We start from the raw sequence: 72,089 nt of genomic DNA on the forward strand, positions 1-72,089 counted from the left end.
CTGATGCCACGCAAGCCTTGAAACCTTGTCTGTTGCGTCGACCAGCCTTCCATCAGTCACCATCCACTTCTTGCTTGAACATACAAGCTCTGTTGCGACTAGGAACATCATCAACAGGTTCTCTCAGCAGACTTTTGGTTGATCTAGAGCTCAACAGGGTTGGGATTAGAGAGAGATAAGATGTCTAGTGGAATCAGCATAGAAAAGACTCTAAACTGGCTAAAATTGGCAAGGTTTGAAGATCAAATAAATATAGTTCCTTTGAAAACCACCTTTCTGGTCCAGAACACAAATGAGCTCCTAGCACTCAATTGCAAGCTTTGCTACGAGTGTCTTTTGGTGGGGAAGTGTAATTTGGTAGTGCACACATGCCCAAAAATTTGTAGCTCCATTGTGCACTCCTAGCTAGCACTTCCTTCACAAAGGTCCTGTTTTAGCAGAAACTTAGCAGAGTGTTTTTGCTCAAAATTTTATTGGGCCATGGGATGTTTTTACATATTGGAACCATATATGATCCCAAGTAACTACATTAATTTATTTGAAATTTTTTAGAATAGGAATCATAGGGTTTCTTCACAAAGGGATAATTCCGGTCAGATAATAAATAATTTTTCTGGCCATAATTATCCATTGGACAAAGAAACATTTTTGAATATTTTGAAATCATATGGCATTGAGAATATGTTGCAAAAGTTTTGGGTCTTAAAGCTCATCCAAACTATAGGTTGCTTCACAACCCATAGTGATGGCATGATTCCCAAAATAGAATAAGAGAATTAATTAATAGAATAAAATATTGCAAATAAACCTCAGAAAGGTTTTAGTAAGAAGCAAATGGTTTTGGGTTGTTTGAGACAAGAAATCAGAGATTTCATAATCCAACTTGCTTTGAGAATTTGAAAATCCACCAAATTGCAAGTGATCTTCAAAAATATTTTAAAAAGAAAAGGTTTGAAAATCAGGGTGTTACAAACCTACCCCCTTAGGATGAATCTCGTCCTTGAGATTCGGTTGCTCAGGGAAGAAGTATGGATATGCGGATCTCAAGAAATCTTCTCTCTCCCATGTAGCTTCTTCCTCCGTATGGTGTTCCCATAATACCTTATAAAACTTAGGCACCTTACTCTTGGTAGTTCTTTCCATCTTATCCAAGATTCTGACGGGTTTCTCCTCATAGGTCAGATCCTTAGCCAATTCTAGCTCACTCATATCTGCCTGCTTAATTGGAGGTGCAATACACTTCCTTAGCTGTGAGATATGAAAGACATCGTGCACATCTGACAATTCGGATGGTAGCTCTAACTGATAGGCGACTCTGTCTCTTCTTGCAACCACTGGAAAGGGACAGATATATCTTGGTGCGAGCTTTCCCCGTGTGCAAAACCTTCTCACTCCTTTCATGGGGGTTACTCGGAGATAGGCATATTCTCCTGGTTCAAAGGTCACTTCTCGGTGCTTTGGATCATAGTAGCTTTTTTGGACTTGTCTGCTTGAAGGCATTCCTGAATATCCTTGACCTGTTTCTCGGCCTCCAGCATCAAGTCGGTTCCAAATATGCGACTGTCTCCTGTTTGTGACCAGTTCAACGGGGTTCGGCGCTTTCTGCCATACAATGCCTCAAAGGGTGATATCTTCAGGCTTGTGTGATAGCTGTTGTTGTAGGAAAATTCTGCATAGGGTAGGATATCTTCCCATTTGGGCCCATGGGTGAGGGCACATGACCGAAGCATGTCCTCTAGTATTTGATTCACTCTTTCTGTTTGTCCATCCGTCTGAGGGTGGTATGCGGTACTGTGCTTTAGCATGGTTCCCAAGGCCTGGTGAAATCGTAGACAAAATGCTGAAGTGAATAGAGAGCCTCTATCTGAGGTAATTGACTTGGGTACCCCATGTAGGCTTACTATTCGGGACATGTATAGTTGTGCCAGTTGATTGGCGTTGAAAGTAGTCTTTACCGGGATAAAGTGGGATACTTTCGTGAGCATATCCACAATGACCCAGATAGCATTATTGCCTCTTATTGACTTGGGTAGTCCAACAATGAAGTCCATGCATATGTCGTCCCACTTCCATTGGGAACCGGTAAAGGGTGTAGTAACCCCGCGGGCTTTTGGTGTTCCGCCTTAACCTTGTTGCATATGTCACAGCAGGCGACATAATATGCTATATCCTTTCGCATCCCTAACCACCAAAATGTCTTTCTCAGATCTTGGTACATCTTTGTACCTCCTGGATGAATAGAATATGCGGAATCATGCGCTTCTCTGAGTATTTGCTGTCTTGGGCTGTTTTGGTCGGGGACGCATATCCGTTTTTTGAACCATAGTATGCCTTGGTCATCTACTCGGAAGGATTTGTCCTTCCCTTTTGGCAGTGACCCTTTGATCTTCTTGATTCCTTCATCTGATTCTTGAGCTTTCTTGATTTCGTCTATGAGGGTGGGGATAATTTCAAGGGTCTCTGGGGTAATTGGACCGCATAGTATCATGTTGAGACTAATGAACTCATCTTGCAGTCTCGGATGCATACTTTCCAGTAATGCATTCACCGTGATTGGCTTTCGACTAAGAGCGTGTGCAACCACATTGGCTTTCCCCGGATGATAGTTGATCCCAAGGTCATAGTCCTTGACTAGTTCAAGCCATCGTCGTTGCCTGAGATTCAGATCGGGTTGGGTGAAAATATACTTAAGACTTTTGTGGTCCGTATATATCTCACACCGTTGTCCAATGAGGTAATGCCTCCAAATTTTTAAGGCATGAACCACGGCTGCTAGCTCCAAGTCATGAGTGGGGTAGTTCTCTTCATGCGGTCGTAGCTGTCAGGATGCGTATGCTACAACCTTCCCTTCTTGCATCAGCACACAGCCAATTCCTCGTCGGGAAGCGTCACAATAAATGTCAAAACTCTTGTGAATATCCGGGAGGATTAAAACAGGTGTGGTCGTTAGTCTTGTCTTTAATTCCAGGAAACTGCTTTCGCATGTTGTCGTCCATACGAATATCTGGTTTTTCTTGAGCAATTCCCTCGATGGTTTGACTATCTTGGAAAAGCCTTCCATGAATCATCGGTAATAGCCTGCCAATCACACGAAGCTGCGAACTTCGGTCACCGAGACTGGTGTTTTCCAATTTAGCACTGATGTTACCTTACTGGGGTCGACAGCCACACCTTGTTCTGACAGGATGTGCCCCAAAAATCCCACTTCCTTCAGCCAGAACTCGCATTTACTGAACTTAGCATACAGTTGATGGGATCTCAGTCTTTCCAAAACAGCACGGAGGTGACGCTTGTGATCCTCCTCATCTTTAGAATATATCAGTATGTCATCAATGAACACTACCACAAATTTGTCTAGGAAATCCATGAAGACCTTGGTCATCATGCTCATAAAATAGGATGGAGCATTTGTTAGACCAAATGACATGACCGTGAACTCATACAGGCCATATCGGGTAGTGAACGTTGTCTTGGGTATATCTTCCTTTCTGATTTTAAGCTGATGATACCCCGTCCTGAGGTCAATTTTGGAGAACACTCGTGCTCCACTCAACTGGTCGAACAGGTCATCGATGCGTGGTAGTGGGTACTTGTTTTTAATAGTGACCTCATTTAGCTGACGATAGTCTATGCACATTCGCAGACTTCCATCCTTCTTTTTGACGAACAGTACTGGTGATCCCCATGGTGAGATGCTTGGGCGAATGTATCCTTTTTGCAGTAATTCGTCCAACTGTTTCTTTAGCTCTGCCAATTCTGGTCCTGGCATACGATAGTATTTCTTGTAAATTGGGGCGGTACCGGGAACTAATTCGATTGCGAACTCCAACTCCCCGTCCGGTGGCATTCCTGGCAATTCCTCGGGGAACACATCTAGAAGTTCACATACCACTGGAATCAAGTTCATATCCATGACATCTGCTTGGTATGCCATTCCATTCCTCGTCTTCATGTTGTTGGCGACAAACTGGACGGTTTTACCGGCCGGATTAACCAGCGTCACAGTCCTGGTGGCACAATTGATGCACACTTGATGGGGTGTCAACCAATCCATCCCCAGTATTACATCTAATCCCGAGGATTCGATGGCAATTAGTGCAGCTGGAAAGGTAACTCCTTGTATCTGTATTTCCCGATCCCGGTATACGAGATTTGTTCTGAGCATAGAGCCAGGGGATGTACCACCATGATTTTATCCAACAAAGAAGGGGGAAATTGGTGTATGGCGGCAAAACTCCTCGAAATAAATGAGTGGGAAGCCCCAGAATCAAATAAAACTATTGCTGGTATGTTGTTAATAGAGAACATACCGATAACGACTTCTGGAGCTTCGCATGCTTCTTCAACAGAGATATGGTAGACGCGTCCTTGGGTAAACTTAGAGTTAGGGCGACGTCCAATAGTGTTGATCTGCGGTTTGATGTCGGAGGATGGTTTCCCGCTATTGGTGGGGTACTGCTTTGCATAGTGTTCACTTTGGCCGCAAGTGAAACAGGTGTTGTTGCGGCGGCAATCCTCTAGCAATGGCTGTTTGCCGAAGGCCTTGTTTTGGCTCACTGTCTTATTAGTGTTTTTACTGTTGTTCCAAGTGGGCTTGTAGACAGTGGTGTTTGGTTGCCAGGTACGTGGCTTTTGTGCAATCTGCTCCTTGCTGTCCTCCTTGGGTTCAAACTTCCTCTTGTGGTCATCGTATCCAGTCTTAAGCTCTCGTTCAGCTATGAAGGCTTTGTTTACCAGCGTCTAGAAGTCTGGAAAGTCCAGCATACAAAGCTGACAACGGAGGGCATGGTTTAGACCGCCTAGGAAGCGATCAACCTTCCTTTCCTCAGTGGGTACATCATGGGTCGAGTATCGTGCCAGATTGTTAAACTTGTTCAAATACTCGGCTACCGTCATGTTTCCTTGTGTAAGAGCAAGGAATTCTCTTTGCTTCACCTTCATAATACCTGTAGGAATGTGATATTTGCGGAATGCTTCCTTGAATCTTTCCCATGTAATCTCTTCTCCACGGGGCCATGTTACCTTAGTATTATCCCACCATATAGTTGCTCGCCCTTCTAGGTAGTGAGTGGCAAAGGGAACCTTGTTTGCTTCCTCACAACGGGCTATGTCTAGCTTCTTCTCCATAGTCCTTATCCAGTCGTCGGCTTCAATCAGATCCGCAGCTTGGCCAAAATTCGGAGGCTTAGTACGCTGAAAATCTGACAACCTGGATCGTGCCCCGTTGTGGTTATTCTGGCCTACCATAGCTTGCATGCTTCTCGGGAATTCCATGAGATCCTGATTCCTCTTTTCCTCAAACATTCTCATGATCTGCTCAATATTTGGTGCCTGGGGTGGTGGAGGTGGCAGGTCTTCTGGTGGTTGACCTGCCTGCCTGGCGGACCGACGGATGGGGGTTCCATCGTTACCTTGGATACAGCTCCCTTTCATCCTAAATTATTGTTCCCATTGCAAAGTACCGAATCGATGAGCAACATCCATAAGGGAAAATCTTGGTCATAAAACACCAAAGAAATTATCATGGAAAGGCGAATAAGCAAAGAACATAATTATACAAGGCAAATTAACATCACTCTTGGCAAGCTAGTAGGGGGAACATATAACGACTAGACTACTCACACAGCAGTTGACATATGCAAAGATGCATGCTCAACAACTCCAACCTCGGCTCTAGTGGCGCGGATGGCACGAACACTGGAAGACCTCCGACTCCTCGCCGTCTGATCCTGAGTGAGAGTCTGAACTGATGATGTTGACCTCAATCTTCGGAGCAAAGGCTATGCGGCGACGCTGACGAGACGGTCCTGCTTCCGAAGGAGCACGACGCCTCAGCATCGGGGTAGCAGGGGTGGCAAGGAGTGAGGCCCACTCAGAATGAGTCTCACGGCGACTGCCAGACGAAGTGCTTGGCGGTGCTGAAGAACTAACTGGGATCTCAAATCCAGGTGGTGGTAGAACTGGTGGTGCATCTGAGGGTGGAACAGAAGACTCGGGTGAGGGTGGCACTGCAGTTGCAATGACAAGTGTCGCCCGAAGACGGGATAGCTCCTCTGCCAGGTACACGATCGTATGATAGCTGGCGCTCACATAGCGAGACAGCACAGCAGTCGCACGGTCACATGTCGGGTCTACAGGAGCAAAAATGACTCGCCCTATCGAAGGCGACAAGGTGGGGTAATGGAAGAAACATGGATGAGTCTGCATCTCCACCTAGTGGTAGCGCAAGTTGGTGAGAGCCTCCACCGTAGCAAAGTGGATTGCCATCTCTGGAGTAGAAGTCGTTCTGCCCTTAGTACAGCGAGAATAGCTGCCAATATCCGAGCTGACAACCAGGTAAGCCTGAGCATGGAACTCGTACACGGACTCGGCAAGCTGCTCTCGAAACACCTGGTACACTGGTTCCTCGCCATGCGGGTACAGTCGAAACCAGACGTTCCGCAGCAGTGATGGGAAGGAGGATGGTGCACGCTCATACTGGAAATGATACGGAACCGGTGCCATCTACACTCACCAAGCCAAAGGTTAGTAAAACAATGAGTCATGATGCATGCCATATAACAATCAAATGCAGCATCCAAATGCAACAAGCAAATGCATACACACGACCTTGTACTACTCGTTGTGCTAACGCGGTGACTAGGGTGTCCTACAGCTAGCGTGGCTGTGATACCAAGCGTTGTGGCACCCCGATTCAACGAATCGGATTAACGGTGTTTCCAAACTAGAGATCATGTCTTCTGGAAACAGTCAACAAGTCGGCACAGAACTGAACTGACTTTATTGATAACATAAGGTTACAAATACATATCTTACAAGGATAGCGAGGCCAAAGGCACCCATGGTGCAACACAGTATCTACATTATTTATGAGACATAGCGGGGCCTCGAAATTACTAAGTACTTCTACGACGTAGCAGAACATAGCGGCAACTCCATACACAGGGACACTGTTGTGGACACTTCCTAGTACGCATCATCACGACCTCCATCCTCGGCTTCTCCTGCATCCAGCATGATACGCCAGGTGAGTACTTGGAATGTACTCGCAAGCTCATAATAACCAAGCAATGCAGCAAACAATAGCATGGAAACAAATTAAGAATAATACCACTTAGCTTTATAACATCCACTTACTCATATCCGGGGTTGTCTCACAACCACCGGAATGCTTATCAGCATCTCTACTCAACTGGAGAGTTCTTCCATCATTACTAACATCCACACGGTTGACCATCTAGAGAGGTCTGGTCGGGCTCTCCATTACCGTGGACACGGCTATTCGAATAGGTTTGACACTCTGCAGAGGTTGCACACTTTACCCACACTCTGGAGCACTGACCTCGTGATCCCATTCGGGTGGACCAGCATTGCTCCAACACAACTTTCCTTACCCGTGACTCTCTCTCATCATATCCCCGACAACCACTCCCTTCCGGAGTCCTGCCCTGGGTGGCCCTGTGTCCTCATGACACCTGTGTCCTCATGACACCTGCCACCGTCGTGGCCAAACAAAACTGTCCCAAACGGGGACGGGCCCAACTCAACTTAACTGGGCTCACAGAGTTATCACCGCCCACCGGGCCAAGGTGGCACGCGTGCATAACCCTCCCTCTTTGGGGCATATCGGTGAGAGCTCACGCGGACAGCCCAAGTCACGGCCTTCCCATACCGGCAAGAGGTGGTTGTACGATTATGCCCGGTCAGATGACTCATGATCATCCACCATATCATAGTAACCATAGTGACTCATAACCATAGGCATATATCTCTATATGATTGTTTATTAAATCATTATTTTCTTAGCAAGTTAAGCAAGTATAATGCATGAAGATGTGAGCTATGCTATGCAAAACTACATCACATGGATATGATGGCTTGCCTTGATCAGTGGGGTTGTTCAAACACTCTTGGTTTTCAAAGTTTCCCTCTGAAAAATGTGTTTGAAATAGCAAAAGAAAAGGAAAAGCATTAAATACCTTTTTATTAACCAGAAATTCTATGAGTGTGGGAAAAATACCAAAATTTACCAGATTGTAAAGAATTCCAATACCAACTTAATGCAAAAAGAATCAAGTGGTTTGGACTTGTAAATAAAAAGATTTAAATGGTCAAAGTTTCTGTTTGAATTTGAAATAAATAAAAGAAATAGAATTCCTGAGAGGGGCCACGTCGAAGGCGTAAAGTGGAGGGGCGCCTCCACTTAACGCTTCGGCCGCAGGCCGCAGCCACTGGCAGGTGGGGCCTGCCCTTTTAAAACAGAGAGAGAGGAGGGGGAATAGAGGAGGGCGGCTCACCGGCGATAGAGACGGCGGCGAGGCTGGGAGATGATTGGAATGGATCGGGTGCTCGAGGCGATTATCCCTGTACCCGTAGCTCCTCCGGAGGTGGACGGACAACGTCACCCCTTCTTCTCCGACGGGTGGAGGCTATGGTGGTCGTCGACGACAACGGTTCTGGCAGGGATTCGACTCACCGATGGCTCGAGGAGCACCAGAGGGACCAAGGGAACACACTGGTGGCCTTGGATTAGACTGGGGAAGGGCGGAGGAGGCTGGCAACAGAGGGGATTCGGTGGCGGAGCTTGTCGCCGGAGCTGAGGGAGACGAGCTCCCGGCTCTTGCTGGGGGTCTCTAGGGCTAATATAGAGGTGGAGGAGAGGGGTGAGAGCTAGGAGGGGTTCGGGCAGCGCCTTATATAGGCCAGCGACGAGCGTTGCCAAGATCTCCCGAAGCGACGAGGCTCAGGCTTGCCACTGGAGCAAGGACGGCGAGCTCGTTCTCGCGACGTGGGGGTGAGGTGATGGAGGAGGTCAGGGGAGCGACGCGATGGGTCCAGAACCATTAATGGCTTGCGGACGACCACAGTGGCCGAAGCCCACTATGTTGCCCGTGGCGGAGCTTGGCCGGGAGCGCCAGCGGCCTTCTCCGGCGAACCAGAGGGTTCAAGAGGTGCCACGCGGCTACCAGGGACCTCGTCAGTGCTTAGGACAAGGGGGCAGCGATTGACGGCTCGGGGCGGCTCGGCTGTCACTGGAGCTGTGTAGAGCGCGCTCTGTGGCATGCGAGCACCATGATCACCACGGTTGCGGCCACCCTGATGCCACGCAAGCCTTGAAACCTTGTCTGTTGCGTCGACCAGCCTTCCATCAGTCACCATCCACTTATTGCTTGAACATACAAGCTCTGCTGCGACTAGGAACATCATCAACACGTTCTGCCAGCAGACTATGGGTTGATATAGAGCTCAACGGGGTTCGGATTAGAGAGAGATAAGATGTCTAGTGGAATCAGCATAGAAAAGACTCCAAACTGGCAAAAATTGGCAAGGTTTGAATATCAAATAAATATAGTTCCTTTGAAAACCACCTTTCTGGTCCAGAACACAAATGAGCTCCTAGCACTCAATTGCAAGCTTTGCTACCAGTGTCTTTTGGTGGTGAAGTATCATTTGGTAGTGCACACATGCCCAAAAATTTGTAGCTCCATTGTGCACTCCTAGCTAGCACTTCCTTCACAAAGGTCTTGTTTTAGCAGAAACTTAGCAGAGTGTTTTTGCTCAAAATTTGTATTGGGCCATGGGATGTTTTTACATATTGGAACCATATATGGTCCCTAGTAACTACAGGAATTTATTTGGAATTTTTCAAAACAGGAATCATAGGGTTGCTTCACAAAGGGATAATTCTGGTCAGATAATAAATAATTATTCTGGCCATAATTATCCATTGGACAAAGAAATATTTTTTAATATTTTGAAATCCTATGGCATTGAGAAGATGTTGCAAAAGTTTTGGGTCTTAAAGCTCATCCAAACTATAGGTTGCTTCACGACCCATAGTGATGGCATGATTCCCAAAATAGAAAAAGAGAATTAATTAATAGAATAAAATATTGCAAATAAATCTCAGAAAGCTTTTAGTAAGAAGCAAATGGTTTTGGGTTGTTTGAGACAAGAAAACAGAGATTTCATAATCCAACTTGCTTTGAGAATTTGAAAATCCACCAAATTGCAAGTGATCTTCAAAAATATTTTAAAAAGAAACGGTTTGAAAAATCAGGGTGTTACAAAGGATGAAGTAGCTAACCTTTTAAAACACTTGTGCAGTTGGTGCACGGCCAAACCTAGACAAGTATTGAGGAAAATGGAGCTTGGAGGTCGAGCTTGGAGAGGAGAAAGCTTAAGTAGTGTGGCTCGGGCATTTCATCGAACACCTCATGTGCATGAACTAGAGTGGCAAGAGCATCGCATGGCACACCTCAACAGCCAAAAAACAAAGGAGAGGGTGGGAGGGGCGAGGGTTTATATAGGCAACACTTTAGTCACGGTTTTTGTTTAAAACCGACACTAATAGCCTACCCTTTAGTCCCGGTTCTTGCCACAAACTGGGACTAATGCTCCGCGGCACAGCACGTGGCAGTCGCTGGATCTTTAGTCCCGGGTTTTGCCCCGAACCGGGACTAATGAGGTGAACCGAACCGGGACCAATGCCCCGGCAAACCGAACCGGGACCAATGCCTGGCATTGGTCCCGGTTTTCGTTTGAACCGGGACTAATGGTCTTTCGGCCCTCGGCCGAAAGACCCTTTTTCTACTAGTGTTCTCCGTATCCACTATTGACTATGCTCGGGATCCCCATTGGTTGACTCCAATCTCGCACAAGAAGCCCTTTTCTTAATCAGGGGCCGACACTATCCTCGACGGAAGCTAGGATCCGACGAGACAAAACACCAACGGAGCAAACCACCCTGGGATCCCGTCTCAATATCTCTTCCCACACGGCGACAGACAGGAGGAAGCGAGAGAATCACCAGAAAGGCTTGTCCCAATGCCACATCGATCTTATTATGGGGGAACTCACCAGATCTGGCACCTTCCTTAATCCTCTACCATGGAGGTTGTTCAAAAGGGCACGATGACAGTCACCAGATGTTGCTGACAAGTTCTGGTGACCAGCTCCCCAACGACATGACGCAAAACCACGACACAAGGCCGAACACTACTAAAACAACAAGCCTACATCTACTACTACTATGGACAGGAGCAGACGACCTCCCCTCTCATCCCCACTCCACACGGAGGCGCGGCTGGAGGAGAAAGAGAGGGGAGTCAGAGAAACGAATAAGACTCTCAAGGGAGGAGGGGGAGGAAGAGAGAAGGAAGAGAGGAGGAGAGGAGAAGTGACCCCCACTTGTGCGAGAGGATTGGGACATGCATTGTAATGTGAAAGGAATTCGGTGAAGCTATTTATGGTGCTATATTCCTCCCTACTTTATATTTAGTCGGGTTTAATATTTGTTCCAACATTATATAATGAACCGGTGTATATTTCACGTTCTATTTTTACTGCCCATTCGGGGGTTCTTTCCACCTATCCCTCACGGTACTAGTCCGCTACCGGCCGCCCATGAGTATTTATTTAGCCTTACAAGGATCATCTTAGGTTGCATGCATATCTTGTGTTGCAATTTGTGGTCTTTGTGACAATGCCAAAAGTCGAGCGCTTACCAAAGTACCTATGTCCTCATATAGGGGTAGATCCCGTTATAAACCACGCAACTCTTAGATGAAGTGCCACCTGTATCGTGTTGCCTCTCTTTCCGTTTGGTTGGTTTGGGTTGTTTCGAGTAAACTTTGGACAAGCTTTTTATTTTTGCATGTCATCTGGTGTGAATATCAGGAAAAATATTAATGCTACTCAAAACAATTTCTATGGAAGCCAATAAAAGCATATCGAGCTCAGTCTGTACATTATTATTTGTATTAAAAATATTTTCAAAGGTCTTCATGACCAATAGATGGAATGATCCGTCTCCATTTTCTAGGTTTCATCTCGAACGCTTAGAATTGAAGATAACCGGTATGCACCCGGGCAACCGGGCGAGGACGTGGGCATATTATTGCGAAATGAATCTAACAAGGTTACACATGGTGGTGCTAGATTGCTCGTTTTGGATTTTGGCCCAAGTTCATATTTGTTCTAGCGTTACAAGGCAAAGAAAACGTTGCAGGAAAGGCTAGTCAGGATGACATGGCCATATTCAAAAAACAATATAGTACCACAAGGAGTGAGTAAAAGGCAGGGACGTACGTCAAGGGAAGGACTTGACGTGCATGGTCGTCACATGTGAAATGGTTGGGGTGTGCATTCCCGCTTGACCGAGCTCGCCCGGGCGGCGACGAGGAGAACCGCCCCTCCCTCCCTCCCTCCCGCGTGGGAGGCTGTCCACTCCACGCTCCAAATCTGAGATTCTCGGCGGCCCACAAGGGAAGAAGGTTTGTGAATGCTCTCCCCTGCCTTGGTGCCTCTCTCGAGGCACGTACACCGCCCACCCCACGAAACCATCAGTCTGCTAGCAGGTTGGAGACCAACGTAGTTACGTGGACGCAACCTTATTCTGAATTCATGTCCCTCCATGCACCTCAGATCATCTACAGCCGTACCCGTATACGTCCACAAACGCGTTCGATAAAAGACACAATGAAAAAAGTGACTCAACCGAATCTCTCATATCATCCTTATACGTTCGGTTTGTCCGTAAACTCTCATATCCATCTCAAATATAAGAATGATGTAAGGGCTTGTGAACGCGTCCGGTCAGTCCGTCACATAAGACGCGACTTTACACGGATTATTTTTATTATTATTATTCTTTTCTTGACTAGACATACGAAAAAAAATATGATTGTGCGAACGGACAAATATAAGATACGGCCGGCCGTTGAACAGGCGCATCCGCGAGCGTTTAGAGAATCATATTTGAAATGTCCGACCGTAGATGCTTTCTATCGACCCTCCTCGTCGCCGCTGGTACAAAACACAAGACAAGAACTCTATCTCCATTTTTCTAACGTCCGATGAGATGAAACCAGGCCGCCGTTACATTCACTTTTGTGTTGTGGACCTGCGCCTAATTATTAGCGCTTGGCAGGGAGCGATCGGGATCGCAGAGCCGAGTCAATTTCTGTGAGGAATTTAGACTCCTTGGCACTGGCGATCTCGAGATGCTAGCCCTTGTTTGCTGCTAGTGCTAGTGCTAGTGCTAGTATATTTTATAAGCGATTCTCCGTGTGGTGCACAAGAGATGGTCCTCTCCTCTCCTTGGAGGCCTTGAATCCATCGTTCCTGCCCATGTCAGCCGGAGACTTCAGTCCCGTTCCTGCTGCGACCACAAACGCATTTGCAAAATGCATGCATGCATCCATCCATGTGACCCAGATCATAGACGCTAGCCGTCAAAATATGTTGCCTGATGCTAGTCCAGGGAGCACGAATTTCGCCTGTTTACTACTCCAGTACAAAATGAGAATATTATCTACTTCCTCCGTCTCATATTATATTATGAGACGGAGGGAGTACTTGTGTTCATTGCATTCCAGAATTCAGAGTAAGAACAGTGTTGCAAGCAATGATGCTCTCTCTGTCTGATTCGAAAATAAAAACAGATGAAACGGTCCCAATGGATAGTAGAGCAGTAGAATTCACAGGCGCTGGTGCAAGATGAAAAGAAGCGAAGCCTTGGCCTGGCTGCCCAAACAAAACAAAAGACCATGCATGAATGGTGATGGTGTATAGTGCTGTAGGTGCCAAACTGCCAATATACTATAGCATCATTGCGCGATATGAGCAGAGATCCCTTGTCTCAACGGAAGGCCCTGGATGAGAGAATTTTTCTTTCTAACCTCAATGTACAAGATTGAGTTGAAAGAAATTTGGGCGCGGTGGACGCCTTTCCTTGTTCAAAAAAGAGAGAGAGAGAGAGAGAGAGAGGGGATTTGACACTAGCTTCTCCCGTACTACAGTTCTACTTATTGTGTTGTTCCTCTGGCCTCTACTCTACTCAACTAACCCAAAAACATTCAAACAGAAGGATTAGTTTTGGTTAGATGCATCTAACCCATTCAAAAAAAACTAACCCGATGAAGAGGTGCTTATTTGGGTTAGAGTTAGATAAAATCAAGAAAAAGTTACTTTTCTCTCTATCTTCACCACACCAAATTCTGGTTAGAGGAGCCAAATAATTGAAAAAAGTATATTTATTAATAATTTAACCCTGCCATTCAAACACCTCTTTAATTAGAATTAGTTTAAGGTTAAAATCACTTTAACCTCTAACTGAGTTTGAGTATCCAAACAGGCTTTTCTACTCCACATCCAACTGAGTTAGAGTATCCAAACAGGCTTCTCTACTCCACATCCTTGGGTCAACCTGATGTGCATGCATGTACAGCTAAAAGGCGGTAGATGTCAAACTGAGACCGGTTTCACATGTTGATATTCTAGTACTGCTCACCAGAGCTTTTCACTGACCCAGTCACAGTAGTCGCTCTGAATCCTGGCCACTTGATTCTCCAGAGCGGGTATGCAGGCCTGCCATGTCATGCAGCTGCAGGCTGCAGCTGCTGCCGCTGCAAAGGGATTAGGATTCTTGGGGACCCCACAATTGTTGGCTCCTGACACTGTGTGCACAAGAAGCCCAGAACAATGACTCCCAGGGGTAAGAGATAGTGAATCTTGTAGTATCTTTAACGCGCAAGAAGAGGAAAACAAAATAAGCGGCAACAGCACGAAGCTCATAAACAACCGAATCGAGCTGATCATCGCAGATCACAATGCTCTCAGACCAAGCTGACAATCAGCACAGCACCAAGCTCATAGACAATTGAACCAAGCTGACAATCAAATGCTCCCACCGTCCCATAATATAAAAGCGTTTTTGACACAACGTTCTTATGTCATGGGACAGAGGGAGTAACATTTGCAATCGCAAACCTGCTCCTCGACAGTGAGATGTGTGTATTCTAAACAGATCCGATGAATTGACAGGCGGATCACAGAATTTGTAAATGTAAGAAGGTTGTTGACCTCGACACAAACGGAATTTGTAAATGTAAGAAGGTTGTTGACCTCGACACAAACAACAAAGGCTCACAAGACCTGATTACCTCAAAGTATGCACAGCAGACAAACACACTGCCTCGCATGTCAACCTTAACATCCTTCACCGGATCGATCGAATTTTAAAAGGAGTAACAATCAGACCCATTGCTTGACTTGATCTCTAACCTTTAGTGTTAAGCAGAAAAAAAAAAGGCCAAGAACTCGGTCAAGGAAATTAACTACTCTGGAAGTCGGCATCAGAAGTGGGTCTTGGCAGTTTGAATTGGACGTTACAGTGGTTACAAAACTTCAGTAGTAAAAGGAGCATCATGTTTGTTTACAGTGGTTACAAAACTTCAGTAGTAAAAGGAGCATCATGTTTGTTTACTTCCCTTAGGGCCTGTTCGGCACCCGCTCCGCGAAATACAAGGATCTGCGGAGTACCTGTTTGCCCGCTCCATGATTTTAAGTACGGCAGATTTTTAAGTGCGGCTCCGGCTGCTTCGGGAGCAGAGTCGAGGAGCAGAGGGACTTCAAACAGGCCCTTAACAATATAGGATACCAACTGATTAACAATTGACAGTTGCAGACTGATCCTGCATTCTTTTCAGATAACTACTATTCCCTCCGTCTTAAAATAACCGTCTCAACTTTATACTAGAGCTAGCACAAAGTTATACTAAGTTTAAGACACTTATTTTGGGACGGAGGGAGTACATATCCTAACATTTCTTAGCCAAATATTTATAAAGGTCATTTTGATCGCAAACACCTACCCTGTACTTAAATGCTTAGCTTATTTTAGTCCATGCCACAATCAAAATTGTTAACAGCCTTTTCTTAGCTTTGGACTAACATATTCAGAACTGGAGCGTAATCTGGTCGGATTCTGAGGGTTATTATTAAATTATGTGTAGTCCTACACCACAAACAAAAATAGTGTTCAGTGCAACAGACTTGACTAAGACTATTTCAGTGCAACAGACTTGACTAAGACTATTTCAATGCAACAGACTTGACTAAGACTATACAGAAGCGAGGTATCCAGACATTCTCAAACTTCAAGAAGAAAAAAGCATACGACTCACTCAATTGAGCAACAAATTATAAATTATAATGGTGGAAGCTGGACGCAAAGCTAAGAAACATTTGAAAGGGTCAAATATACAGCATACGAAAATAATATTGTCTAATCTAGTCAGGCAATCGGGACGATGCACTAATACGTGGGAAATATGCTACTGTATTAGTAAAAAGTTACTGCCTTGCTCGCATATACTACCACCATAGTAAACTAGTAATTCCAATGACAACTGCTACTTTGTTTTTACTTGTCTGTTTTTGTCCTTTTGATGATATGGATGCTTGAGATGGCTAGATTTATCACTTCCACTATATGGCATACAACTAGAAGGGTCAGCTTCATTGTCAGTCGTCGATAATGTTACCAGACAACATTAGTGCCAGACAGTGATGCTATGGTGGTTTTGTTACTGCCCGTCAGTTTAGCCACTCATTTTTCAGTAGCCAATAACTTCAGTGCACCCCAGAAATTTCCACTGAATGAACTGGATACATCACCTTTTTCCTTCAATCACAACTCATATTGCAGTGGAGAAATTTCTGTTACCCAATTGGCATTACAAAATTAATTAGTGTTTTTGGCATTAACAAAAATTTTGGACTAGTAATTAGTCCAAAAAATACTACTAATTCTGCGATGTTTTGACCTTCCACTCGTGTTAGATTGGATATAGGAAATGGTGCTATAGCATAGGAAAGTAGTATATCGTAAACAGACAGCACATAACTTTGGAAGAACAGCTGGGGCACATAGCTACACCTTGCAGGCATCAGGCATGCATACAGCCATACAGATATGCATCACAGCTCTATCAACGACACCAAATTTCAGGAAACTTACAAATAAATTATGTGCATCACAGCTCTAGCAGTGGCTAGTTGTTGTTGTTGTATTGTTGCCACTGCTAGAGCTGTGGCAACAATGGTCAAGGAATTTACAAAATAAGCACAGATGGTACGGACCAGTATCAAAGCGGAGTTGAACGACACAAGGAATCCGAGATGCGTGGTTCCTTAAAAAAGGAAACTGCACTAGAGCATATTTCTACGTTTCATTCAGGAATATACTCAAATAATTAGCTAGGACTAGCACAATGGCATCGAAATAAATAAATCATCGCAAGAAGCAAGATATCCACATGCTTAATGGAACTTAGGCAGAGCATGTTCGACAGTGTAAACATACAGGAAAACTTCATCCGCATGTACTAGAGAAATATACTATGACAATCAACAGCGATAAATTTAAAACCCGAACGATTGGTCGATTGCACATCAATAAAAGAGCATCAGTTCAGACTACTAGGTTATAGAATCTATGCCATTAAGTACCAGAAGGTGAGTAACAACAGCCTATCTATAATACAGACTCCTAGGTTATCCTTATCTCAGCCATATAAGTCCCATAATCACGTACTACGCGTATACCAAACAACAATTCATCAGGAAGGCTGGTGATACAGTCGGCTATCGCTCATAGTTTAGTAAACCACCAATGTCGCATATCTCCGAAATTTTATCTACAACACTAGCCGTTTTCAAAATTGTAGTACTGTACAACAAAGGTTTCGCTGTTTGTTTGTTTTTTTGCAAGAAACAAAGGTTCCACTGTGTAACTACCATCAACTAATGACACAGTAATGAACATGATTTTGCTGCGTAGAAAGATAAAAGACAGAGGGATCTCCTCAACTGATGAATATTTTATTCTTGATTGCATCTACAATGTTGAATAATCAATGTTTCTGTAGAAAGCGAAAGGGTAGGGGATGAGAACATGCAGGAGAGCATGGCATTCATATCTCAAAGATTCCAAAATTACAAAGAACTATCCTTTCTTCACTATATATCTTCCCTGGGAAAATTAACTATTCCAAACTTAAACCCTGTAGGCATGTACACCTTTCCGGTTTACAATCCGGTCATCATTGACAATATTTTTCAAAAGAATGCAAGTCAAGTATCGTTGAGCATGCTACAGATGGTATCAACAGGTATGGGAGCAGAATGAGAAGTTTAGTCCTCCATACTCAAGTTAGTCTGGTAATCCTGGTGACACAAAATGGATGACCAAACAGAAAGCATAAGAGCCCTTCCTAACCTGACAACCAAAAGGAAAATCATCATCACGCAGCAGTAGCAAGTCATGATCATGCTGCAGTTCAAAGAGGGAGAAAGAGCGAAGAAACGGATATGTGATGAAATTACCTATGTTATGTTCCCAGGTATTCCATTAAATCATCATCATGCAGCAGCAAATCATCGATATCTGGGATCGGGCTGCTCATACTGATATAGTCCAAAGGCAACCCCTCAAAGGAACTGCCAACAAACTTATCTTGCTCACCGTAGAATGGAAAATCTACGAGGTGTTGCATATCTCCAGGGACAGAAGTCGAATTTCCACCACCAATCACATGATCACCATAAGGACTGTTGTCAGCTGCTGCCCTGATACCCATGGGAACCACATGATGATCCATCATAGGTAATGGTAGTGATTGTTTCGGAGGTAAAGTCTGATAGCTACTTGGAAAACTATTAAAACCAGAATCAGCATGCAGTGGAAAGGGATTTCCAGACTTGGACCTGGCATCATCACTACTTCCATAACGTACATGCTGATCGCCCATGTATATGCTTACAGGAGTAGCATCCACAGGTTGGGCATTATCAAAGCTATTAACCCCAGCCCCAGGAAGATAAACATGCCCTTGAGCATTTCCTCTGTGTTGTAAAGCTTCACTTGTAACAGCCATCTGATTGAAGCTTGTAATCTGGTTAGCCATGCCAGGAATTTCTACTTGGTCCAGTCGGTTCATATCGGGAATCAGATTTTCTGGTGCATCATCAGTCCTTTGTACCTCTTGCTCAACAGCAACAGAACTGTGACGTGCTCTTTTTCTCTTTGGTGGTTGTTTTTTTGTTCCTTCCTTAAGAAGAACAGCCTGATAAACATGTTTAGTGTTCGCCCTTTCTCTGCCACTTCTGGAGACATGCTCCTCGCTGGATTGTGCAGCTGGAGAAAGACCTTGCTCATCATCTTTAGATGATGTTGAAAGAGGAGCCTCCTCAAAACCATCGACATCATACTCGTTACTGCTGCTGTGTGCGATCATAGCTCTATTTCTGTCCTCTGGAGCACTGTGGTGAGTAATCTCTGAGACACCATTGTCAATGCCGAGCACAAGCCTTTCTTCTCTCTGTAGGACTCCCAACCAAATCAGGCTCTCCTTTGCAGTCATTTTATCCTGCAAGATTTTGGATTTGCGAACATGGTTTCTGATCTTATCAAAGTTGGGGGACATGTGCTTAATAACACATGTAAGCACACCGACCTTCCAAACCTTCTTAAGATCATGAGGTTTTTTGTAAGGAGCAAACTGTCCCCTTGGAAGGCCCAAGGCAGCCCACCACTCTTCATTCCCTGCAGGCCACCATGGGGGCGGAGTGCCCTTCTCCAGGGGGTACTTGCGCTGCGGTGGATTACAGTGCTGCATCAATGACGAAAGCAGTGAGCCCAAAGTGGCGTCCTGGAGATCCATCAAGCTGTGCTCGTTCTTGACGGCGCTACTCTGAGCATTAGCATCCACCAGGTGCTCGGCCTCGTACTTGGCAATCGCCGCCGGACCATTCTTATCAAACTTGACCTTCTCCTTCCACCAGGCTCTAATGTTATCCGAGGCGCCGCTCACAGGCTTCCCTTTCTCCGGGATGATCCCGTACACAAAGCCACGGGCATTGCACACCTCCATGAGCTTGAGCATGTACTTGAGGATCCCGTCCTGCGCCCTGGCCATCTTCTTGCGCATGGCCTGGTCAGATATCTGCTTGGGCTTGGACTTCTCCAGCTCGGCCTGCTGCAGGGCGAGCCTCTGCTCCCTCTCCTTGATCCTCCTGAGCCTGACCCTGTCCTTCCACATCCGCCGGGCCAGCTCCTCCGGCTCAATCTCCTCGTCGCTGACATCGTTCTCGTTGATGCCGTCGACCTCGAAGTCGGACGAATCCCCGAACTCCGTCGCGAGCAAAGCAAGCTGATCCATGAGAGCTGCTGATGATATGGCGTCGGCAGTCCCGATCACACCCAATCCACCCAACCCCTCCTGGTCCCACCGAGGGATGGAATCATCATGGAAACAGCCTTCCCGCCGCCATTTTTTTGGTAGACAAGCCGCGCCGCGCCTGAGGCTTCAGCTAAGGATCAGCACCGCGAGCCGAAGAAGATAAAATCTAACCGGGCCATGGGAAAGACGGATTAGCAAGCAAATCGGCAGGAGCGGAACGAACGAACAACCCACTGGACCAATCTAGGGTTTCCTTACCGGAGAGAGGAGGAAGAGGAGGAGGGAGGAACCAACCCACGCCCCGCCGCAGCACCGGCAGTCCTCGCTTGGCCGCGGGCCGCCGCCGTCGGCAACGGCGAATTGCGGCGAGGATTGGCTGGCTGGTTGGATGGAGCGGCGGATTAGATGGGGGAGGGGGCGGACTCGGAGAAGAATGGGCGAGAGGAGGGAGATGATTGGAGACGGGGGAAGGGGAAATTCGCAGGTTCTGCCCGAGATTCCGTTTCCTCGTGTGGAAATTATTTATTGGCGAATGGAAATGGGGGGAAATGGAAAGGAAGGAAACTCGAGGGAAGGGGAGGGAGGGACAGGGCAAACGAACACGGGACCTCCTCGGCGCGTGTATTTCCTCGGATCCTCTGCTTCCGCTCGCTGTGCGGACTTCCTTGTGGCCACTCCAATGTGCCGCCCACACCCCCCAAAGGCATTGTTCAACGCTCCAAAACTATTTTCGGTATTTAGCACTGTACACCAAGATGTTAAGGCTTGTTTTCTTCACTTAACATGTAAGACTTGGTTGTACGTATGAAGTACACTCTCTGTTCACTAGTGTATAAGATATTCTGACTTTTTTCTGAGCCGGATGTACGTACACACGTTTTAGTGTGTTTGTTCATTTACTTTAGGTCCTATGTAGTCCATGTAAAAATATTCAAAAAAATCTTATAGTAATGAGCGGATGGAATGTTATTGTTTTGTTGATGGGGTTTGAGCTAAAATTCTGATGGGATCCACGGTAAGCTTAAGTTCCTTAAACATCAATATTTCCCTTTGTTATGAAAATCACATACAAAGCTACGCTCCTGGTTTATGGTCAATCAAGAAATCAGATAATTTTGCAACTAAATTACACACCAAACTCATAAACCTGCGACCTATCCAAGCACTTCCACCTTTGTGAGAGAAATTGAGCTTTAAAAAGAGAAAACACAAACCTTTGCGAGTGAAAATAGCCAGTAGCGTTCAAAGATCTCATGGTGCTAGTATAGTGTACGGACGAACAGAAGTGAGCCCGGTGAATAGATATTGTGTGTGAAGTACTTATGGTTGAATTAATGCATGACCATGGATAATCTTTTTAGCATGTAATTTTGTGAAACCATATCCATGATATCAAATAAGTCACGCATGAGCATATTTTGTTTTATCATAAATTTAGTGAGGCTTCAAAAATTATTGTGAGGTCGGTCAGTTCTATGAGCCAAATTCATCATCCAAGCTTAACTTCATGAAAGGTCTATTTTTTCTTAGCAATATTTGGTAAAAGAGTTTGAAGGGAACCATCTATCCTCCACAATCAAGACACAAAAATGAATATCATTTTTGACCAGCTAGGTAAGAGCATCTTTAGTTGGACTAGACAAACATAACCCCACCCCACCCCACCCTACATGAACGCAAGCGTGCTCGCGTAAACAAGAGTCGGCCATCCCCTATAGGTCCACCCCTACAACCGCATCCACATTTTCATAACCTCAAACACATACATGTCGATCATTGGACGGTATGAATACACATAACAACATGTAACACGCAAAAAAATATTCAAAGAGAAAAATACATACTTCAAACTTAAAAGTAATTCAGAATGCATAATTCGAACATAAAATTCAATGATTTTCGATGTTTTTTTTCTTTTTTTTAGAGAAGGAGGTTAAACCTTCGGCCTCTGCACCAATCGATGCATGCAGCCATCTTATTAATTATTCGACAAAGGTCTAACAAGAATATACATCAATCCATCCAAAGCCACCACTCACACCTACAAACTCGATAAGGTGGAGTGCTCTCACTCCGCATATCTAAGACCGGTGTAGTTTCCAATTCATCCACATAACGTATCGGGAACAACAGCCGGTGCAGCACACCTAAAACGCACACCTGACGCACACGTTTTACCAGCCGCCATCATCCTCGAACCACTGACCCATCTTCAAGAAAGAGATACGCGTCATCCTTGCCAGTCCAATCATCCGTCGACGCCACCACGGCGCCCAACGGCGCCCCGCCCTGCGCTCATCCGTCTTGAGTAGTTGCACGTGTGCGTATATATCTCAAAGTTGTCAATGAATTTCTAGAAAGTGCATGACATGTTATGCGTCAGACATGTACTTCCGACTTATTAAAATCATGTGTGAGGGTTGCTCCTTCATCCTCATACTTCACAATCATGTTGTGTAAGATTGCACAAGAGTTGTCACCGACACGATATATCCGTCTTCCACACCATTGCAACTCCATGAACAATATCCCAACGAGATTGGGGTTCTTCAAGTGCCCTATCCAAATCCTCTCTAGCACCTTGTTGCATTCGTGCAAAGAGATGTTATTGGTCACGTTAGGGATCAGGTAGTCTTCACAAACACCATCCACCAAGGATAGATACCATTGGTAAGTTAGTACCCCATATTGTAGTCATGCCCAATGCAATGTAATGTCAAAACATCTCCATCATACAGTCTTTTGAATAGTGGAAGCATGTTGATGTTGTTGTGAGAACCTAGTATGCCAAATCCACAAGTCTGTTGATGCCAGCACTTCAAGTACTATGGTGCTCTCTTTGCCATGATCTTGGTATTGCTCGTGCAAACCTTTTCTAGCAGTTTTTCCTTTGTGAATATATGCAATCGATTGAACGGAGGATACCTGAAAAACGTCTTGCTGCTCCAATTGCCAATATACTTTTTTGTGTCCTCGACTTTTGATTCTTTCGGTTACTCCGATCGAAACACATTCACCAAGATGTAGACAAAATTCTCCACGGCCTCATGCATGTGCTCTCCCCATCTGGACAAACTCATCAACAACATCTATAGCTTTACAACATGCAAGCATCCTTGGAGCAACCTTGCATTTCTGAAGGTAGAGGACAGTTGGCTGCATCAACCTTTCTTATCCCGGTGTTAACTATCCTACCCTTTATCGAACCCTTGAAGTTGCGAACATGCTCATCTTTCTTCTTGTGTGATCACCATAACTATTTGCGTTGATCATGTCAACATTTCTTCTTCTGTGGTCATCATACCAGACATACCAGATCGGAGTAGGAGGTTCGGTTGAAGATGGTCTCTGGCACGACGCGACCACACCACCTACCATTAGCGCCCGCCTTTCGACCTCAAGCGGCAGCTACGTGCCACGTACTGCGTGTGCCTCTACTGTGCCAATTAATCCTTTCATACCACGACATGGAAATGCATACCGACATCTAGAAACCCAAGAAACTCTCATTGTGCTCCAGGTCTTCGGTGCACTCCTTGACTTGTAGGAGCACAGTGGTCTGGCTAGTTGTGGACACGGGCGAATTCGAGGAGCTCCATGTATGCCGCGCTATATATGGCCGTCCACACTGCATGCCTCCGGGACAGAGCAGGATCGCACGTACCACTCGTCCGCCGTGTCAGCCATATATACAAATGAGGAAGATGCAGGGGCTGCTCCAGGAGACGGCCGGAAGCGCCGAGGACGACACGGTCGGCGTGAGGGAGACGGCGGCACTCGTGCGCGCGCGGCATTTGATCATGTCAACATTTCTTCTTCCGTGGTCATCATACCGGACATACATACCAGAGCGGAGTACATAGGAGGTCCGGTTGAAGATGGTCTCTAGCACGACGCGAGCATCTCCCGTACGCGGCCACAGAGACCGCGGCGTCCGTGCCTCCGCAGAAGGATCCCGCCCCCGTGGTCAGCCATGATGCTGCCTCGCGGTTGCACCTAAAAAGCGTATAGTAAAACAGCCGCGGGAGCTCTAGCCACCATGGAATCCAACCATCCTATCGCTTTCCTATCTCCCTCTCACTCCCTTTTATTAGGAGTACGTACGGCCGTGCCGAGCCGCCGGGCGAGAGCAGAGCACCACCTACGCAGCGCCACGACACGAGGCCGCTCGCCCGGCGCTCCGTGGAGAGCAACAGCAGCAGCACGAACGAGCTCCCGTCAACCTCGTTCGTTCTCGACGCGCGTCGCGCCGCAGCTCCGCGAGGAGTAATTAGTTGGGTATTTGACCCGATCAACGCAGACAGCCGAGGTTGTGGCGAAAAGACAGTGTGTGATTAGAAGAGGGGCTGTACTAGGTCGGAATGTTTTCCTGCTGCTCGTTCGTTTATTTGGTCGCTCGTGGCGCTGATTGGCCGGATGCTATGAAAGGGCAGGTTTTTTTTTTTTTTTTTTGAATACTCGTGAAAGGGCAGGTTCATCGAACGTGGACTTGTGCCCGGATTCATCGAACCTGGATGGCACACAAAACGTCGACGTTACAGGTGGGCACGGCCTGTGTGGGCCGCGAAGCAACTCGGATGATGTAAGTAGGGCAGGCCTTGAGTCGAGAGCGCCCCGGACGGGCGCGACTATGTCTCGCCGAGGGCGAGACAGAGTCTGCTTTCGATGAAGCCAGCGGCCTAGATGGGCCCGCCCAGATCGTGCGACACCACGGACTCTTTTTTTGTTTGTTTGTTTCACCTTTTGTTTTCTTTTTTTCGATTTCCTTTTCTTTACTTTTGTCTGCACTTCCCAAAACCACAAACATATACGTATTTTACAAAATATACTTTTCATAATGTTTTGAAAAATGTTGATCATGCATTTGAAAAATGTTAAATGTGAAAATAAAAAAATGCTGGTCGTGCTATGAAAAATGTATAAAAAAATATACAATGTGTGTGCAAAATGTTGCTCATACACTTAAAATGGGTGTATTTGTAAAATGCTAATCAAAGCGTTTCAAAAAGGTTGAATGTGTATAGAAATGTTGACCATGTATTAACAAAATGATAAAAGTATTTGATCATGTATATGAAAGTATTAATCAAGCATTTAAAAATTGTTGAACAAGTATTTCAAAATTGTTAATCAAGCATTTGAAAATTGTTAAATGTGTATAAAAAATATGTTGACCATGCATTTGAAAAATATTAATAAAAAATTTGAAATAATTAAATGCTCATAGAAAAAATGTTGAACATGTATTAGCAAAATGTTGATGTTGCATTGGAAAAAAAAATAATGTGTGTGTACAAAGAAATGTTGACCATGTATATAAAAAAATAATCTAGAATTTTTTGAAATGTTAATAAAGCATTTGAAAAATGTGAATAGAAATGCTGGCTATGTATTATAAAAATGTTCAATTCCTATTGGAAAATGTTAAACATGTACTAGAAAAGTTTTATTGACATATGAAAATATGTAGAATGTAAAACAAAAGAAACAAAGAAAAATACCCAACCAAGAAATAAAATAAAACAAATGAAAATGAATAATAAAATCGAAGAAAAAAATATAATATGGTGAAAAAAGAAAAGAAACATCCCAGACAAAAAAAAACCCAGCTCAATCCCGAGCCTAGCCATCACCAATTCACCATTGGAATCTACTCCCTCCGTTCCTAAATATAAGTCTTTTAAGAGATTTCACTAGGGGTCAACATACGGAGCAAAATGAGTGAATCTACACTCTAAAGTATATCTATATACATCTGTATGTAGTCCACTAGTGAAACCTCTAGAAAGACTTATATTTAGGAACTAAGGGAGTACCTTTGAGAGGATAGTTCAAATCTCCCCCGCTGCGTCCTTTTTTCACTTTTTTTTAGGTGTGGGAGACTGGGCCGATCCGTTACTGTTGAAGCTCGCAGCGAGAAATCCTTCGGACCCCTTAATGCGAGAAATAGCATTCATGGCCCCACACATAAGGAAGTTCACGCATTGCGGGAGGTCCAGATGGAAAACCCTATTTGAAGCACTTTGCGTCAAATAGTCGGGAAATGCACAGGGGCTTTACAAAACTGGACCGACGCATCTCCATCTGCACGCAGTTTCGGTTTTTGCTTCTTTTTTTTTGTCCTTTTTTCAGTTTTGTTTTTCCCTTTTTTTCCTTTTTCGTTTTCTTCTTCTGTTTCTCTTTATCCTTTTTTCTATGGTTATTTTTCTAACCTAAGTTCATGCTTGAAAAAAAATACTGCAATTCAGAAAATGTTCTTGATTTTATTAAAATGTTCAAAATTTCAAATATTTGCCGTTTTTCATAGACATTCCTAGATTCAAAAAATGTTCGGGATTCTAGAAAGATGTCCGACATTATCAAAAAATGTTCGTCATTTTTGAATCTTTTCCTTTTTTCAGAAACGAAATTGTTCCCTTTTAAATTTTTTGCTTCACTTTTGTTCCTTCTTCCTTTTTCTATTTTTCCGTTTGACATTTTATATTATTATTTTTGAATTTATAAAATACTTCTCGTATTCACAGGTTATATTTAAATGTCCGTGCTTCAAAAAATGTTCCCGCTTCAAAATGTGTTCATCTTTTGAAAAATGATCGTGTTTTAAAAATTGTTCTCGTATTCATAAAATATTGATTTATAAAAAAATATTCCTATTTTAATAAATTTTTCAGAGTTTTTAAAAAATTGTTCTTCTTTCCACATTTTTATCAAAAAATGTTCCTGATTTACTAAAGATGTTTCTCTTTTTTAAAAATTATTCACAAACTGAAAAATTGTTCAAATGTTTTGCGCCAATTCTAAAATTATTCATGACTTTAAAATGTTCAGGAAGTTTAGAAAATATTCTTAATTTTCTAAAAATTATTCGCTATTTCAACAAATGTACGTAAGTTCAAAAAATATTCCTGTTTAAAAAAGTGTACATAAGTTCAAAAAATGTCCCCGTTTCCAAAGTTGTTCACAAATTTTGAAAAATGTTCTTTCTTACCAAAAAAGTGTTATATGTTTGTAAAATGAACCTGTTTTCAAATTTGTTTATAGACTAAGAAACTGGTTATGTTTTCCAAAAAAATTGTGTAATTAAAAAAATTTCGTGCTTCCAAATTCATTCATTTTTTAAATTGTTCTCTGTTTCAAAATTTATTCTCAAAATTCAAAAAAAATTTCTTTCTTTAAAAATGTGTTCGCTCGTTCAAATTTGTTTGGGGTTTTCAAACAATTTCTCCTTTTTAAAATTTTGATTTCAAGATTCAAGAAATGTTCGTGTATTTAGAAAATTGTTCACGCTTCCAAATTTGTTCACATTTTTTAAAATGGTTCTTGGTTAGAAAATTTGTTCTCAAAATGCAAAAAAAAATGTGAATTAAAAATTTGCTAACGCTTTCAAATTGGTTCGGTGTTTTTCAAAATTGTTCTCCTTTTCAATTTTTTATTCTCAGGATTACAGAATGTTCTTGCTTCCAAATTTTGTACTTTTTTAAAATTGTACTCACTTTCAAAATTTGTTCTCAAATTTCCAAAAATGTTCGTGCTTTAGAAATTTGTCCGCACTTTCAATTTGTTCGGGGCTTTTAAAAAAAATCTCCTGTTCCAAATTTTCTTCTCAAGATTCAAAAAATGTCTGTGCTTTAAAAAATTGATAACGCTTCCAAATTTGTTCATTTTTTTAAAATTGTTCTCGGTTTAAAAATTATTTCTCAAAATTCAAAAAATGTTCGTGCTTAAAAAATTTGTTCAGTATTTTCCAAAAACATTGTCCTTTTCAAAATTTTGTTCACAAGATTTAAAAAATGTTCGTGCTTTAAAAAATTGATCACACTTCCAGATTTGTTCACAAATTTTGAAAATTGTTATTCAAATTCGAAAAAGGTTTTCTCTTCATATAAAAAGGAAAAAAAAGAACCAAAAAAGAAAATAAGCAGAGAAGGAAAGAGTAATAGAGAAAAAACGGCGCAGGGCTGCCTGCCGAAGTGAGCGGCAGGTAGGAGCTCCCGTTCCAGATAGGCACCTGTTATTCGACGCATTTTGCATCAAACAGAGTCGCGACACACAAGGGCGAGCCCGAATGGGCCGGCCCGTTAGAGGCTATCGCGAGCAGGCCACTATAAACTAGCTTTGGCATTGTAGCGCTAAAACTTTCAAAAATATCAGCTCGCTTGGATTCAATCACAAGACCTCGTATTCCTGTGCGAGTCTCTCTCTCGAAAAAGGCTTTCGCCCCGCTTTATATGTAAAGCAAACATTAAGCATCCAATCAACCAGTATCAAACATGGGTCAAAGAGAGAAAAAAGGCTGGGGCCACAGCACAATCACGCCCAAGAGAGAGGAAAGAAACCAATAAGGCTGCCACAGGGCAGTCTAAGACGCACGTGCACGGACGGAGATCGTGTACGAGTGTTGCTAGCCAAGGGAGCTACTGACCGACCCTCACAATGAATCAGCGCGAGGCCCTAATAACTAAAAGGTTGCGACATATTTTAAACTTTTAGAAACTTTTAGAATCTTGAACGTGCTTTTTTGGCTTTTAAAAAGAGAATATTTTTATAAATGCAAACACTTTTCAAATCCATCATTTTTTCCAGAAAACTCAACTAGTTTAAAAACAGAAATTTATTGTATCTGTGAACAAGAATAGAAAATCTGAACAAATCTCTAAATCATGAACAATTTTTATTAAACAGTAACTTTTTTTCAAAAGAGGAACATTTGTAGAAAATCATAAATAAAATATGTAAATGCAAACAATTTTATTAATTTGCGAACAAATTTTCAAAACATGAAGATTTCTTGTATTTGTGAAAAAAATAAAAGTTATTTTTTCTGAAATTCCTGAACATTATTGGAATTTCTGCACAAAATTTAAAAATTTAAAGTTTTATTTGCAAAAGGGAACATTTTCATGCCTCCTGAACTAATTAGAACATGGGCGCATTTGTTTTGTAACATGAACAATTTTTAATAATATAATTTATTTTGCATGTTAATAAGAAATCAAAACAATACAAATGTTTTACAAAACGCGAAAACTTTCACATTTTGTGAGCAAATTATGTATTAAAATAGGAATAGATGAACATTTTTCGAAACTATTAAAAAAACAAAAGTTGAACAGTTTTATGAAAATGGTGAACAATTAAACTCGATTTCTCTGAAAATGATGAACATTTTTTAATTTTCCAAAATCAATGTTGGACAAATGAACATTAAAATCCTGAACAAAATACAAAAAGGGGAACTTTTTTTGGAATTTATGAACATTTTTTGAAACTGGAACATTTTTTCAAAACACTTGAAAAAGGAAAATGTGAACATTTCATAAAATTCGTGAACAATTTTTCTCAATGAGAAGAAATTTGTGAACATATTTTTTGTTGTGAAGAAAACATTTCTATGCGAACACTTTTTTATTTGTAAAGATTATTTTTTTGCAAAAAGGACATTTTTGGAAATTCCTGAAAAATTAAGGAATAACAATACTTTTGGAAAATGTTAACAAATTTGGAAAAAGAGAACATTTTTGCAATTCTAAACAATATTAGAATTATATTTAAAAAAAAACAGGAAAATAGAAAAATGAAAAAAAAATCATAAAAACCAGAAATAGAGAGTAGAAGGAAAAACCAGTAGTGAAAACCAACAAGAAAGAACCCAGTTTAAGAACCTTTTAGAAGGTTCGCAAAACCGGTAGTATACTATAGAGAAAAAAGAAGCTTCATTAGCAATTGGGCTGGCCACTGCATCCTTTGCTCAAACAACCCTGTTTGTAGCATTGACATTTCGCCACGGCAAATCCAAAATCAACTAGTTAGGGAACATCCCCTCGGGAGCCTCTCAATGATCTTTTTCACACGCCTTCACTTAGCGCACTCTCAGTCGTCACCATGTGTCGAGTTTTGAAAGTTGTTTTCTATTTTTATTTTTATTTTTTCACACGCGTTTTTGTTGATTTGGAATCGGATTTTTTTTTGGTTTTTCACCGGTCTTTCTTAGCTTTTGGACGGAAAAATTATTTTTTTGTTCCTGAAAAAACTCGTTCTCTATTTTTTTGTGAGAGGGACGGTTTTGTTTTTGCGAGAGGCACGACCATTCCTTTCGGAAACGAAAAAAGCTTTTTAATTTTTTTTTTTGCGAGAGCATGATTTTGATTTCATGAGAGGCACGGGCGTGCCTCTCGAAAGTGAATAAAAACACGTATTTTTTGTTTCTTTTTTCTACGAGAGGCACAGTTTTGATTTCGTGAAATGCATGATTTTTTGCTTTCGCAGGAGGCACGGTCGTGCCTCTTGGAAACGAAAAAAAACGTATTTTCTGTTTTATTTCGCGAGAGACACGATTTTGCTATTGCGATAGGCACGCTCGTGGATCTTGATAAAAAAATGTTTTCCTATTTTTTCATAAGCGACACGATTTTGCTTTCGCGAGAGGCACGGTCGTGCCTCTTGGAAATGAATAAAAATATATGTTTTCTGTTTTTCCTATCACGAGAGACATGGTTTTTCTGTCCGTTTTTCTTCTTCTAGTTTATTTGCAAAAAAAGTTTGTTAAAACCTATCAATACGGGATCTAGTTTTGAAGATCTCGACACGAGGAACCCAATAGTGAAAACAGTTTGAAATTTGAACGCACGGTTTAAGAGATAAAACACTTTGAAAATACGAATCTGGACATGTTCTGAAACATTTTTGGACATGTTGATAGGTTTTCAGATCAATGATTTTCATACGTGGAAAGCAATCAAAGCAGTTCCGGCAGTCCGGAAATGAGAAGGTACCACAACAATTCTGGTACCCTCCAATAATTTCTAGGCGTGTGCCATAACCAATTTGACTTAATGGTTTACTTCAAAACAACTTTTGGTTTTACCGAAACTCTTCGAGTGTTCTCTCTCCGGAACTCTTCCGTCGTCCCCGAAACTTTTCCTGTGATTTTATCTCAGACTCCCTGTGTAGTATTCAACATATAGATGACCCTTAAGCATGCAACCCTATAGGTTCGGTGAAGTATAGACATGAGCGGAACATTTTCCGATCAATGATCAACATCGGAGCCGTGGACACCCATATTGACCCCTATACCCACACGAATAAATATTCAAGTGAACCATTAGTTTGTCGTGTGCTATTCCTGTTGCTTTGTGATATGATACAAATACCCAAGGTGAGACTTGTCGGCATCCCCATGGATCAACAAGTTGTCCATTATGCCAGCTACCTCGTTACCGGTTTTGTTCTCTTTTCTCGTTTCCGTGTTTCAGCATCCCTATGATCAAATCACATTGTGTCTCACCAGACGATGATGGATACCGAAACACCAAGAGGGGCCAAGAATATCTCTCCATCGTTAGAGGAAAAAAATCCCAATCTTGAGCTACCAAGTTACTTGTCATCTTTTTCGTGAACCCGTAAAGAGCCGTAATAGCCACCCTGTTATAGATGATGTTTAACAAACTCCAAAGTTCACGAAGCAAGTACGAAGGAACTCGATACTCTCATGGTCTAAAGAATTACGCAAACGTTAACTTTATCTGTGTTATTAACCATTAACTTGTGACGAATGTATCTTACCGCATAACATCAATCGGGTTGATTCAACACAAGTGTTCTACTAATATTGTGCCCTCAAAATTGTCGGCATAGTCATGCCCATGATAAGGAAAACAAAACCATCATGCACCACTTGAGCTAGTCTTAGAGGTCTAACAAGGAATACATTTTACTATTTGTTATTCCACACATGCATATGAGTCCTCCTCTGAGCCTCGTGGTTAATGTAGACTCGAGAACCATAGCAGTTGTAGCATGGAACATAAACATAATTATGGACATGGAGATAAACAATAACATTTAATTATTGCCTCTGGGGCATATCTCCTACACTATCAACCTTTTTTCTCGAGGATGAGCAAAATTTAAGCTTGGATATGTTGATGAGTGAATCTTATCCATACTTTTTAGAGTATATTCTAGTACCAAAATCCATCTAGGACTTCTTCATGTCCAAGTTCTAGTATTTACTTCTTGACCAAGTTCGTTGCACACCATTTTTTATTTAGTTTTATTAGTCTTCCTTTTTTGTGTGGTCATTTTAGGTGTGTTGACATGTTCATGGACTTGGGACATCAAAATAAGCAAGTTGGGAATCGAACCAGAGAAGATCTAGGCACTAGATCTAGGCCTTTTGGAGAGCTTGATGATTTTACATTTATCAAAGTGTCTAAATTGCAAATTCAAGGCCTCGGATGCATCGGGTCTTTTGCAAGCAATTCAACGAGCCCAAGAACGTCAAAATCGGAGTTCGGATGAACAAAATGGTGAACATAATACGAAACAGCTCCCGAAGTCGACAGAGAATGAAAACCTTCCATGAAAGCGTAGCCGCCCATATGACCTTGCGGCAGCTCGGAAAATTTGCTAGAACTTGTCCCCCATCTGTTTGTTCTACATCACCATGTTTGAATAATTTAGCTGGTTCTTGGGGGAATAATATGAACTTTAGTTTTGTGCTAGTACCGATTGTTTTGCACGATATGATATCCTATTTACATGTTTATGGTACTAGGCTTCTTGATATTGGATGAAGTCGACCATCGAATATATGCTAATTTTGGACGGAAGATTACTACTGTGAGCGAACCAGCTAGTTGCGGAGGTGGGTGCGTGACAAGCCCTATACCCCATCATCTCGGATTCTTGCGGGAGAGGGTAAATGAAGACTACTTATAGGTGCATCCACGAGACCTTTTTATACTTAATCACCGTTTGGTAACCGGAGTGGGAAAGAATGGTGGTGGCGTATGTGATACGGGGCTGCCGCGTGCATGCATGTATATGTACCGACTCCACCCACAAAGAGAAACATCATAGAATATACGGGTAATGATGACCGCAAAAACCTCAAGAACACCCTTATGACTGAAGCGTCACCCTTTTACTTTATTCGTTGTTTAATTATGGTTATAACTTTGTGTGGCTGCGTAGGTAAAATCACCATTATTATCGTTTTTGCTAGCAATCGGCGAATAGATTATTTCCAGGTAAAGCTCCAGGAGTGAACGTAGCCACTTAAGGGACGATGTAGCTATGGGGTTGATAGTTATCTCTGCAACACTGCTCCTTGTGGGATTGACATACTCTACTTAGCGCGAATTGCAATCTGCCAGACCTGCGGGATTTCCCGGCACACCTACGGGATTTATGAAGGAAGGCTGGCAATCTGCAACGATTTGTAAGCGGCGAGGAGGTGAGTTCACGAAGGCATGCACTAGGCAACGCTCTCTCGGCCAACGCACCGCTTCAATGCACTTGTCAATGTGGGCATCTCGGACGGGCGGAAATGCACGCGACGGAGAAGGGTTTTGGGTGGGCCACGGGTGCCAAAGGCATATGCGGCAGCGGTCCGGATCCCCCTAGCAATGCTAGACTCACGAGTTGTTTACGCGCGCGCGGGGGCGGGGGGTGGGGGGGGGGGGGGGTAACGGGGAGGTTAGATCTAATTGGTTGAGATTTTCTTAAGTGAGGTGAGCCCACTAGTGAAATTCGGAGGGCGGGATTAGAGAAGGGCACGTAGGGGGGTGCCACTGAACACGTGTGTTGGCTGATTTCAAAAGGTTCGGGCTGCACAATTCGGATTTATGCGAGTGGCTAGAGGGTGAGAATGCCCATAACAACCTAGATCTTATTCTTTCGGGAAATAGTAACGCCCACACGTGTGGCACGAGGCAACAAGATCCACACGCCTTCATAACCATCCATCTTGCCACATCAAATATATGACATCACCAGAATATTTTTGGTTTTTGGGACTTAAAAATGTTTTATCTCTTAAATAAAAAAACCAATTTAAAATTTCTTTTCACGATTAAATCCATCTCGGTTATATCTTTAAAACTAGATCCCATATTGATATGTTTCGACAACTTTTTTTTGGGGAGGGGCACAAGTTGCTAGAGGTTTACACTGAAGTTGCCATAGTGTTTACAATAAAGTTGCCACGACATGTTTCATCTAGTTTTTTCTTCTAGATTTAAAGCTACCATTGTATTTCAACTACTTTTCACGATATTTTTTATTAACTGGCCATGGCAACTTTTGATAATTAACCATGAAAAATTTAATTCATGGATCATGGAACTTTTTAGTAATTCATCGTGACAAATTGAGTTTATAGATCATGGCATTTTTATTATTTTAACTATGGCAATTTAAGTATTTTGGACATGGAAAATATTTTTTGTAGAGACCATGACAAATTTTAATGCATGTATCATGAAAAATTTAGGTAATTCACCATGGCAATTTTAGTTTATGATTCATGACAAATTTAAGCTACTGACCATGCATTTTTAAAGTAATTAATGACATACTTCCTTTTTCAGAAATAATTTGCTAACCATGATGGTAGCTACACACGACCTCAATTTTTAGCTCTAATTATTCTAATAAATTATTTTAAATCATGAAAAACAACTCTATAAGGGAAGGATCATGACTTGGGACCAGCCAAGCAAGCAAATAAGTAATTATGCTAAAAGGCAAACAAATAGAGGGATAGAAGTGAGAAAACGCCCTTTCTACACTGCGAAAAGACACTTGTGTTAAAAAAATCAATAAAAAGACGAAAATGTGAGAAAAGGTTAGATCTATCTTTACCTACTAATAAAGCAATTAGTGCTTCTGTCGTCCGTCATTAACATTGCCCATAAAGTTGATGAAAATTACCCACAATTGCCAATTATAAGTTACAGAAAACATTACAAACAGTAAAATCTCCGGACTGGGCCGGCCCATGTAGGCACCTCCTATATTACGCTATGGGTATTAGAAAAAGATGCAGCACACTTATTTGGCCGGCCCATGCGTGGCCGTCTGTTCTTTCAGTTTAGTTTTTTTATTTTACTTTTTAGTTTCATTTTTTCTACTTTAAATAATTTAGAACTTCAAATAAATTTTCTTAAATTTAAGAAAATGAGAATTTTGAAATAAAATACTAAAAAAACATAAATTTTTCGAGAATTCAAAAACTACTCAGGAGTTTTGAAAAATGTTTGCATATAAAAAAATGTTTAAATTTTTCAAAAATGTCTGTAAAATGAAAAAAGTCAATAATTTTAAACAAAAGTCCGTGTAAAAATCTTAAAAACAGTTCGTGCCTCTGTTTTTAGTCTCATTTTTTATTTTCATTTTCTGTTCCATTTTCTTAAATTTAAATAATATCGACTTTTGAAAAACTTTTGCACCTTATAAAACTGATAATTTTGAAATAGAATTTTGAAGAAAACATAAAATGTTTGTGAATTCAAAAAATGCTCGGGATATTTGTAAAAGTATTCCAATATTCAGAAAAATGTTCATAATTTTGAGAACAATGTTGGTGAAAATAATAAAAGTCCATGATTTTAAGGAAAAAGTTTGTGTATTATTTTTTAAGTGCAATTTAAAAATTGTTTGCTAATTCAAAAAATGTTCATGCATTTCAAGAAATGTCCTAAAAGTTGAAGGACGTAATATAATCAGCATCCTTGAAGATTATAATTATTTTTCTTTCGTTGCAACTCACGGACCCTTTTGCTATAACTATTAATAAAGAAAATAGGTATTATTATTTCGTGATACTGTTTTATGAAAAATCCCTTGATGTTTCTGACATTAAACCTGTGGTACATATTAAATGTTTTTTTTAAATACTCATATCTTCTAAACCGTAACTCCAAAATTAACATGTTATATATAAATTTTGATTAGAAAAATATGTAGGATCTGAATATGATGTTATTTTACCTGTTAATAATTTTAAAAATATTATCTAGGATGCAATCTTAATCAATAATGCATTACCCGGCTTTCTTTCATACCGTCATTAATTTGGATTATGGATGAACATCTCAGCAAAATCAAGATTAGAGACGAAATCAAAGATCACTTGGCCATTTCTTTGTACGTATTAAATCTACATTCAAGTCGTATTTAAATAGAAGACCCGTGGAATCTTGAACTATGTTTTTGTAGGCTAAGATTTTTGTTTGGATCGTAGCTACAAATGCTCAAATTATAGAGCACTTTCTGTTAATTAAGAGTGCGTGATATTCTTTTTCCCGTTGCAACGCGGGTCCTTTTGCTAGTACTACAAAATACATTTATGTAAATACAACCGAAACTGTTGTTGGTCCTTTCATACGCTATGGGCGTTATCACGACCCTACTCTTTTACCATCCATTCTCATCCCTTCCCTATATCCCGTCCCTTCCTCTATCCGACCCTCCTCTTCCACATGTGGGACTATCACCAGTTGCCTTTGCCCGCCCGCTACATCCACCATTTGCATTGACTCTAGTTTCACCTCAGTGCCCCTCTTTTTTTTTTCTTTCGAGCTTTCATCCGAGTAAAAGAAGAAAAACCTAACACCGACACTGTCATTGGAGCTGGTGCTGCATTCGCCTTCACGCTTACTCGATTACTTTCTCCGATACTATAAAGAAACTTCATAGTAATTCCAGTGGGCTATATTTTCTACTTCATCCGTTTCAAATTATAAGACCTTTTAGAGGTTTTATTAGAAATCTACGTACGGAGCAAAATGAGTGAATCTACACTCTAGAATATCTCTAAAAGGTATGTACATCCATATTTAGTTTATAATGCAATTTTTAAAAGGTCTTATATTTAGAAACGGAGGAAGTAGAAACCAAACACCGCATTTGATTAGTAGGAGCGTCAGAGACGAGAGAACTCCATAAACAGAAAGAAACATCTCCAAGTGAAGCCACCGCTTGTCGCTTCTGGACTCATATGGACCTGGTAGTGCGATCCGCGTCAAAGGCGATGGTGCACGAGCATGTGAAGAAGGGAGTGATTGGAAGCAGACAAAGCCCGAAGTGGCCGGCCGCGCGTCGCGCTCCGTCTATCGGGTCACCACGCATGAGCAGCTGTCGCCATACACAATTCCTTCTTGTTGCCCGGCCGTGCCCATCAACCGGCACCGTCCGGACTGGACCACGCACGGAAATACCCGATCGGTTACACCAACTTCGCGGACGGCGCGTCGTCCCTGCTTCACTGCTTGCCGGTCAAGGACACAAGCGCCAGGGGGCTTGCCGCAGCCGGTTCGGCAGAGTGGTCGCCCGTCCCTCGTTTTGATCTGCGCCGTCGTTGCTAAAGCCTAGTTGATGTGAATCATGTGATCCAAATCCTCGGGCTTCAGGGTGTGGGTGCCCTCTCATCAGTGCCTGTGTTAAACATCATGTACGTGCGTCATACGGTATATTATAAACCGTATAGCATTAGGATACGTGTGTGTGGTTGTTATAATCCAGGATATGTTGTTTAGATTGATTCTCTTGTGTAGCTTGGAGATCAATCCACGACACCTACCCCTTTGTATTCGCGGTTTCGGAATGGCTTCGACCTTTACAATACGCACGCGTCCCTACTTAGTTGCAGACGCTTCTACGCTGCTTTCACATCGTAATCAGAGCTTCTCTCTTTCATCACATCTAGGTTATGCCATCTTTCTCCTTACTCATCGTCATGGCCGCTCCCTCGCTCGCATCACTTGGCCACACCACCACGAAAAAACTCACCCATGAGAACTTCCTCGTATGGAAGGCGCAAGTACTCCCTCACATCCGGGCGGATGGTATGATGGGGTACATCGACGGCTCGATCAAACGACCAGCTGCTGTTCTTCTCGTCGAGGCGGAAGTCGCATGGAAGAAGGAGATCATCTCCAACCCAAACCTTGAATATGCCGTTTGCGTTACGCAAGATCAACAGGTGCTAACGTTCCTGCTAGCTTCTCTTTCCTTCACAACCACTGCAAGCATCTCACAAGCACTGCTCCAGAGCTTCTCTTCGCAATCTAGGGCGTGGATCCACTTCGCTCAGCGATCCGGAACACAAGCAAGGGGTGACCTCTCTGTTGCTGCCTACTTCACCAAGATGAAGGGGATTACCGATGAACTAGATGTTGCAGGAAAACCGCTCGAGGAAGACGACATTGTCTCCCACAGCCTTCAAGGGCTGATGTATGATCCCGACTATAATGGGTTCGTGTTTGCCATCTCCACTCGTCCACGTGTGTGTGGTTGTTATAGTAATTAACCTAGTTGCAGTCTAAACGTACACGTGTGTCCTAATTTGGTTAGTATTGCAAACGAAGTAGGATTAATAGTATTGCAAACCGAATAGGATTAGCACTAGCCTATGCTTAGCATATATATATATATATATATATATATATATATATATATATATATATATATATATATATATATATATATATATATATATATATATATATATATATATATATATATATATATATATATATATGCGCCTACCCCAGCTCTTGTAATATCAGATCAAAGCAAGAAATAAACGACAGGACCGAGACGGTCCTCTAGCAATCCAATCGCGTGTGCTCGTGTTCTCGTCTGCGTGCGTCTCGCCGGAGGCGTGCTGCTACGTACGTGCATACATGTACTAATCCTACGTAGTGGAAGGATCCATCTAGCTATTAGCCTACTAGCTTGCTAGCTTTGAACTAGCGTGTGCTGCTGCTCTCTCGTGAATTGATCTAGAGTTCAAAAGCCAACAATTGGTATCTAGAGCCTCGACGATCAACGATCTACGATGACGGACAACGACACTGAGTCGGTCAAGTCCGGTAAGGACGGTGCCAAGGCGAACAAGAACGGCGACAAGATGAAGAAGGGCGGCAAGTCAGCAACCAGTGGTGGAGGAACGGGCGGCGCCAACGTCCAGGCGCATCGCAACATCCCCATCCAGTACCCGATGCTCACCGACGCCAACTACGGCGCGTGGGCGGTGAAGATGAAGATTATTCTCCGATCTCTTCGAGTGTGGCAGGCCATCACGGACGACGACGTCGAGGAGGAGCGCGACGAAGGTGCCATGGCCGCCATAGCCCAGTCTGTGCCAGATTCCGTGCTCATGACATTGGCAGAGTTCGAGACGGCAAGAGAGGCGTGGAACGCACTCAAGGAGATGAGGATCGGAGAAGATCGCGTCACCAAGGCTCGGGCACAAGTGCTGAAGCGTCAATTTCACAAGTTGCAGATGGAGGAAACTGAATCGGTGAACGACTATGCCATGCGTCTTACTACTTTGGTGGGAGAGACCCGCGTGCTTGGTGCAAAGCTCGATGAGACCGAGATTGTGGAGAAATTTTTCAGTTCAGTGACTGATAAATTCACGTACTTCATCGGCACGCTCGAGCAGCTTTACGACATCGACGACATGACCATAACGGAGGCGATCGGACGCTTGCGTACATGGGAAGAGAATGCTCGTGGCTGTCAGAAAGGCAACGGAGGAGGTAGTGACCAACTCATGTACTCGCGCGCAGATTGGGAGTCCCCAAGTAGCAAAGGAAGGCGTGATGGCAACGAAGGCTCAAGCAACGGAACGCGCGGCGGACAAACCAGAGAAGGCAAAGGAAAAGGCCAGCCACAAGGTCGTGGTAAGGCTGACCGATCTAAAGGGCGGAAGCAACGGAACTTGGATATGTCCGAGGTCAAGTGCTATAACTGCAACGAGATGGGTCACTTTGCAAAGGATTGCCCGGAGCCTGACAAGCGGGAGATCAAGGCAAATTTGGCAAAGGAGGAAGACGAAGGTCCAGGTCTTCTAATGGCCGAAGTTTGTGATCTCGCTGAAACGATGGTTGTGAAACCAAATCGGAAGGTGCTAATTCATGAGAAGAAAGTGACACCTAAGTTATCCGGGGATCACAACGTATTGTGGTATCTCGACACGGGTGCCAGTAACCACATGACGGGATGCAAGGAGAAATTCCTCGAGCTGGAATACGATGTTGAAGGCTCGGTCAAGTTCGGTGATGGTTCAGCGGTGGAGATTTGCGGGCAAGGATGTATCCTATTCGAGGGTCTCACAGGCGAACATCGCATACTCACCGGAGTGTACTACATCCCACGGCTTCGCAACAACATCATCTCTATTGGGAAGCTTGACGAGAATGGATGCAAGGTGAATATCGAGAACGGAGTGATGACGATCTTCGACAACCTTCGAAACGTGCTAGCTCGTGTTAATCGCACACGGAATAGGCTCTATATCCTCAACCTTGATCAATCTCAACCGGAGTGTTGGCTCGCCAAGAGTGATGATGATTCATGGTTATGGCATGCTAGATTTGGACACGTTAACTTCTATGCCTTGAAGAAGATGTCAAAGATGGAGATGGTATCCGGGATGCCAGTTATCGACCATGTTGATCGAGTATGTGACATGTGCTTGGTTGGAAAACAACACCGCAAGCCATTCCCTGCTCAGTCTACCTATCGTGCAAGTGATGCACTCGAGCTGCTCCATGGTGATCTATGTGGCCCTATCACCCCGACAACTCACGCTGGAAAGAAGTATTTCTTCCTTGTGGTAGACGACTACTCGATATATATGTGGGTCATTCTCCTACGATCTAAATATGAGGCGTTTGAAGCGTTCAAGAAGCTGAAGGCTGCAACAGAGATGGAACACAAGTTGAAGGTTCGCGCTCTACGAACATATCACGCGCGGAGAGTTTATGTCGAATGAGTTCAACGACTACTGCGAGAAGATTGGCATAAAGAGGTTCCTCACGGCACCTTACACGCCACAGCAGAACGGGGTCGTTGAAAGGCGCAATCGAACCGTTGTTGACATGGCAAGGAGTTTACTCAAGAGCAAGAACCTGCCTGGGACTTTTTGGGGAGAAGCTGTCTCGACGGCAGTCTATCTTCTCAACCGGGCTCCAACGAAGGTGGTGATCGGCAAGACTCCGTATGAAGCAATTTATGGACGTAAGCCGAATGTGTCTCATCTATGGACATTCAGGTGCGTGGCACATGTGAAGACGGCGAAGCCGCACCTCTCAAAGCTTGCCGATCGTAGCACCAAGATGGTGTTCATCGGATACGAGAGGAGTTCCGGCACCAAGGCATACCGCTTCTATGATCCACAAACCAAGCGTCTACGGATTTCACGCGACGTCGTGTTTGAAGAAAACAAAGCGTGGAATTGGAGTGTAGCAGACGACGGTGCTCCAAACGGTAATATATTCACGGTTGAATTTCCAACTGATGATGATGCAGGGGAGGATGTCCAGGTGGTTGGCAAGACGCCCAACCAAGGTGACCACAATGGAAGTGATCATCATGGTGCCGACACCGACGACGACATGCATAGGTCGCAAGGAGATAGCGACAACGCCGCGCACGACACAGGCGGAGATCTCGACGACAACATCGACAACGAGGCACATAGTGACGACGACAATCAAGATGATGGTCAAGGTCACGACGACTACGTCGACGACGCGGATGTCGATGACACACCAGGGTCTCAGCCGTCTTCCTCAAGTGCATCAACACCGACACAATTTGTGTCACCTCCTTCGCAAGCCATAACGGACTCCTTAGGGCCTCGTCGCTACAAGACCCTCAAGAAAGTCTACAAGTACACAAAGCCAGTTACGCTCGAGTACTTCGGACTATGTGTGTTCGGAGTTGAGGAGCCGGCGAACTTCGTAGAGGCGAGAAAAAGTCCTAGCTGGACACACGCCATGGATGAGGAGATGAAGACGATTGAGAGCAATGGCACGTGGACTTTGGTAACTTGACCTCCAAACCAAAATACGATAGGTTTGAAGTGGGTTTACAAGTTAAAGAAGGACATGGAGGGTGCCATTGTGAAGTACAAGGCAAGACTCGTTGCAAAGGGCTACGTACAACGTCAAGGAGTTGACTATGATGAGGTGTTTGCACCGGTTGCTCGAATCGAGATGGTGAGAGTGCTCCTAGCTTTGGTAGCACAAGAGGATTGGAAGGTTCATCATATGGATGTTAAATCCGCTTTCCTCAACGGCAATCTCACAGAAGAAGTGTACGTGGAACAACCCCTCGGCTACGAGAAGAAAGGCGAAGAAGGGAAAGTTTACAAGCTCAAGAAGGCACTTTACAGGTTGAAGCAAGCGCCAAGAGCTTGGAACTCAAAGTTAGACTGAAGTCTGGTCTCGCTCGGGTTCAAGAGATGTCCCCTCGAGCACGCAGTGTATACAAAGAACTCCAAAGGTTCAAACCTGCTAGTTGGAGTTTATGTCGATGATCTGATTATCACCGGAGATAGCGTACAAGAAATTGAACGTTTCACGGCGCAAATGAAGAACAAGTTTAGCATGAGTGATCTGGGATTACTCAGCTATTACTTGGGCATCGAAGTGAAGCAAAGCTCCGGAGAGATTTCCCTATGTCAATCGGCCTACGCGGTCAAGTTATTGGACAAGTGTGGCATGTCAGATTGCTACGAGACACAAGTCCCAATGGACCAACGTCACAAGTTGAGCAAGCGTAGCTCAAATCCGCCGGTGGACACCACAATGTATCGAAGCGTTGTGGGCAGCCTAAGATACTTGGTGCATACCCGACCTGACTTGGCTTACTCAGTCGGGATCGTGAGTCGTTTCATGGAGAATCCGACAACCGAGCACATGGGCGTGGTCAATCAAATCTTGCGCTATGTGAAAGACACCATTAATCTTGGTTGCACGTACAGAAAGGGAAAGGAAGGATTGATCCTTCGTGGATATTCAGATAGTGACATGGCAGGTGATGTTGATGACCGAAAGAGCACAACGGGCATGGTTTTCTACCTTGGACCGAATCCGATTAGATGGAATTCTCAGAAGCAAAAGGTGGTGGCACTGTCTTCATGCGAGGCAGAATACATAGCGGCAAACACGACGGCTTGTCAAGGGGTGTGGCTGAGAAGACTCCTAGCTATTCTTGCAAAACGAGAGGTGCAGAAGGTGTCATTGAAGATTGACAACCAAGCTGCAATCTCATTGTGCAAAAATCCGGTTCATCATGAAAGGAGCAAGCACATAGATACCCGGTTCCACCACATGGATGTTAAATCCGCTTTCCTCAACGGCGATCTCACAGAAGAAGTGTACGTGGAACAACCCCTCGGCTACGAGAAGAAAGGCGAAGAAGGAAAAGTTTCGCCAAGAGTTTGGAATTTAAAGTTAGACCGAAGTTTGGTCACGCTCGGATTCAAAAGATATGCCCTTGAAGACCCGAAGGACAGTCTACGAAGCACCGAAGAACAGGTGAAGGTTGAGGACGTGACCAACGAGAAGAGTTGGCGTCAAGCATTTGTTGAGCCGACGACTGCGAAGGCGGTCCCTGAGATGCTACAAAACACGGCAAAAGCAATGCCGATGAGAAGTAGTAGTCGCACTTGGGACCCAGGTCGGTAGTGACGACCACGTCATGCTTAGGGGGTGAATGTTAGGTAAGCAGAACATGATTATGGCCGGTATACGTATCCGATATTGTGTCGTGTACGTGTACTACTAGAGTTCCTATTCGTGTATGTTTTAGTTAAGACAACTAGCTCTAGTAGTATATATATACATGTATATCCACCGTGTAATCTTACAACGAAAAGAGAAAAAGAAAAGCGAGGAGCGACACGCCCCTCTAGCTATCAAAACAAAATCCATCGATCAGTTTCTAGTTAGCTAATTTACGTCGAAGGCACGGCCGTTCCGTCGAGATCGATTCGATTCGATCGTAGCCAGCCGAAGCAAAGGACGTACGTCAACACGTCAAGACTAGCTACCCAATCCATCCAGCTGCCTGGCCGTGTGCTAGCTAGCTTAGCACATACACGATACATTTGATCTAATCTAACGATCAAAAGCCAACAGTTGTTATAATCCAGGATAGGTTGTTTAGATTGATTCTCTTGTGTAGCTTGGAGATCAATCCGCGACACCTACCCCTTTGTATTCGCGGTTTCCGAATGGCTTCGACCTTTACAATACGCACGTGTCCCTACTTAGTTGCAGACGCTTCTATGCTTCTTTCACATCGTAATCAGAGCTTCTCTCTTTCATCACATCTAGGTTATGCCATCTTTATCCTCACTCATCGTCATGGCCGCTCCCTCGCTCGCACCACTTGGCCACACCATCACGGAAAAACTCACCCATGAGAACTTCCTCGTATGGAAGGCGCAAGTACTCCCTCACATCCGGGCGGAGGGTATGATGGGGTACATCGACGGCTCGATCAAACGACCAGCTGTTGTTCTTCTCGTCGAGGCGGAAGTCACATGGAAGAAGGAGATCATCTCCAACCCAAACCTTGAATATGCCGTTTGGGTTACGCAAGATCAACAGGTGCTAACGTTCCTGCTAGCTTCTCTTTCCTTCACAACCACTGCAAGCATCTCACAAGCACTGCTCCAGAGCTTCTCTTCGCAATCTAGGGCGTGGATCCACTTCGCTCAGCGATCCGGAACACAAGCAAGGGGCGACCTCTCTGTTGCCGCCTACTTCACCAAGATGAAGGGGATTACCGATGAACTAGATGTTGCAGGAAAACCGCTCGAGGAAGACGACATTGTCTCCCACATCCTTCAAGGGCTGATGTATGATCCCGACTATAATGGGTTCGTGTTTGCCATCTCCACTCGTCCTGAGACTGCAACGCCGATCAGCTTCAGCGAGCTCTTCTCGCTGATCCTAGCAGCAGAGGCTCGCATCACAACACAACAAGTAGCCTTCTCCAACCATTTTGCCAACCTCGCATCGCGTGGCCGGGGTAACTGTAGTCGTGGTGATCATGGTGGTGGCGGAAACGACGGACGTGGCGTCTACAACAATAATGAGGTGGTGGTTCTCGCTACCCTGACAACTCTGGGAGCGGCTCTGGTGGTGCACCGCGCACTGGTGGTGACCATCGAGAATGTTGACGGATCTGCAAGGAGGACGACCATGGTACATGGCGTTGTAAGAAGACATACGATAGTCGCTATAATAACAATGTCCGCCACCCTTCGGGCAGTGGTGGTGGCAACGGCGGCAATGCTCGTGGTGATGGCAATGGCGGCGGTGGTTCCAATCATCTCTCCTCCACGGTTGCTCATGCTTATGGAGTAGATACCAACTGGTATCTTGACACTCGCGCGACGGATCATGTGATCGACGAGTTGGAGAAACTTGCGGTCCGCGATTGCTACATCGCCACCGAGCAAATTCACACCGCAAACGGTCAAGGTATGGACATCGCACACATTGGTTATTCGGTCCTCTCCACCCCCATCTGGTTCCCTAAGCTTAAATAACATCCTTCATGCTCCTAGTTCCTATCAAAGTCTTGTTTCTGCTTATCAACTTATGAACGATAATAATGCGTTCCTCGAAATTCACCCTGAATATATTTTGGTCAAGGATCAGGCTACCTGGAGCATGGTTCTTCAAAACAGGACTCAGACGGGGTTATTTCCTGTGGCTGGTCGGCAGAGTGCTCCTCAACGTCAATTGCTTAGTGCAAACAAACCATCCACCTCTCGATGACACAAGCATTTAGGGCACCCCTCTCTTCTGGTAGTTCAGAGAATTCTTTGTGATTTTAGTCTTCGAGTGTCCAATAAACAAGATCATCTTTTAGTGTGTGATGCATGTCAAATGGCCAAGAGCCATCAACTCCCTTATTCTTGATCACCTAGTGCGTCCAAAGCTCCTTTGGAGCTTATTTTTTTAAATGTGCCTGGACCCGTCTCTGTCGGCAATCTTAAGTATTATGTGAGCTTTATTGATGATTTTAGTAAATTCAACTGGATCTATTTGCTTCAAAACAAATCTGACGTGTTTCAGAAATTTTGCAATTTTCAACAACATGTTGAACGTTATTTGATCGCAAGATTATTGCCATGCAAACTGATTGGGGTGGTTAATATCAAAAGCTAAACTCGTTCTTTGAACAAATTGCCATCAGAGTGTTGGAAATATGCCCTAGAGGCAATGATAAAATAGTTATTATTATATTTCCTGTTTCTAGATAATCGTTTATTATCCATGCTATAATTGTATTGAATGAAAACATAAATTCATGTGTGGATATATAGACAAAACAATGTCCCTAGTAAGCCTCTAGTTGACTAGCCAGTTGATCAAGGATGGTTAAGGTTTTCTGACCATATGCAAGTGTTGTCACTTGATGACTGGATCACGTCATTAGGAGAATGATGTGATGGACAAGACCCAAACTATGAACGTAGCATGTGATCGTGTCATTTTGTTGCTATTGTTTTCTGCGTGTCAAGTATTCATTCCTATGACCATGAGATCATGTAACTCACTGACACCGGAGGAATACCTTGTGTGTATCAAATGTCGCAACGTTACTGCGTGACTATAAAGGTGCTCTACAGGTATCTCCGAAGGTATCCGTTGAGTTAGCATGGATCAAGACTGGGATTTGTCACTCCGTGTGACGGAGAGGTATCTCGGGGCCCACTCGGTAATACAACATCACATATAAGCCTTGCAAGCAATGTGACTCAAGTGTTAGTCACGGGATCTTGTATTACGGAACGAGTAAAGAGACTTTCCAGTAACGAGATTGGAATAGGTATAGGGATACCGATGATCAAATCTCGGGCAAACAATATACCGAAGGACAAAGGGAATGGTATACAGGATTATATGAATCCTTGGCACAGAGGTTCAACCGATAAGATCTTCGTAGAATATGTAGGATCCAATATGGACATCCAGGTCTCGTTATTGGATATTGACCGGGGAGTGTCTCAGGTCATGTCTGCATAGTTCTCGAACCCGCAGGGTCTGCACACTTAAGGTTCGGTGACGTTTCGGTATAGTTGAGTTATAGATGTTGGTGACCGAAGGTTGTTCGGAGTCCCGTATGAGATCACGGACGTCACGAGGGTTTCCGGAATGGTCCAGAAACGAAGATTCATATATAGGATGGTTTCATTTGGTCTCCGGAAAGATTTCGGGCATTACCGGCAGTGTACGGGGAGTGACGAATGTGTTCCGGGAGGGGCCCACCCACCCGGGAGTGAGTCTAATAGCCCAAGAGTGGCGCACCAGCCCTTAGTGGGCTGGTGAGGCCAGCTCAAGTGGGCTATGTCGGCTAGGAAAAAGAAAACCAAAGAAAAATAAAATAAAGGAGGGAGGTGGGAAGGAAGAGGAGGACTCCTCCTTCCCCAAACCGAATTGGAGTTGGAGTCCTCCTCTCCTTTCTCGACCGGCGCCCTTGGGGCTCTCTTGAGCCCCAAGGCTAGTCCCTCCCCTCCTCCTATATATACTAGAGGTTTTAGGGTTTTTGAGACACAACTTTTGCCATGTGCAACTCAAACCTCTACTTCGTAGTTCTTCCTCTAGATCAGTTTTCTGTGGAGCTCGGGTGGAGCCCTGCTGGAATAGATCATCACCACCACCGGCGCGCCGTCACGCTGCCGGAGAATGCCATTAAAATTTTGGGATGAAGCATTCCTCACTGTGGTTTATCGCATCAATCGTGTTCCTAGCCGTGTGATCAAAAACCAAACACGTCTAGATGATGTGGTCTTTTATGAACATGTCTTTACGTTTGCCAATCTTCATCCCAATGTCGGCGCCCAACTCCGCAAAGAAGTTCTTCTTCTCCCACCACAACTCCTTCCACCACAAAATATAGCTCATGGGGGAGGTGTGCCATCGGATAGTCACGTCTCTATGTCGCAAAATACTTCTAATCATCTATTTTCTAAAAGTGTGGAGGCAACATGAGGCAACAATAGTGAAGGCGCTGGCAAAAATTCTTATCATTTTATGCAGAATTCAGCCACACCAGATCCTCGGAAGCAAATCTCCTCATGATCAGGAGGCGAGGCATGGCAGGTGCATCCGCTCCGGGATCGCCGTCTGGTGCAGGTAAATCTTCGTCGGAGTCTGCACCTAAAGCAGACATGGCATGGTCTCCTGGTAGCCCCGCTGGGTCGGCTGGTGGGTCCCTCACCCGCTCGAGCGCCCCCTGTTGCGGTTGGCGGGACCATCACACGTGCCTTCGATCGCAGTCCACCAGCGATCGCGCATGTTACACGTGGCGCTGCAGGAGCGATGCTGTAACACCCCGGACACACCCGTCGGTGGTCGTTACTCCTGGGAGTTCTATGTGAATGGCTCCCGAAAAAGAAGGAATTCCTTATTGTTACGAGTAGTCTATCATCCCTAATATGCAAGGCTATCACATACACCCCCACTCAGGGGAACCGACGTCCTCGTTGGGTCAGAGGAATGTTCCCTCTTGGCACAAACGTCTATGCATCCAATCCAGTACATGTGCCATGTCGGGTCACAAACGTCATGAACAACATGACCGCGCACCTATCCGCAAACATCCATGTAACTGCAAGGGTCGGCTCTGATACCAACCTGTAACGCCCCGGACACACCCGCCGGTGGTCATTACTCCTGGCGGGATCTAGACTCGCCCCACGGATCAATACTAGTCTTTTCTGCGCATTTTGTCCTCACTCATGCGCACCCGGGACCAACTTCCTGGTCGGTCACCCATTCTAAAACCTAATATGAAAGGATGTCACATACACTCCCACTCAAAGGAACCGACGTCCTCGTTGGGTCACAGGAACGTTCCCTCTTGGCACAAACGTCTATGCATCCAGTCCAGTACATGTGCCATGCCTTGTGCCACGACGGGTAAAGCAATTGTTTGTCTTGCATTGCTGCAATCAAACGAAAATCAAGTATTAAAGGCTGTTGAAACACCTCTTTTCTTGGTAGCCTAGCTCCCAAAGCTGTTTCAGTCCCTGCCCATAATTCAGCACATAAGGCAGACCTTGAACCAAGGTTATACATAGATACTTTGATCTCCACGGCAATCTCAGACTATACCACCGACAACAGCTCTAGAGGCACAGGGCGAAGAGTAAGCATCTAACTGAAGTTTTACAACTTGGAAAGATGGCCCAGCCAATGTTAATGATTCTTTTATCTGGGATAACTTGTTGAGAATTCACTAGAGCTCCTGAAGCCACTTGGTCGGCTCTAATACCAACTTGTAACGCCCCAGATAGACCCATCGATGGTCGTTACTCCTAGCGGAATCTAGACTAGACCTACAGATCAATACTAGTCTTTTTTGTGCATTCTGTCCTCACTCATGTGCACCCGGGACCAACTTCCCAGTCGGTCACCCATCCTAGAACTACTCCAAGTCAAGCACACTTAACCTGAGAGTTCTGTTTGAATGGATCCCGAAAAAGAAGGAATTCCTTACTCATATGAGTAGTCTATCATCCCTAATATGCAAGGCTATCACAGACGCCCTCTCGAAACCCCGCTTTGGATCCCGACACGCCCAACCACGCCACGCCAAGTGGTGCCCGCTGGGAGGATGCGGCGCCCATGTCTCGAGATTTGCCGCAGCTTTCGGGTGCTACATCTTCGGCTGCTGACGCCGGATCTTCTGCGGCGAGCGGATCCACTACATCCCAGTCCTCAAACCGTCTTCGACAACATCTTTGCTCGTTGGACACCACCACCCCCTGCTTGTGCTCACACTCGATCCCAAAGCGGTATTGCTAAACCCAAAGAATATCACGATGATTGTATTTATTGGGGCTCTTTTTGTGCTACAGGAAAACCAGAAAATCCGAGCGAGACGCTAGGATATCCTTGGCGGAAACAAGCTATGGATGAACAGTATGCATCATTGATGGAAAACAAGATATGGCGGCTAGTTCCTCCGGCCAAGGGTAAAAATGTGATTGACTGCAAATGGGTATACAGGGTAAAACGCAAGTCTGATAGCTCTATTGAAAGGTATAGGGCACGTCTTGTGGCCAAAGGCTTCAAACAACATTATGGACTTGACTATGAGGACACATTTAATCCTGTGGTCAAAGCATCTACCACCAGGTTAATTCTCTCTGTTGCAGTCCCACGCAATTGGTGTATGTGACAACTAGATGTGAAGAACGCGTTTCTGCATGGTGTTCTGGAAGAGGATGTGTTCATGAGACAACCTCCTGGGCATGTAAGTGCAGATTCACGACACTCAGTTTGCAAGCTTGAGAAATCACTTTATGGACTCAAACATGCACCTCGTGCTTGGTACTCTCGTCTGTCATCCAAGCTTCACTCTCTTGCTTTTGTTCCATCAAAGTCTGACACTTCATTGTTCTTTTATCATCGACGTGGAACTATCATTTTTATGCTTATCTATGTTGATCATATTATTGTTACAAGCTCATCTCCTGAAATAGTTGAAGCTTTACTTAATGATTTGAGGGCAGACTTTGCACTAAAGGATCATGTCAGTTTGCATTTTTTTGACATTGACGTAAAATATTTCAAAGATAGCATTGTGTTGTCACGGGATAAATATGTGCAAGATATTCTGCAGCGGGTCGTCATGCTTGGTTGCAAAGGACCCCACCTCAGAGAAGTTGTCTCTTCATGATGGTCAACTTCTTGGTGCAGAGGACCCCACCAGGTACAAAAGTGTGGTTGGTGCGTTGCAATATCTCACACTGACAAGACCACATATTTCCTATTCAGTTAACGAAGTCTGACAGTTTTTTGCATGCTCTCACTAGTGTACACTGGACTACCGTTAAGAGGATTCTCAGATATCTTCAAGAAACAAAGAGTAATGGTCTTAAGCTTGCAAAATCAGACTCGATGTTAGTCAGTGCTTTTTGAGATGCACATTGGGCAGGATGTCCTGATGTAGGAGATCCACAGGGGGCTTTGCAGTGTTTCTTGGCAGCAAATTGATTTCTTGGCGTGCTTGTAAGCAACCCATTGTGTATAGATCCAGCAGTGAAGCTGAATATAAGGCTTTAGCTAATGCCACAACCAAAATTATTTGGGTTCAAAGCTTGTTGACTTAGTTGAGGGTGCATCATCCTCGTGCAGCATCTTTTTGATGTGATAATCTTGGAGCTACCTATCTATCTGCCAATCATGTTTTCCATGCTAGGACGAAGCATATTAAAGTTAACTATCACTTTGTGCATGAGAGGGTCGCTGCAAAACTGCTCAGTATCACATTCATTCATACTCGTGATCAAGTTGCAAATGGGTTTACTATACCTCTCTCAGTATGGCAGGTAGAAGCGTTTAGATACAGTCTCAATTAGACAGTTATGATTGAGGGGAAATGTTAAACATCATATACATATGATATATTATAAACCGTATAGCATTAGGATACGTGTGCGTGGTTGTTGTAATCTAGGGTAGGTTGTTTAGATTGATTCCTTTTTGCAGCTTGGAGATCAATCCACGACACCTACCCCTCCTGTATTCGCAGCGTCGGCCTTTATAACACGCACGCGTCCAAGATTAGTTGCAGACGCTTCTACGCTATTTTCACAGCCTGGAGAGGCTGGATGTACGCCATTCATCAAATGGTACGTCGGGTCCGAGTGGGGGGTGAAAACTCAACCATCTGCTTTACGGCAGTTTTCCGTTTCCTTCCTTCTCTGCATTTGCTCCGCCATTTCTCTCTCGAGTTAAGCTGCTAAGTTGCCCGTCATCCCATGCATGGACGTCTCATACTCCTATCCTACCAACTGCGTCTGGTTCCGTCCTGTCCATTTCTTGCTGACAAATCTGAATCCCCGGCCGATCGCAGCGTCACAAACCTTCTCACCTGCAGGGCAAAGACACTGTTCGAAATTGGATCGCTGCAGCTGTGCTGTGATCGCCACACCGCATGTGATTGATTCTGCACCTCATCAGATCCCACCCAACCAACTGCCGTGAGCCCATGCATGAACTCCTCACCGCAATCAAGGTCCACTCCGCTTCGACAAAAGGAATAAATATCACGTGTGCCACCATTGGCCATATTCTAGCTACACTACTCTACCGGGTCAATAGCTCCCCGTGCGACGTATTTGACGCGGAATGAAAGCATTGCGACGTTGTTGATCAAAATTGCTCTGGTGCGACATCTTTGAAGCAAACAATACCTGCAATGCGACATGGCTCTGTTTAACCATGAAATGCAAAACTCAAAGGGTTAAGTTATGACATGCGGGACCCACCAGTTATCCACGTCAACATGAGACCCACCACTTACTCGCATGTGTGCGGGACCCATAACTTATCCACATAAGCATGGCCGTGCTCATCCGCGTGCCCGGACCCGAGCCAACCCATCCTCCCCTCATTGCTTGCCCTTCCTCCCTTTCCCCCACCTTCTTCTTCCTCTTCTCCGACGAGGAAGCGCGTCGCCGGCGAGTGATGTCTAGCTCGAGCTCGGCCTCCCGCCAATGGAGGAAGTATGGTCCAGTGCCGCTAACAAGATGTCCCGATTGCCCACGCATGGAGCCTCTGAAGCGTCTGACTTGTATGAGGGAAGAAAATGGCAACCGTGGGCGCGACTTCGTGAAATGCTTGAGCAGGCCAAAGCCGGGGCAGGTTAGATCTGTCTACTTCACCAATCGTATGGTCTATTTCTTCCATTTTTTTCTTTTTTCGTCAAATTTGGGCGATGGAGCTAGAGTTGGATCTAGAGTTCATGAGTTGCCGACCCCTGTTTTTCAGGTTCTGCAGAAATGCGGGTATTTCGAGTGGCTCGATGAGTACGTTGAGAGGTTGAAATTGGAGGGATCAACCGAAGGGCTCAATTTTGGGGCACCGCTTGCTGTGGAACACGCCCCCCATTTGGCGGACAGATCAGGTCATTGTTATGGGCAAGCTGAACTGGGGTGTGAATTGAAGAAAATGGGCAAGCAACTAAAGCAACTGATCGATTTGAAGCAACAAGCAAATATGATGGCTGGAGCATTTTATTGCCGTGTCATTGCTATGGGTTTCTTTTACTTGATGTTCATCAATCGCTAGAAATTGTTAGAGTTTCAGTCAGTGTGTCAATCTAATTTCATTTGTTAGCTGAATTTGAATTTATGTGAAGCAAAACCTGCCTGTGTTTGTAATGGATTATTTTAAAATGCAGCAATTGATGAAAAAAATGCAGCAGTTCATAATGTGCATCAATTCTTCAGTTAACAGAGTGGAGGTGCATCTCGTTCAAAAAAAAACAGAGTGGAGGTGCAGAGTTCATGGTAAAACAAAAAACGTTATTGGGTTATGGGTTGTGATGGATCATTTTTTGAGACACAGATGTAAATCGATTGTTGTTCATCCAACAACAGATAGCAGATAACATAACAGATAGCACCAGAAATTTAGCTTATAACAGATAGCAAATAGATAAAAAATAGTTCATCCGACAACAGATAGCAACAGATAACAGATAGCACAGATCGCACCAACAAATAACTGCAGCATCAGTTCGTACAGCCAACACCAGCAACAGTTCATCCAACCAGAGCTTACATCCATATACCAAAAGTAGTTCTAACGTATATGCTGACATATAGCAGCATACCTAACCAGTAACAGCCCCTGACGGCGCACTTCAGTTGTTCTTGAGGTTCTTCAGGTGCTCTGAGCGGCGCACCACTGGCTTCTTCTTCTTGTTTCCGCCAGTGAAGACTGGCGCAATGATCTGCACTTCAGGGTTGAGGACGGCGGCCGACAGCGCGAGGACAGCATCGGTCACCCTCTCCGTCCTCGAGGCAAGACGGGTAGGATCCGGCTGCGGTGCCGTCATCCTGGATGAGCGGTACATCCACCACCTTGCGCGCTGCGTCGGGTCGGTGGTACGCTGCACCTCCCTCATCGCCCAAAGGATGACAGAGGAAGGTGGGACGCAGTAGCCGGGGGGAAGGCACGGAGCTTCTCGTCCTCTCGCATCACCTTGATCAGGCCACGGGCGTGGTTCCGCATCATGTCAATGCTTGGGAACCAGCCCGTGATTTCACGAAGCTGCTCACGGATCTCTTGGTTGTTGCCGGCGAGATCTTGCACGGACTTCTGCCAGGCAATGCTCTGGTCCATGGCGCCGGCGGTTGCGTCGTGTGGGAGAGAGGAGATGTGGGAGAGAGCGAAGAGACGGAGGGCGACGGTTTCTGTGTAGGAGGAGATGGAGGAGTGGTGCGAAGAGACGGTGGGTGGGTGTGTGGTCTTTTCATCATTTACACCAGCCTGCCTCGGAAACCGAAACGGCCAACGCTTGCAAAACACGCTAACACTAAATACAGAGGGTACCCAAATACAGAAGTAGTATTTTTTTTTCTGACGGGAACGAGAACATTCAGTTGCATGCACTAGATAGAACTAGATAGAACATATATGAACTAGATAGAACATAGATAAACGGGTACCCTAGATAAATAAGCACGACATAGATATATAGAACATATATGAACACGACATATAATACCATTACATAGATAAATAAGCAAGACATAGATATATAGTACAATACATATATAGATAGATAAGACCCTAAACCCTAACTAGATAAATTAACTCCTCCTCCTCCTCCCCATGGCACCACCGGGTGCTCCAAGCTCCAAGGCCTCCTTCACTCGTCGTCGTCGTCGGTGCGGTACGGGAGAGTGTGCATGCTGCCGTTGGGGAAGATGTTGTCCAGATTCGTGAAGATGTTGTATGTTGTGAATGCGATAAACTCACATCCACACCAAAAAACACGACCGAGGAGGTTGTAAGCATCAGCGCTGTTGGTGAACCTCACAATAAGGCTGATAGGATAGCCATTGTTGGTCAGCTCCTCCACGTGGAACATCACCGGAGAACCCCTGGGGAGGTGGCGGTAGTCGGCGGAGAGGAAGAACTCGGTGAGCGCCCTTGCACCCCTCCACCTCGAGATCGCCCACACCCGTAGGGTGTTCTCCACCTGGACTTGGGGAGGGTAGAGCATCTCGGGGACGGTGGGCGACACACGGTAGGTCATCCCGGTGTAGTAGTTCATATTCCGGCGTGAGAGGTGGAGAAGATGGACTAGGAGATGAAGAAGAAGATGGACTAGGAGATGAAGAAGAAGGAGAAGATGGACTAGGAGACGGTGGGAGAAGATGATGTTAGGGGGTGCTTAAAACCCGTGCTTAAATAGGGGTGCTAGCCATGGTGTGCATTAGTGTGAAACGGCTACCGCATGGCATCGAGGGGGCATCGAGTGTGTACACACCCCACGTAGCACAGGGTCAATTAAGACAGGGTACACGTCGCACATGAGCAATTAAAACGAGCCGAAAGATGACTGCTGCGTCGGTCGGGTTGGGCGACGAGCTTCTGCATGGCTGAGACGCTGCGTGCCTCTGCTGCGTCGGTCGGGTTGCTGCTCTCTATGGCGTCGGGCGTGCTCCCGCTCGATCGATGTGCATGCATGCAGTGTCGGTCCAACGGGCGAGCGAGGGGGAGGCAGGGCTACGGGCGAGCGAGGGGAGGCAGGTCTACGCGCATGCGTGCAAGGCTGGTACGCGTCTTCTCGTCCAACGGATAAAAGGGTGGGCCACCTTTAATTAAGCCCAACAACGCATGCACGCGTCTTCTCGTCCAGCAATAACTTCTCGTCCAGCAATAAAATGAGGGCTAAAAAGGCCAGCCAATCAGAGTGAAGGCCACGGATCGCTGCTGACGTAGCCCTAATGCGCGATCCAGACCGTCCATTCACAACAACGCATGCACGCGTCTTCTCGTCCAGCAATAAAAAAAAGGGCTAAAAAGGCCAGCCAATCAGAGTGAAGGCCACAAATCGCTGCTGACGTAGCCCTAATGCGCGATCCAGACCGTCCATTCACGGCGATCGAGTGGTCCGATGGGGTGCTGGGTTTTGAGAGGTTTGGACGGGGTTTTGAGGAGTTTTGAGAGGTTTTCAAGGGCTAGGGTAGAGCATAACTAATTCAAAAAAAAATCAAAAAAATATAAAACTTATGCCAATCATCATTATATGTGACTAGGTTGCTAGGAAAAATATTAAAATTGGACTATGAAGTTTTTCATGAAAAATCCTTCACAAAAGTGGCTATCACGTACGAGGTTGTACGGTTTTCAAAAATTAGGGTTGGCTATAACTAATTCAAAAAAAATCAAAAAAATATAAAACCTGTGCCAATCATCTTTCTATATGACTAGGTTGCCAGGAAAAATAATAAACTTGGACTATGAAGTTTTTCATGAAAAACCATTCACAAAAGTGGCTATCACGTACGAGGTTGTACGGTTTTTAAAAGTTAGGGTTGGCTATAACTAATTCAAAAAAAATCAAAAAAATATAAAACTTGTGTCAATCATCTTTCTATATGACTAGGTTGCTAGGAAAAATAATAAACTTGGACTATGAAGTTTTTCATGTAAAACCCTTCACAAAAGTGGCTATCACGAGGTTGTACGGTTTTCAAAAGTTAGGGTTGGCTGTAACTAATTCAAAAAAAAAAATCAAAAAAATATAAAACTTGTGCCAATCATCTTTCTATATGACTAGGTTGCTAGGAAAAATAATAAACTTGGACTATGAAGTTTTTCATGGAAAACCCTTCACAAAAGTGGCTATCACGTACGAGGTTGTACGGTTTTCAAAAGTTAGGGTTGTCTATAACTAATTCAAAAAAAATTAAAAAATATAAAACTTGTGCCAATCATCTTTCTATATGGCTAGGTTGCTAGGAAAAATAGTAAACTTGGACTATGAAGTTTTTCATGAAAAATCCTTCACAAAAGTGGCTATCACATACGAGGTTGTACGGGTTTCAAAAGTTAGGGTTGGCTATAACTAATTCAAAAAAATCAAAAAATATAAAATTTGTGCCAATCATCTTTCTATATGACTAATATGTCAAGTTTAATTTTTTGGCTGATTTGGAGAAGGTCAAAAAAAACTTGCTTACAAATGGGGCTTTGCAGGGGGGCTTGGAGGGGGTTTTGGAGCTCATTTGGAGCACATTTTTCATGTCCAAAGTTTCACATAATAAAAGTTCTTCGATTAATCACCTAACATGTGTAATAGTACATAAATCATTGTAACACCATATGACACAACAAATAACTTCAAATTTGAATTTTGGCTCAAATTTGAATTTTGTCTCAAACTTGAAATTTGTCTCAAACTTGAATAGTATTACACAAATACATTTCATATGAAAAATACAACACCATACCACATACCAAATAACTTCAAATTTGAATTTTGGCTCAAATTTGAATTTTGTCTCAAACTGGAAATTTGTCTGACGCAAAGTTTTATTCTATAGCATAGTACAACACCCAGTTCACTTCACTTCAGCTTCTTCTTCTTCTTTTTATCAGTGCTTCTCTTTACCACTATATCCAGTTCACTCAAGCTCTTGGTTTTCATCACTGCATCAGCTGGAATATCATCAAGCTCAGTTGGCAACATAACTTTCAATATATGCTTAGTTGGCACCACATCTTCTGAAAAAATAGGGTTAGGCAACTGAACTTCTAATATAGGCTCAGCTTGCACAACATCAGCTCGAAGATAATCATTTGGCACCAAATCCATATCTTGCTCATTTTGCACCACATCTTCTGGAAAAACAGGGTTAGGCAACACAACTTTTAATATAGGCTCAGCTTGCACAACATCAGCTGGAAGATAATTATTTGGCACCAGATTCATATCTTGCTCATTTTGCACCACATCTTGATTTTGCAGCACATCCAATGGACCACATCTTCATTTTGGAACACATCCAAGTCTTGTTGCTCATTTTGCAGCACATCCAAGTCTTGCTCATTTTGCTCAGTTTGCATTGTTTCACCATAACTTCTCTTTTTTCTACAACCATTGCCTCTTTTCTTTTTCTTTGGCCAGCAATCTTCAATAACAAGGGGCTTAGTTGCACACTTCCTCCTAAAAAATTTAAGCATGTCAATTGGTTTGTAATTGAAAAATGCAGCCAAATAGTAAACATAAGAAACATTAGCACACATACTTTGGCCTTTTAGGAGTGTAACAACACTTGGAAGATCCAGCTCGGTGCCCAAGTTCTTGGCACAACTTGCATCTATTTTTGTTACCTTTCTCGGACCTTTTTGGTTTTCCATCCTTCTTTCCCTTCCCTTTTTTACTACTCCCACCTTTCTCAAACCATGCCTTGAATCTGCTCTCTTTAGGCCTACCAGCCTTTCTTTTTGTTAGGGGAGGACACATGGAAAATTCTATGTCCACTTCAGGCCACTGAGACTGATCTATAAGTGCTGGAATTGGAGTTGCATATGCAGCCTTGAATTTTGCTACTGAGTAATATTCGTGCAAATAAGGGTGCATGTTTATCTTTGGCCGGGAGGCCAAGAAAAGTATGGCATGATCACATGATTTCCCAGTGTGTTGCCACTCCAAACAAGTTCACTCATGCATTTCAGTGTTCACAACATGCCTTCTACCACTTTTGGTATCTCTAACTTCAGCACCCCACACAGAAGATTTTTCAACAGATAAATGTGTAAGATTTCTGCTCCTGTTGACCACCTGTTGTACCACTGCAGGAAGCTTGTCCCCTTGCAGACAATCACCAATCCTTCTTCTCAATTCCCACAAGCGCATGATCATGATCCTGATTTGGTCAACCATGTCATGCACATGCAGGTTTTTCAACTGCTTCACCTTGTTGTTAAAACTTTCTGCCAAGTTGTTGTTGATATGATCACACTTGATGGCAGTGTTAAATCCTGACCTATACCACAATAGAGAATGGTAGGTGTTCAACCATGGACCAAATTCAGGGCATGCTTTCATTATCTTACCAAAATGATATGAATATGTCTGTTTAGTGTAAGATCTTGCTGCTGGCCACATGCGACCAAATTCTTCCCCTCTGAACTTTTTGATCAAATTCATCCACATATGGCCGAAGCACTCTCTCTGCTCACAATGGGGGAACACATTCTTGACTGCATTTTCTAGCCCTTTGCATGCATCTGTGTGGACTCCAAAGGTGACACTGGACCTATGCATCTCTTCAACTGCATCATGAACCATGTCCATGAGACCTCTGTTTCTGACTGAAACAAGCCAATAGAAACAGGGAACATCCAGTTGTGTCCATCTAAAGCATTGCAAGCTGCCAATTGACCATTCCACTTGTCGGTAAAAAACGATGAGTCTATGCTCAAATATGGATGACAACCTGCCTTGAAGCCATCGATGCAAGGCTTTAAAGCCATAAAAAACTTTGAGAAAAGGACTCTTCCTTCCTCTGTTACCTCAGTATCTATCTCCACAACACTGCCAGGTGACCTCTTCTCCACCTCTGCTTTGAAATTATAAATCATCCTAAATGTATTTGCCCAGTCACCATATAATTCTTTCATTGCCCTTTGTTTTGCCTTCCACACTGTGTTATACTTCACCTTAATTGGGTACTGCTTTTCCAAGTCTACTTTAAGTTTCTTTGCAGTAGTATTTGGTTTCTTGGCTAAAATAGGAGTGATCTTTTCGGCAATCCAAAGTTGTGATGTCATGGTTGATACTCTCTGTGAACTTGTAATACAAGTATGTTGGTGTGGGATTTGATTGACCCTAATGGTACTTCCATCAGGTTGGCATCTAGCAGATATGTACCACTTGCAAGGCTTGACACTTCCATCAAAACCTCTGCATCTTGCATAAAACTTTTTTCTGTCAGTCCACTTTGTCTTGGGATCAAACTCATGTTTGACGGCATAAGTCTTGAAACACATTCTAAATTCATCCATGTTTGGGAACAACTTCCCTACTGCAATAACAGGGTTTTCCTTGTCATAGACATTTACCAACTCATCATCATGTGCATCATCAACATCATCTGCAACATCTTCCATCAGCTGTCCATCCACATCTTCACACATATCTCTTTGAGCATCAGTAAGCGGGTTAGTAGTTTCATCATTCTCTTCCTTATCTTCATCAGGTACTGGAATGCCAAAAAAATTGGCCATCTCAGTGTCATCCCTTGGTGCAATGACTAAATCAGTTGGTTCATTTAATTCAACCGAATTCCAATCAACAGAAAGAACCCTTGCAACACCATCAGAGCCCTCTTGTGCATCTTTGCATCTGCATCAATCCCCTCATGTAATATTGTCACCTCACCCGTACACATGGGCATTATCTGCCTCTCTGAAGCCCAATCATCATCTACCATTTGTGCAACCAATTTTGAGGGAACATATCCAACCTTACAATCTGATTTCAGATCAACCAGCTCTGCACGAAACGTAGTTTGTTTGGTTGTCTAGCCATTTTGTCGATCGATTTCATCAACCATCTCTTCGCCATCATCAATTCTCACATACTCTCCTTTCCAATTATCAAACCATAACAATGCTACCTCTTGCTCTGGACCCCAAAAAATGCTCTCCTCAATTTTTTCCACCACATTCCTCACGGCCTTCTCTTCCATGCTCTGTAGTTTTTGTGGATCAATCTCTGATAATTCAACCTTCCATTTCACAATAGTATCTCCCTCTATGTCCCGCAAGCTACCATCGCCTAGCTTCGCCTTAGAAGGAAAGAATTCAATAGTGAATTCAAATGTCCGAGCATCATCGGCCCTGTTTTTCAATGGCGCGCACTGTGAGCTAGCGGAAGCAGGCGAGGCATCGCATAGGATGGAAAGGATGCACAGATTACCTAGTCAACGTTGTTGTTGTCTCTGGAGGCTCCATCACCTTTAGCCCCCCTCCGCCCCACCCAAATCTGGATCAAATCGACAAAAAAAAATAGAGAAGGAAAACAGGAACTGCAGTGAGATGACACAGAAGGGAACGGGCTCGACAAGGGTTCCGGATTCACTCACCACAGCCGCCGCCATCGCCGAGATCGAAAGCTCCGCCGCTGCAACAAAAGCGCCGCCGCCGTCTTCGGCTCACCGCCGGGAGAAACAGAGCTTCAGACGGGCGGTTCAGACAGACAGGCCAGGCACGGGGACAGATGCACTGTCAAGTGGGGCCCGTTAGTAGATGCACTGTCAAGTGGGGCCGTAAGTTGACGATCTGCCAAGTAGGACCCACATGTCTTAAACATAACCTCAATTCCGTTGACGACCATTTTAATCGTCCGAGTGGGTCTTTGGCTATTTGGGTCAGAGAAACGTCGCACAGGATCCAATTTGCATCAAATATGTCGCACAGGATCCAATTCGCATCAAATGTGTCGCACATGAGCTATTGACACCTACTCTACCTGCCCATGGTCTACGGACGATTCTCTCGATAGAGAGAGCGAGCCACGCCATGGACGACTCGAGCCAGCCAGCTCCCTATATAACGGAGGGTGTGCGCAGCACATAGCATAGGCAACCATTCGATTCATCCTATTGGCCGCGGTGTCCAACGGGTGGGAGGCAGCAGGGAGAAGAGAAATGGGTAACCGCCAGGTCCTCCCCGCTCTCCTCCTCGCCCTCCTGGCCCTCGCGTCGAGCGGCGGAGGCGCCCAGGCGTCGGCGGGCGGCGGTGCCCATCCGGCTACGCCCGTGAAGGCGCCGCTCACCAGGCAAAGCTTCCCCAAGGGGTTCGTCTTCGGCACCGGCTCCGCGGCCTACCAGGTCCGTGCATGGCGCTCCGGCAACGTACTGATCGTAGATGCATTACCACATGCACTTACTCATCAGCAATGGCTTGCGTGCAGTACGAAGGCGCCGTCAAGGAAGGTGGCCGAGGACCGACGGTGTGGGACAAGTTCGCCCATACTCCAGGTACACGCTCTAATCTAATCTAATCAGTCCATCTACACCAATGCATGTGTCTTCATTCCTCCCATATAGTTTATGTACTTGCAGTATTATAAGCATATACATGCATGGTGTCTGAATACGAATGACAAACTAAGGCACGGAAGCAGTACTAGGCTCAAATATTCTCTTCTCCAAAGATAGACATCAGTTTTAAGCTTGAGATTATCAGTTAGTGAAAAGCTAAAAGCAAAACTGTATGTTCCCTGCAGGCAAGATTGCAGACGGCAGCAACGGAGACGTAGCGCTAGACTTTTACCATCGGTACAAGGTGAGCTACTGTCATGTTCATGCGGCAGTGTAGAGCGTTCGCTCGACATTTTCGAAATTAACTAACCTGGCTTCGACTTCGATCCGTGATTACAGGAGGATCTGAAGTTGGTGGTAGACATGAACATGGATGCCTTCAGGTTCTCCATCGCATGGAGCAGGATACTGCCAAGTAGGTGACAGAACAGATTACGAGAGAAAAACACAGTAATTGTATTTCTCTTCAGGCAACTTATTTATTTACCATCTCTCTGTTTGGTTTACTACTCGCAGCTGGTTCTATTAGTGGAGGAGTGAACAGACAGGGGATTGCATTTTACAACAGCCTTATCAACGACGTCATAGCTAAAGGTGTTCTCCCTCCCTCCCTCCATCGGTCCCTCCCTCTCGGCTTCAAATAACTTGTTGTACTATACACTATTCCCTACACTATCTTTTCACTAAGAAAGTACCTATTTCTTCGACATGGTAGGGTTGAAGCCGTATGTGACACTGCACCACTGGGACACACCCCTTGGGCTAGAGGATAAATACGGTGGCTTCCTCAGTGAAAAGATCGTGTAAGTGATCAATGAATTCAAGGACATCTCTTTTGCCCTACAAACAGAGTTTCAATAGTAACATGTGCCATATATACCATCAATCATCTTTATAGACAGTTCCTTCCCGCAAAAAGCAAAAAATATAAAACTTTATAAACAGTTCCTAGTCATATAGAAAAACTTTATAATAGTAGTAATACAATACAAAATTGCTGGAGAGATACCAACCAGCACAAAATATGCGCAGAATAAACGCTCGTTAAGATTGGTGTTAGAGTCAAACGAGGCCTGAACGAACAGTCTGATCCCGATAACATTCGGCGTGAGCGCGCGTAACGTGCAGTGAAGATGGGCCATGCATGCATGCATGCACGAAGCATGCATGAGCATCCGGAATTCTGGATCGAATCAAATTATTCACGGAACGGATGCATGCAAGGGCGCAGGAAGGACTACGTGGACTTCACGGACGTGTGCTATAACGAGTTCGGCGACCGCGTGAAGCACTGGACGACGTTCAACGAGCCGTGGACGTACAGCACCTACGGCTACTCCACGGGCGTCTTCGCGCCGGGGCGGTGCTCGCCGCACGTCTCGGCGTCCTGCGGCGCCGGCGACTCGGCCCGGGAGCCCTACATCGTGACGCACAACATCCTGCTGGCCCACGCCGCCACCGTCGCGCTTTACCGGCGCAAGTACCAGAAGGCGCAGGCCGGCGAGGTGGGCATCACGCTGGTGTGCCACTGGTACCTCCCCTACAGCAACTCCACCGCCGACAAGGCCGCCGCCAAGCGCCGGGTGGAGTTCATGCTGGGGTGGTTCATGGACCCGATCGTGCACGGCGACTACCCGGCGTCCATGAGGAGCTGGCTCCGCGCCCGGCTGCCGGCGTTCACCCCGGCGCAGACGGCGGCGCTCAGGGGCTCCTACGACTTCGTCGGCCTCAACTACTACACAACCTACTACGCCATCGCCACGCCGGCCCCGGCCACCCCGCTCCAGGGCTCCTACGACGCCGACAACCGCTCCAACGTCACCGGCTTCCGCGACGGCAAGCCCCTCGGCCCGCAGGCCTACACCGAGTTCCTCTTCGTGTACCCGCCGGGCATCCACGAGCTGATGCTCTACGCCAAGCGGAGGTACAACAACCCGGCCGTCTACGTCATGGAGAACGGCATCGACGAAGGCAACAACAGCTCGCTGCCCATCAAGGAGGCCCTCAGGGACCCAGCCAGGATCAACTACCACTACAAGCACCTCCTCTTCCTCAACCTCGCCATCAAGTAAGTACTGTACTAATTTAACAAAATGGCTCGTCTCGCCCTCCTTGATTTGCTAGCTAGCTGGCCTGGACTGACCTTGTGCAAATTAATTAATGTCGGCAAATGTTGGCCAGGCAGAAGGTGAACATCAAGGGCTACTTCACGTGGACGTTCATGGACTGCTTCGAGTGGGGCGACGGGTACAAGGATCGCTTTGGCCTCATATACATCGACCGCAGCACGCTCAAGCGCTACCCCAAGGACTCCAGCAAATGGAGGGGCAGGTTCCTGAAGAAATGATCGACGATCCATCTGCCATGCGCGGGCCTGGTGTCTCGGCTCAGGCGGCCTTCGTTTCTAGTACTATCTGCATGCATATGCTGCGCGCATGCATGGTTGGTTGTGAGTTTCAATTGCGGAGACGGCATCGGCGATATTGAGTTATTGACTAATACTGTACTTGTGAACAAGCGTTTGCTGCATTTGGCCGTTGACCGTGCGAAGAAATAAACTTGAGGCTGAGGAGTGTTATTCCCGGCCCATTCAGTTTGAGAAGTACTCATACACTCGTAGTTGTTTCTAGGACTTCGATCAAATTGTTCATAATTTCTAGAATGTGCAACTACTCTACTGTTTCAGATTTTCAGACAACGTTAGTTGAGTGAGAGTAGACATTCATGTCGACTATGAGGCGCATGTGGTGATCTGCGCTAGGTGTACGCTTACTGGCTTAGGTTTTCGAAGGTGCTTGTATGGGTTAGCTGTATTCCTAGAGAACACTCTATGTGCGAGTTTGTGAGGGTCTATGTTGTACGGCGTTTCTCAAAACACTCGCTAGGTTTCCTGGAAAAAATACACCTAGGATGGCTTGACTCACTTCGAAGAAACTTCACTTTGAACTACTACTATATTTGTCAACTAGTGAACCTCTAATTCGCGGATAGCATTGGCCTGTGCTCGTTTGGAAGTAAATCAACATGTGGAAGCTCATGGTTTTTTTTCTCCGGCCTACCCAAAAATGATATCTACTTTTCACAACCGAGAAAGACTCGCATGCATTCAAAGGATTGGTTTTTCCTTAAATCTACCTTAGGCTTGGAGGCTGTCTTCTACACCCAAGCGCCGATACACTACAACGATATAATAATAGGATATCGATGCTTGATATATATGACTACGTACCTACAAACCTGCACACATAATACAAACGGTTTTGCTAAAACTCATTCGAATGAGAAACAAATTGGCCTCATTCACTTTTTCAATGTAGGGCATCCTTTCTGTTTTTTTTTCTTTTTCTATGTAGCAGTTGCAATCTAACCAACAAGGCTTGCAACTGCAACCTGTGATACCCAACTGTAAACGCTTGTGCTAAGGCTAGTAGTTGCAACCGACCCGACACGACCGTAGCTGTAAGACGTAAGGCGCGAACGAAACCTGCTTTTTCCTTTTTTTGTTGTAGTAGTTGCAACCGCAGTGACACGGCTGCAACTGCAACCTGTGATACCCAACTGTAAACACTTGTGCTAAGGCTAGTAGTTGCAACCGACCCGACACGACCGTAGCTGCAAGACGTAAGGCGCGAACGAAACCTGCTTTTTCCTTTTTTTGTTGTAGTAGTTGCAACCGCAGTGACACGGCTGCAACTGCAACCAAGCACACCCAACCGCAACCGCAAACGAGCGGGGTGATGGAGGGCATCTTTTTTTTTCCTATTTCTATGTATCAGTTGCAACCTAACCGACACAGCTGCAACTGCAATCTGTGATAGCCAACTGTAAACGCTTGTCCTAAAGCTAGTAGTTGCAACCGACCCGACACGCCCGCAACTGCAAGACGTAAGGTGCGAAGGGAACCTGCTTTTTTCCTTTTTTGTTGTTGTAGTAGTTGCAACCGTAGTAACACAGCTGCAACTGCAACCAAACACACCCAACCGCAACCGCAACGAGCGGGGTGATGGAGGGCATCCCTTAATCTATCATAACATACCATAGAAAAAAAGTGAATGAGACCAAATTATATCTCATTTAGATGAGTTCTAGCCATGGGTAGGTTAGGCAAGCATGTTGACCTTCTAGCTGAAGACACCTACGGCGTGGGAAATCATTGTGGGGAAGGCAGTCATCGCAGATCGAAGTATGGGAGGCAAAGAAGTTGGCAACGTAGAGGTGATGGCAGCTTCATCGCAGAGTGCTGACTCGTGGTAGTCTTCTGCGGAGATTGTTCATTCACAAAGTAGAGGCACGGGAGAAAGTACACCTTTGAAGCAGGCACGACTTGATCAGAATTAGAGGAGGGGCTATTCAATCAAAGATTGGGCAAAACACCATCATTCTTATCTAATTATATGCTAATAATATAAGAAAACTACACAAGCAGGGTGGGGTCATGACCCAGGTTGGCCCTAAGAAAGCTCCACCACTGCTCGTGGAGACGGCAAACCCATTTAACATCGAGAAACTGGTGGTACGAACATCACACCCTCTTCGAAGGAGGGCTTTCACCTGGCAAACCAACGTATACCTTTGTGTGTGTTGGGGAAGGGGGGTGGAGGAGAGGAATATGAGTCTTCCAAAACACCCACTTTGCAACCCCGCAACGCTCTTTTTACCGGAGCCTGTAGCTACCGTGCCCACCCATCCAATAAGATGCGGCCAACTCATCTAGTACCACATTCGTATATCTATGTGTTCTGCAATTTCCTTCTTATATAGCAATTTTAAGAAGTCACATCAACTGTCATGCATGTTTCATAAATTTTTCTTCCACAATAAATAAATACCTTTTGTCACACAAGTACACGCACATGCATGCTTAGGTTCTCAATTTTATGTCCTCTCTCCCCACCCAAAACCCATTCATTTTATTCGATTTCAAAATTTAGATGATTTATATATTTTCAACCGAAACTTCTTTTATATATTTTTTATATATTTGAAATTCTGGCAAGAAGATCTTTAAAACAAGACCAATATTGGATATATTTTGAACTTGCTTAAATTATACTACTATTTCATGAATCTAATTGAAATAAATTATCACAATATTTACTGGTTTTAATATATCACTATTTTTCTAAGTTTTAATATGTCACTTTTCTGAAATATTGAACTCTGCTTATTCCAGTGTATGAAATGATGCGAAACTGGTTACTGCAAAATGTGAAAATTATATTTGTCTAACAACTGAAACGTATTTCACTCAACTTATTTGAATTTCAAGGAAAACGGTTTTCGGAATTGAGTGGAATAGAATTTTGAATTAAATTAAAACATAAATGTGTGAAATCAATCTTTTGCAATAAGTGTAATGTGTTTTTTGAAACTAGTCAAATTAGTGAAATATATCTCTTTGTAATGAGTGAAATCATTTTTTTAAACATGTGAAAAGATAGTTTGAATTTCAACGTTTCAATTCACTTATTTCGCTCAATCTATTAATTCGGTGTTATTATTTTGAAATGAGCTAAACCTATTTTTGAAAAGGAGTGGAATTTTATTTTTGTGCAATTAGTTTTTAAGAAGAGTGGATTTTTTTGAATCAGTGAAAACTTTGAAATGAGTAAAATTAGTTATGTTTGCATTTCAAACAATAGTGAAAATTAGTTGTTTGAAACGAGTGAAATATAGTATTTCATAGTTTTTGAAATGAGTAAAATATATCTTTTGTAAATAGTGAAAACTTTGAAAGAAATTAGTTTTGTATTGAATGAAAACATATTTCAATAGAGTTTTTGAGTGAAGTAGGTTTAAACTGGGTAAAATGTAGTATTCGAGAAATGTGTGAAATATGTTCATTTGAGTGACTGAAATCAGTTTTATGACTGAATTATCAGTTTTGCTAGCGTGCAGTGAAATTAGTTTTCAAATTTTTTGTAATGTGTGAAATTAGTGACTTAAAAAGTTTCAAAACTGGATATCAACCTTCTAAAGATGTCACATGGAAAACAAAGTGCATGTATTTGGTGTCTGCATGCAGCCGTGGTGTATCTGTTTACTTCCACCCTGACACCTGACAAAAAGTGTTATTGTGGACCCCATCCAAGTTGTATATCTGTTTGTATACGACTTGTATTGCTAAAAGAGAGAAATAGTTGCATGATGGGGTTTTCAGCCACATCAATCTGAAGGCAAACGTTTGACGATGGATTCGTAACCGGTAGGTATCGGAACCGGTAAATTTACTTATTCATTTGCAACCCCTTGAACTTGTCCTCTTGATTCACAAGGAATTAGTGTGGAAGGATGTATGTCTATCTTGAACCTGAAGATGACGACATGACAATTCTTATGGCCGCATCATTACACTAATATATTTATTCTTGTTATTTTATCCTTCGATTTCATGAAGTCGAATGGCGTATGTCGCCTTTTCATCAACATATACATAAATAAAATAGACTACCTGATTAGGAGCTTTCCTTCTTGGAGCAGCTAGGCTAGGATTGCATGTGGCCTAACATCTGAGCAAGGTTTAGAATTTCCAAACCGCTAATTTGACGACACTTGAAATGACTCATCTTTTGTTAATTGCGAAAATAATTTTAGACAAACTACCTAGTTTGTTGTGTGATTTTGTTAAGTTTAAACAACTAGACAAAATAACCTACCCTTGAAATGCCGAAGACACGGTAAGTACAAATTGGTTTCGTTGAAGCAACATTTTTTTCTGTAAATTTAAAATTTTCAAATTTCATGAACTGGATAAATTTTGAATTTTGGGTCTGAATCTAGAACTAAGAGCAATAGTAATATCCCCAGCCAATGGGCTACGGAAGGTGATGTAGTTCATGAATGGCCCCAAGTTTTTCTTATCATACAAGTCTAACAACATGTTTTGAACAAAAACAACCATTCACTGACCTTTGAAATGGTTGAAATTTCAAGAAATACCGTTCAGATTTTAAACCGTGTGCGTGGATTGCCCAGGTGTTAAAGGCTCGAGTTTAGTAGCATGCTCGACATGTCGGCCCACGTGGTACAGCGATGCCGGGCCCTTGGAACAAGACCTTCTATGCGCCGCACGTTGCGGCAAGCAACTGAGGGCGAGTTCTTTTGGGCGGCTTGAAAAATAAGCTGCCTCTTCCCAGCTTAACAAATAAGCCGCTCCTAAAATTTACCGAGGCTTCTAAATTAATTATCCTATAACTAGTTCAGAAGCCTAAGTGAATGTGGGAGGCAGCTTATGAGAAAAGCTGGGGAGGAGGTGGCTTATTTTTTAAGCCGCCACAAGAACTGGCCCTGACCCTCCGCACAGAGCCTGCCCGGCTTGGCCGACACAATGACGATGACCAGGCGCTGACCCTGCGGACTCATACCGATGCAGATAATTGTAGCAAACGGGACCCAACAAACCGTGAGAAAAAACAGACCACCCCCGCACTGTAATAAATCATGATTGTAGCATGACATACTGTACCGTATCGTGTCTATACTGTTGCAAAAGAAAAAACAATAGCAAACAAATTTGGAAGTTTCAAAAATTCATCGGAATTCATTTTTTAAATGGGAAAATCTATTTTGTAACGCAAATATTTAATAAAGTGAACATTTTTCGTAAACAGAAAAAACTTTTTAAAAAATACTAATAAAAATTTTAAAAGTGATTTTTTTTCAAAATTGAACTAGAATTACAAAACTCAAGAATTTTAGGAATTTCGAAATGAATTTTGAAAACATGTCATTTTTAAAAAACTTAACAAATTTTCAATATAGTAACGTTTTAAGAATATGTGAACACATTTGGAAAACAGGAGCATTTTTTGAAATTAACAAAATATTTTAAATTTTGTGAACAAAAATTAAACATACAAATATTTATTGAATTTGTGAACAATTTCGAAATAATTGTTTTTTAGAATTCAGAAACAAATTCCAAAACGCGAAGAATATTTAAAAATAAAAAAATGAATTTATGAACAAAATTTGGAAAAAAGAACATTTTTTAATTCCAAAACATTTTTTAATTTGCTAACAAAATTTAAACATGTGAACTTTTTTGAATTTGTGAGCAAATTTTACAACAGACGAACTTTTTTGGAAAAATAATATTTTGGTCTGTGAACAATATTTAAAAAGTTGAATGTTTTTTCAGTTACCAAACATCTTCTCGAAACGAAACGAACAAATTTGAGAATTATTTTTGTGGATATAATGCACAAAATTTGAAAACAGGAATATTTTGTATTAAAATGTACAAAGTCGTAAAATATGGACATTTTATGAAAAAGGAAAATATATTTGAGAGAAAATGATAATGAATATAAAGGGAAAATAGTTACAAAAGCGAAAATAGTCAAGAAAATAAATAGAAAAAGGAAAAAACGAGAGAAACCAGAAAATATGAAAAAGAAAAGTGAAACAGAACAAAAAAAAGGGTTCAACAATCTCCTTGAAGGTTCCCAAAACAAAAAAATAAACTCACTAGGAACCACCTAGAAGATTCCCAAAATCAGAATTCTCAAACGCTTAAACGGGTCGGCCCAATCCGAACGATCGCCACGTCAACTTGCCGCGACGAGGGACAAATAGGAATTTTCCCTTTAAAATGTAAGGAGCGATCCGGTGCAGAATTGATAGCGCACAGGGGTCCCGATGTGATTTTCTAATTCTCCACATCAAGCATGGCGTGCAACTGTGAGACCCATCGATTGTCGATCTCGACAATGCATAGCACGATGGAGGAGGGACCATCTCGGTAGTGCGCGGAAACCAAGGACAATTCGAAACAATGAACGAGCAACCTCATCAAGCACAAAGCCATTTTCATTAAAGTGCAATGAGCTCGCTTTAAAGGCGGAGAATGTTCTTACTAGGGAATTATGAAGAATGTATATTCTTTCGCGAATCTTGCATATTAAAGAAATGCCTAGTGATAAGGCTCCCGGCTCGGATGGCTTCTCAGGCATCTTCTTGAGGAAGTGTTGAGATTTCATCAAACTTGACATTATGAATGCCATCCATAGTTTTAACTCTCTTCACACATCCAACAATCAACGGATCAACTCCGTCAATGTCGTGCTCTTGCCAAAAAAAAGACGAGGTAAAAGGAAAATTTGACTATAGACCCATTAGCCTTATAGCTGTCGGTGCCAAGATCATCGTCAAGATCCTTTCCTTGCGGCTCGCCCCCATATGGTCACTCTTATGTCCAATGCATAGAGTGCATTCATAAAGAGAAGAAGTATTCATGATAACTTCATGTCCATTCAGAAGTTTGTTTGCCGCCTTCACGAATGCAAGACCCATGCCCTTCTCTTTAAGCTCGACATCAAGAAGGCTTTCGACTCTGTCAAGTGGGGGTATATCCTCGATATCCTTCACCCGAAAGGGCTATCAAACAAATTCAGAAATTGGATTGTTGCGCTTCTCTCATCTTCATCTTCGCGCATTATTTTCAACGGGTTGCTCGGGCCGCCCATCAAACAGGGCCACTTTCACTACTGCTATTGGCATTGTGATTAATCTTTTGCATCAAATCATCAATATGGCAACCCGAAGAGGCATACTATACAATATCAGGGGTCGGGCCCCATGGTGAGATCGTCCCTTTATGCGGATGATGTGGTTGTTTTCCATGGCCCCAATCAAGAGGGGTATTGACAACTTCTCGGTTATCATAAAATATTTTGGTGATGTGACGGGCATATATACCAACTTCCACAAAAGCTTTGTTGTTCCCATTCGTTGCAATAACCTTGACCTGGGGCATATCCGTTAGGGGAAGCCGACAACTAAAGCATGTTTCCCCATAAAAATATTTGGGGCTACCACTTTCGGTGCGGCAACTCAAGGAAATGGATTTCAAATACCTAGTTAAAAAAAAGAGTCGGGAAAACTGGTCACATGGGAAGAACAAAACATCACCACTATCGGGCGGATGGCTCTTGTTAAATTGGCCATATCCTTCCAAGTGGTGTTCTCTATCACGCCGCTCGTCGTTCCATAGAGTTCGTTGAACAACCGCAGCAAGATTGAGACAACATTCGTCTGGTCTGGCTCAGAAAAGACAACATTTGTCAAATGCATGGTTAATTGAGAGATAGTGTGTCGTTCCCAAGAATAAGGTGGCCTTGGTGCCCTCAAGACCGACAAGTTTGCACGTGCCTTGCGGCTAAGATGGCGATGATATGAATGGCATGAGCTACATAAGCTTTGCAACGGCCTTGACAACCCGTGTGACGGGGATGACATCAATTTCTTCTATGTCTCCACCACAATCACTATCGACAATGGTGCAAAGACCCCATCTTGGGACTCCCTATGTTTACTTGGACGCAAGCCTAAGGATATTGCCCCCATTAATCTTTGAAGCCTCTAGGAGAAATAAGTGGTAATTATGTGAGGCTCTCGAGGCAAATGCATGGATTCTAAAGATTAGAAACAACACCGTCATCACTAATGACTACCTCCAGGAATTCTTCTCCTTCTCGATGCTTGTGAATGACTTCCACCTTGACGGCAAACTAAAGACACCATCGTCCTGAAGCACTCCAACGATGGGATATATTCAGCGTCCACTGCATACAAAGCTCGGTTCCTTG

General features: G+C 43.9%; 2 protein-coding genes across 2 annotated transcripts; one reads left to right on the plus strand and one right to left on the minus strand.

Annotated features, from left to right (window-relative positions):
- Positions 1–17,648: 17,648 nt before the first annotated feature.
- Positions 17,649–20,589, minus strand: LOC123399396 (ETHYLENE INSENSITIVE 3-like 3 protein). The gene is made up of 3 exons (XM_045093812.1): positions 20,286–20,589; positions 18,172–20,193; positions 17,649–18,064 (listed from the first exon to the last, which is right to left on the minus strand). Exon 2 carries the CDS (start codon positions 20,004–20,006, stop codon positions 18,177–18,179), a length of 1,830 nt encoding a protein of 609 aa, XP_044949747.1. The 5' UTR covers positions 20,007–20,193; positions 20,286–20,589; the 3' UTR covers positions 17,649–18,064; positions 18,172–18,176.
- Positions 20,590–61,031: 40,442 nt separating this feature from the next.
- Positions 61,032–64,102, plus strand: LOC123395813 (beta-glucosidase 30-like). Its single transcript, XM_045090848.1, has 8 exons — positions 61,032–61,287; positions 61,371–61,437; positions 61,686–61,744; positions 61,840–61,915; positions 62,017–62,094; positions 62,216–62,303; positions 62,732–63,568; positions 63,682–64,102. The coding sequence occupies exons 1-8, from the start codon at positions 61,105–61,107 to the stop codon at positions 63,845–63,847; spliced, it is 1,554 nt and encodes a 517-aa protein (XP_044946783.1). The 5' UTR covers positions 61,032–61,104; the 3' UTR covers positions 63,848–64,102.
- Positions 64,103–72,089: the final 7,987 nt, after the last annotated feature.

This window comes from Hordeum vulgare, chromosome 5H (genome assembly GCF_904849725.1).
Source record: "Hordeum vulgare subsp. vulgare chromosome 5H, MorexV3_pseudomolecules_assembly, whole genome shotgun sequence".
NCBI lineage: Eukaryota > Viridiplantae > Streptophyta > Magnoliopsida > Poales > Poaceae > Hordeum > Hordeum vulgare.

Coding starts and splice junctions, on each gene's coding strand:
- LOC123399396 (XM_045093812.1), bottom strand. CDS start 20,006: ATGGATCAGCTTGCTTTGCTCGCGACGGAGTTCGGGGATTCGTCCGAC.
- LOC123395813 (XM_045090848.1), top strand. CDS start 61,105: ATGGGTAACCGCCAGGTCCTCCCCGCTCTCCTCCTCGCCCTCCTGGCC. Junction 61,745..61,839: donor ACTTTTACCATCGGTACAAG/GTGAGCTACTGT, acceptor CCGTGATTACAG/GAGGATCTGAAGTTGGTGGT. Junction 62,095..62,215: donor CAACGACGTCATAGCTAAAG/GTGTTCTCCCTC, acceptor TCGACATGGTAG/GGTTGAAGCCGTATGTGACA.